General features: G+C 44.4%; 1 protein-coding gene across 1 annotated transcript; it reads right to left on the bottom strand.

The window, feature by feature from the left end:
• Positions 1-22,808: 22,808 nt before the first annotated feature.
• LOC136582004 (ribosomal protein S6 kinase alpha-4-like) lies at positions 22,809-71,264 on the bottom strand. Its single transcript, XM_066582728.1, has 17 exons — positions 71,120-71,264; positions 61,796-61,867; positions 49,699-49,917; positions 46,811-46,926; positions 46,605-46,712; positions 46,441-46,521; positions 46,246-46,349; positions 44,897-45,041; positions 44,626-44,787; positions 41,600-41,719; positions 41,340-41,473; positions 40,710-40,803; positions 33,965-34,135; positions 33,675-33,866; positions 28,259-28,418; positions 25,604-25,767; positions 22,809-25,187 (listed from the first exon to the last, which is right to left on the bottom strand). Exons 1-17 carry the CDS (start codon positions 71,166-71,168, stop codon positions 24,972-24,974), a joined length of 2,307 nt encoding a protein of 768 aa, XP_066438825.1. The 5' UTR covers positions 71,169-71,264; the 3' UTR covers positions 22,809-24,971.
• Between the last annotated feature and the right edge of the window lie 825 nt (positions 71,265-72,089).

The following is a 72,089-nucleotide window of genomic DNA, read 5'->3' as shown; positions in this document are numbered from 1 at the left end:
ATACCTTCCCGGTCCACAAAAACATCTCTAAAATAATTCAGAGAGAGTGGAGTAAACCAGACGCAGGTTCCTTCTCCGCTCGAGGCGTAAAAAGGAGATACCCCCTGGAGGAGGAAGCTTGCGCAAGCTGGGACGAAATACCTAAGGTAGACGTCCCGGTGGCCAAGGTAGCCAAGAGGACGACTCTTCCCTTTGAGGATGCCGCACAGCTAAAAGACCCCATGGATCGCAAGGCAGAGGGACTCCTAAAGAAATCATGGGAGGCAGCGGCAAACATCCTTAGGCCAGGGATCGCAGCCACTTGCGTGGCGCGGACCCTGGGGGTATGGTTAGAGCAGCTGGAACTACACCTGACCAACAAGACACCGAGGGATCAGATCCTTAACTCCCTTCCCATCTTGCGCATGGCCACTAACTTCCTAGCGGACGCCGCGGCCGAGACCGTCAAACTCTCAGCAAAAGCCACAGCCCGCGCTAACTCAGCCAGAAGGGTGTTATGGCTGAGATCATGGTCAGGCGACCTGGCCTCGAAAAACAAATTGTGTGCCCTCCCATTCTACGGCCAGTTTCTATTCGGACCGGACCTAGATAAAATTCTAGAGAAGGCGGCCGACAGGAAAAAAGGGTTCCCTGAGGAAAAACCACAGAGAGTGAAGACCTTTCCCCGGGCCCCAATGCAGCAGCCCGAGGCCTACCGAGGCAAGGGCAAGACAGGCCGCTGGAGTTACCCCAAGGAGGGCAGAGGAAGGAATATCCTCTTCAACCCCCACCAGGGGGAGCCGAAGCAAAGACCCTGACGCCATCCCCGTAGGGGCAAGGCTGGGGAGCTTTGTGGATCAATGGGCCGCAATCTGCGGGGGCCCATGGATCCCAAAGATCCTACAGTACGGATACCAGATAGAGCTGGTGTCCATCCCCAGAAGGAAATTTATTACCACGCGAGCCCCAAAAAAACAGCTACATTTACTAGGGCAAAGCGTGCGCGACTTGCAATGGTTAAACGCAATATCTCCCGTACCGCGAAACGAGGAAACCCAGGGCTATTACTCCAGGCTCTTTTTAGTAAAAAAACCCGGCGGGAAACACCGGACGATAATAAACCTGAAAGACCTGAACACCTGCGTCCGATACAGGAGATTCAAAATGGAGACCATCTCCTCGACAATAAAGTTGATCCCCAGAGGAGCCTACATGGCGTCCATCGATCTAAAGGACGCTTATTTTCACATCCCGATCCACAAAGATTCACAGAAATACCTACGGTTCGCAGTGGACATGGGCGGAAGAATAGAGCACCACCAGTTCAGATGCCTGCCCTTCGGGATATCCTCAGCTCCCAGAATCTTTACCAAGATTATGGCAGAGGTAGCCGCCCACTTGAGAGAAAAATCGATCCTAGTAGTACCGTACCTGGACGATATTCTATTAATAGCAGAGTCCAAAAAACTCCTAACCAAACACCTGGAGACAGTGCTACAACTTCTCCAATCATTGGGATGGATTATAAACTGGGAAAAATCCAGCCTAGATCCCGGCAAGCAGAAGACGTTTCTGGGAATAACTCTCGACTCAGAATCGCAATGCTCCTACCTACCCGAGGAGAGAATACAAAAAATCCGCAGAATAGTCAAAACCTTCCTACGAAGACGATTCTGCACAATTCGGGAGGCAATGTCTCTCCTGGGGAGCTTGACATCATGCATCCCAGGAGTAGCATGGGCCCAGGCCCACACCAGAGCCCTGCAGGCCGTAGTCCTATCCTCGTGGGACAAAAAGCAGTCCTCGTTAGGGGCAAGGATGTACATCCCAAACAGGGCAAAAACATCCCTGCGTTGGTGGACATCCCCAGAGAACCTGCGGAGAGGGGTTCACTGGCTACAAAACCCAGCCATCCACATCACAACAGACGCAAGCGCCTGTGGATGGGGAGCACATGTGGGGAACCAATTCTTTCAGGGTCCCTGGCCTCAGAGGATAAAAGAACAGTCCTCAAATTTCAGAGAACTACAGGCAGTTTGGCAGGTTCTACAGCAGTTGGGCAACTCGCTACAGAACCAACACATAAAAATACTGTCAGACAATGTCACCGCGGTCGCTCACATACGACACCAAGGGGGCACAAGATCTCCCCCACTGCAAAGCATCGCACAGAAAATCTTTCACTGGGCGGAGGGCCGGATCCTCTCGATCACGGCAACCCACTTAAAGGGGACACTAAACGGAAAAGCAGACTTCCTCAGCAGGAAGCAGATAGACCCAGGAGAGTGGTCCCTCTCCCCAGAGGCATTCAGAATCTTAACCAACCGGTGGGGGACCCCACAGTTGGACCTCTTCGCAACCAGGGAGAACACAAAAGTAGGCAACTTTTTCTCCCTCCGGCCAGGAGATCATCCGATAGCGGTAGACGCCCTAGGCCAGGACTGGGGACAAGGACTGGCCTACGCCTTTCCTCCCATACCACTAATCCCCAGGGTTTTACAGCACTTCAGAACCCAGGGATGCACGCTAATCCTAGTGACCCCCTTCTGGCCGAAAAGAAGCTGGTTCGGTCTTCTGACAACACTGAGCGTCCAGGACCCAGTCACCTTCCCTACCTGGACGGATCTTCTATCGCAGGGGCCACTGAACCACCCCGGCCTAGACAAACTCCATTTAACGGCATGGCTCTTGAGGAATCCTCGCTAAGAAAGAAAGGATTCTCAGAGAAAGTAGTAGAAACCCTAATGTCCAGTAGGAAAAAGACGACCCACCTGATCTACCAGAAGGTCTGGAGAAAGTTTTCCTCATGGAGACAGGGAAGGGATCGCGGGGATTCTATCCCCGACACTCTGCTAATCTTAGAATTCCTGCAGGAGGGCTTAGAGATGGGCCTCTCCCCGAGCACCCTAAAAGTCCAAGTTTCAGCCCTTAGCGCTATCTGCGACACAAAATTCGCAGACGATAGATGGGTCCACAGGTTCCTAACAGCAGCAGCTAGATTACGCCCTAGGCCCATAAACCTGTTCCCAGACTGGAACCTTAATTGGGTTCTAGGGGCCATGACAGCGGTACCATTCGAACCGATGGAGTCGCTACCTATAAGAATGCTTACAATCAAGACCATCTTCCTAGTAGCCATTTCATCCGCAAGACGGGTTAGCGAACTACAGGCCTTGTCCATCCGCCACCCGTTTATGAAAATTGCAGACACCAAACTAATATTTAAAACAGACCCGGCCTTTATGCCGAAAGTAGTGTCAGATTTTCATAGGTCCCAGGATATAATAATCCCCTCATTCTTCAGCAACCCAAAAAACGAGGAGGAAAGAACCCTAAGGTGCCTGGACGTTAGGAGAGCAGTCCTAACCTACATAGATACAACGAGCCACTGGAGGCGGGACGACAACCTGTTCGTCCAGTTCAGTGGCCCAAATAAGGGTAGCAAAGCAGCGAAAAGGTCCATAGCCAGGTGGATCCGCCTGGCCATCATAGAATCCTATAAAGCCCTCGGGAAGGAGATCCCGTTAGCTCTTAAAGCCCATTCCACAAGGGCAGTGGCGTCCTCATGGGCCGAACACAGTTCAGCCTCGGTCGAGCAAATTTGCAAGGCCGCAGTCTGGAAAAAACCCCACACGTTCACTAAACACTATAGGGTAAAAGTGCAGCAGGACGAGGACATGGCCTTCGGCCGCAAAGTCCTCTCGGCAGCGATCCCACCCTAATAAACTTTAGTTGGTACGTCTCATTGGTGCTGTCGTGGAGACGACTGGGGGAAAAAGTGGATTATACCCACCTGATAATCAGGTTTCCAGTAGTCTCCACGACAGCACCCGTACCTTTCCCGCCCTATAAAAATAAAATAATAAATTTAAAAATAAAAAAACCCCGGTTAGGGGAAGAAATTTAAGTTTAGCTCCTGCCCCGGCAATTCGTTAGAATCCACTGAGGAAAGTGGGGAAGGGGGGGAGCTTTTAACCTCTCAGTATGTTCCTGTCCTACCAGGAGGAGGCAATCTCATTGGTGCTGTCGTGGAGACTACTGGAAACCTGATTATCAGGTGGGTATAATCCACTTTTTCATTACTCAGAGAGGAAGACAGTCCCAGATCATTGTCTATACTATCTCTCTGGTTGCTTCCCTCCCTAGTCCCTACTTTAACACTCCTCCAACCTTCTAGCCATCTACATCCCCAGCACAGCTACACTCTCCCCATTGAGATGCTGCCCATCCTTACAGTGGAGCCTGTAGCCAACAGCAAAGTCAGCCCAGTTCTCCAGGAAACCAAATCCTTCCTTCCTCTATCAACTATTGAGTGACTCGTTTACCTCCCGTTAATCTCCTGCTGCCTTTCTAGTGTGGTGCTTGGTACAGCACCACACCTAAATACTACTTTGGAGATCCTTGCCCTAAAGTTTACATCTTAGGTCCCTAAAATAGTTTTAAAGGACCTTCCTTCTATCTCTAACTTTATCACTGGTACCAATGTGCACCATGACCACTGGGTTCTCACCAGCCCTTCCCAGTAATCTGTCACCTTAATCCATGATGTGTCAAACTTGACCACCAGGAAGGCAACACACCATTCGATGATCCCAGTCTTTGTGGCAGATTGCCCTATCTGTCACCTAAGTAATTAAGTTACCTACTACCACCACCCTCTAGCCAGCCTCGTGCTCCTATTCCCTATTCATTCATCCTTTCAAACCAGGCACTAATAGCTTATGTATTGATCTCACGAATTGAAATTTTCAATAGTTTGCTGCAGCCTGTGACTTTTACTGTGACTCCAAAGAGTTTAATGGCAGTGCGATGCCAGAGTAGTATACAATAATCTTAGGTTGTGCTATTTCTGTTACCGTGTAGCCAGTGCCATCTTAAGGCCCTCAGTCCACGGACGTGATTTCGCCGGTGAATCATGCTGTCTGAAGCTTTCCATAGCGTTGCTATGGAAAGCGCCGGCCCCGTGTCCATGAGTGGAGAATCATTGCGATTCTCCGCTCGCGGCTGGCAATTCGCAGCATACTGTGAATCCATCTGCCAGCTCCTGCTCCCGGGCGGCGGTTCCCATGGAGAGGGGGCTTAACGCATGGGCCTGATGGGCACTTGCCCGGGATCCGCACAAGCATAGTGTTACGTGAGCTGCTGAGACATGTTGTACTACTGTGCTTCCAGCAGCACAGCCCTCACAGGGTTAACTGATTGAGCTGGCTGGGTGTGGTTCTTCCTGCTAGCCCTGGCAAGGCCCCTTGTATCTTGCAGTCAGTACACTAGCAAGACACATCTACTAGAGGGCCCTAGGGGACAACCTAGCGCAGACATAGCAAACAAACTCAGCAGACCAAACTGACACAAAATAAACGTACAAACAGACATGAACAGCAAGGCACAGATCACACAGCAAGCTGCAACAGAACACATAGCAGGTCACACAGCAAACTTCAACAGAACAGAGAACAAGTAACAAGACTCATGTCACAGATACATCCAAACAGTACAAGACCAGCTTCAGACTGACCAGGAGCTGGGTTTATATGTGAGCACAGACCCAGGAGATTGGCTAGCAGGAAGAACCACACCCAGCCAGCTCAATCAATTAATCCTGTGAGGGCTGTGTTGCTGGAAGCACAGTAGTAAATGTCTCAGCAGCACACGTAACACATAGGAGCCCCATACTAATCTATGTATGTTAACATTTCAAGGCACCTTGTATCATATATGATAATGTGTGGCAGGATATGAACGTGGCTCCAATCTGTCTATGCCATGTGTGAAGACTTTAATTTTGTCACTCAATTTCACTTTCAAATTACCCATAGTTCCTATTGTAAATGACCCATAATTTCTATAATAAAAAGGGAGAATTGATGTGCGGATCATCTTGTGAAGTATAGTAAATCGTCTCGTTACTTTCTAGTGTAAAGTAGCCTGGCACTAGGAACAAAGAGAGGCAGAAAGTGCAAAAGGAAAATGGAGACTTAGACTTCCGGTTCTCTAGTCTAGGTCACCAGTTACTAACTCGCTTGTCCGCTTTATTCCTCTGAGTATTTGTTTTAGGGGCCGATAACATAATGCTGTTAAGATGGCACTGCGTGTAGCCCTAGTCCAAATCCACACCATGTCAATTTATGCAGCAGATTATCAGCACAGATTTTACCTCTTACAATCAAAATTCACATATATCAAAATCTACAGCATATTTCCTGCTGCGAAAATGACACTACATTTGCACATAGCCTAAAGGAATCTTTAGTAAGGCAGCAGTAAAGTATATACTTGCATGTTTCCTACACTCTTTGCTCTTTGTTCCTCCACTGAAATCTGCTAACCCCACAGTTCTCATAGCATTCTGTACAGCAGAGACTTTATCCCCTCCCTGACTCAGCTGCTTCTATTGTTTGCTCATAATCCCATGTTAGCCAACTCTTGGACACAACCTTTGCCCTACTTAGCAACCTTGTTGCCGACAAAGTAAAGAACATTGAGTACTTGGCTAAAATTGCTGAGGTTTTGTTTCATGCACCTCTCAAAGATTATTCTACACTTGAAGAAATAAAAAATAAGTGTGTAAAATATTAAATTCTTTTTTTTCTTAAACTTTTTCTCTAGGCTCAGGATATAGGGAAAATGGGGTGGTACCCTGTTAGCGGGTAGCTTTGATACTGTCAAAGCTGATACTAGCATGGATATCACACAAAACTAAAAGCAGCAGTGCAAAACCGAAAAACATGGAGGGTCATGAACGACTAAACAGCTACCAACAACCCTATAGCCTGATGAAGGCACACTTAAAGGCGTTGTCCCGCGAAAGCAAGTGGGGGTATACACTTTTGTATGGCCATATTAATGCACTTTGTAATATACATCGTGCATTAATTATGAGCCATACAGAAGTTATTCACTTACCTGTTCCGTTGCTGGCGTCCTCGTCTCCATGGTGCCGTCTAATCTTCAGCGTCTAATCGCCCGATTAGACGCGCTTGCGCAGTCCTGTCTTCTGAATGGGGCCGCTCGTGCCAGAGAGCGGCTCCTCGTAGCTCCGCCCCGTCACGTGTGCCGATTCCAGCCAATCAGGAGGCTGTAATCGGCAATGGACCGCACAGAAGCCCTGCGGTCCACCGAGGGTGAAGATCCCGGCGGCCATCTTCGCACGGGAAGTAAGAAGTCACCGGAGCGCGGGGATTCGGGTAAGTACTGTGCGGTTTTTTTTTTAAGCCCCTGCATCGGGTTTGTCTTGCGCCGAACGGGGGGGCTATTGAAAAAAAAAACCCAGTTTCAGCACGGGACAACCCCTTTAATAGCCTCAAAAGCTCACATACATAATATTTTTCTGGTTTGCCAATAAAAATATCACCTCTATAATACCTAAAGAAAAATCCGCACAGCGCTTACCTGAATCCCCGGGCTCCGGTGACTTCTTACTTACCGGCTGAAGATGGCCGCCGGGATCTTCTCCCTCGGTGGACCGCAGGGCTTCTGTGCGGTCCATTGCCGATTCCAGCCTCCTGATTGGCTGGAATCGGCACGTGACGGGGCGGAGCCGGCATCCTGCACGAGCGGCCCCATTGAGAAAAGAAGACCCGGACTGCGCAAGCGTGGCTAATTTGGCCATTAGACGCCGAAAATTAGGCGGGCTCCATGGAAACGAGGACGCTAGCAACGGAGCAGGTAAGTGAAAAACTTCTTATAACTTCTGTATGGCTCATAATTAATGCACAATGTACATTACAAAGTGCATTAATATGGCCATACAGAAGTGTATAGACCCACTTGCTGCCGCGGGACAACCCCTTTAATACCTCCGTGCTCAGGAAGAAGATAAAGCTTCATTACTTAGCTTTTACAAGCAGCTAAGTGAGCTGTGTGGTAAAGAGCTCTCTCTTCTTCATGCGGAGACTTCACACTACCCCACCACGTTGTTGGAGCACTAGTTTGGACCAAAATGAAAGATTTGTGACTGTAGTGAACTTTGCTCCTGAGGCTGAGATGCAGGTGTCTATTGCAGTATAAAAATATACCAAAGCAATTGTTACATCCGCCGGGTGCACCTACGCCTCAGTATGGACGCAAGGATGGAATCACGTCCAAACAAGGATGCGCTGGCTGCGTAACCTGAGATACTACACAAACACACACGGAACACCAAAAGACAGTGAACTGCAAACTGGGAACAGGACTCACGGACAGACATAAATCATGACTGACAAATGCTCAAAACTCTCACCCGTATACCTGCACACATAGCCAGATGGAATAACTATAGAATGTACAAGGTATTGATTCGTATTTTGCCAAGATACCTAAGCCCGCGAACCCACTTCAAGGGTCCTCGTCTCGTGGGTCCCTACTCTAACGAGACAACTTCCACTTGACACCTGCCTGCAAGCAAGGCGATCATCCCAATAAGGACGGCCTCGCACTGTAACCTAGGGCTATAACTAGCCCTGAGATGGCAAACAATCCAAAGCAGGAGAGGACAGAGTTCACACCAAAATACTAGGGATAGCATGCAACACAGAACAGTACCGTTCATACCACATGTCTGGCGACCTGTGCAGACCCACAGAACACATCACTATTCACACACATACACTGAACATGCCTGTTTGCACCTGATGTCCAACCATCTGCACAGATACTGAACATGACACAGCTCACACCTATACACACAACAGGCATGCAAGAAAACCAAACCCTAGAGTGAAGGGATACCAGCTTCCTCTTGCAAAGGGAATGGTATATATATGCAACAGACCAGTGGAGATAGGCTGGCTAGAGAACACCACATCCAGCCAGCACATTTATTCCACACCTGTGCAGGTGTGCTCCTGGAACCATATAGAACTACAGATCCTAGCAGCACAACCTAACAGTACCTCCCCTTTAAAAAGGGGGCATCTGAAGCCTTAGGGCATAAAAAGAAAATTGGCCCCTCCTCCAATACACATGCATCACAGGATTTATCCTACAGGCCTGATATCAATGCATGCACACTATAAACAGGAGGGAACCCCATTCAGAATTTTTATGCATGCAGATGGTAAACAATAGCTAGTCCAAATGTCCTCACACCAAGGAAGAAAAGAGTCAGCCACCATGCTGACATAAAGGGAACTGTGTCAGGAATCGCCCATCTGACCATACATGACATCAGACATCTGGAGGCCACACCTGTAAAAGGGGAAGGGAGAGGAGGTCTGCATAAGATGCAGACGGGGACTACAGGTGTCCAGACTGTTCTCAGGGAAGGATAGAGAAACACATCAGACTAGACATGCGTAACCTAAGCTATGAGTAACACAGAAAGCATAACATAGAGAAATTATTGTGCACCTTTGAACAGAAGTATGTAAAAAGAGTGCACAAGTCCAGAGGGAAAAGAGATAGCAACCCTCCCTACTGACACAACGTCGCATAGGTCTTATCTATACGGGCCTAGTGCAGACACGTACGTGTCAGATAGAAGAGGGAAAAACACAGGTATATCCCACGGGGGTGCAAACAGTGAGGCTGGTCATCATGTCACATCCGCTGGGCGCATTAAAGCACCATGCCAAGCAAGGATGCAAAATGGTGTCCTAGCAAAACCCACAAACACATTCACAGTAATTGCAAGGACAAACTACACCACTCCAGGTAAAGATGGAAGGAAACCTGTCTCTTATCAATCAAGGGAAGGGGGGCACCCCATGTTAACCCCCTCTCAAAACAAAAAAACAAAAAAATCCCATCATGGAATCCCTGACTTACAGAACTTCAGGCATGCTCTAAAAACGCAGCTCTTCAGGGGTGATACAGAAGGTAAAGAGGATGGAGATGTGCACACTATGGCGAGGTGGAGAGTGAGTGATGCTATACACATAGACAATGGTCAGATATTAAGACATATAGTGGCTGAATCAGTATTACTGCAGGTGCCCGTTGATTACGGCTAGCAGGAACTGCAGTCAGCAGAACAGGAAGCATGTTATCGGGGTGTGGGATTGGGGGGGGGGGGGGTTACAGAGGGGTTTGGTTTAGGGGATATGGTATGCCTCCCTGAAGAGGTGAGTTTTTAGAGCACGCCTGAAGTTGTGTTTCAGGGATTGCCTGGATAGTTTTGGGTAGCGCGTTCCAAAGGACTGGTGCTGCTCTGGAGAAGTTTTGGAGGCGGGAATGAGAGGTTCAAGTTAAAGGGGCGCTTAATCTGATTTTGTTTCCACTCATTGATATTATTTTCTATTGGGCAAATATGGATCCATATTTGAACAATAGAAAAAAAACAGATGACCGCAAAAAGAGGCAAATACAGATCAAACATGGATAAAATACTGATGACATATGTTTGCAATATCTGTAACACGTCAGTATTAAAATGCATTTGTGTGCAACTGGCCTTACCTCCACTCTCCTGCAGTGCAAGAACAACCTTTTACCATAGTGCTTTTTGCTGCTGTCACCATAGAGCCGCTTATTCCGTTTTTACTGACTATAAAGAATAGTTGCAGATGGACTCTTCCCAGCAGCTACGGTATAAGGGCTCATTCACGCACTTAGTTACGATCCGTAAAATATACAGCGTTTTCACAGACCAAAACGGTGCGTATTCCCTGCCTTTTGTGTTTTGGGGTTTTTTGCACACGTGCACTTAAAAAAAAACCACAAGAAGGTTCAATTTATTTTCTGTGCAAATGCGCAGTAAATACACACGCATCATGCATATTTACATGCTCCTATTGACTTCCATGGGCTATTTCGGTCTGAAATACTGATTATAACAGGACATGCAGTGATGTTTTACACGCACGTGTAAAATACAAAGCAATGGGGTTTCAGCTCTCTGTATTATGGAGTGTTAATACGCTCATGTGAATGAGCCCTAAATTTGTGAACTGCCAACTGGGACACCTGCTATACCAGTCAGAGGTATGTTTCCTTCTGCCATCTAGTGGCAAGTCTAAAAACTGCTATTTAACGTTTGCATTTTATATGTATAATCATGACAAAGCAAAATAAAGCACAAATGGTTATTTGCATGTAAATAGTATTGAATATTTGTCAGCAATGATTCACTGTCTTCCCAAGTCATGACATATCCATTAAAACTATATACAGGGCATTCACTGACCTACTAAAGCTACTTTCACATTGTGCTTTCTGCCTCTCTACTGTAGAGTTCGCCTGAGATTATTGGATGCAACTCGTATCGTACAGCACATGGACACTGCGCATTACAAAATTTGCAGTATATGCTGCGATTTTTCAATCTCATACTATTGGTGTAAGTGAATATTTTAAACAAAATTAAAAAAAAAATTACTCATGTAAATTAACCAATTAAAAATAATGCGTTATTACAACGCACGAGTTCTGTACATATCGCAATCACACAGAACTCGCACATTATTCTCGGCCGTGTAAATACAGCCTTGGAAAAGTGCATTAGGTTTTGTATTTTTTGGTCCAGCTGGAGGCGTTATTCATTCATAGTGACTTCCTGGTTTCTGACCCAATTTTTCTGCATCCTCTACTCCTGACCTCACCTTGCTGGATTGACCATTCTCCTGGATGCTCGACTCCTGGCCTGTTTGTACAGTGTTGAAACTGCTAAGTGTGCCCTGACCTCTGGACTGTCCCTCACTTGCACTACACCTCTGTTTACACACTCCGGTACTGCACCTTGGTCAGTGAGAGGCCTGGGACGGGGGTCAGAAACGCTCTCCCTAAGGAGAAAAGAGCGTTTCTGACCCCAGTCCCAGGCCTCTCTATAGCAAAGCCAAACTCCTACTGTACACTGATGAAGGGCAAAAACCCTGAAACAGCTGTATGTACATGGAGTCTGGCTTTGCTTGTAATTCCCAGTCATTGTAACAAGGCTTGTATAAAAAGTCTGACTTTGGCTTGAAGGAATGCTGCCTTTCAATAGGTGGCACTGTGGAGGATTTATTCCATCTCCCTTATTTGCAGATTGAACCTAATGACGAAGAGCGGTGATGGACATGAAACTGTAGTGTGAAAAGAGCCTTGGGTCGTATTTACACGGCTGATGGCAAGTCAAGCCTGAGAGTCTCAGATTTGACTTGCATCGCACAAAACATGGACACCATGTCCGCGTTCCGTGCAGGAGATCACACATTTGCATGTTCTATTCTGGTGAGAGACGCACACGAAAATAGGACAAGTTATGATTATTCCGTCTCGCAGTAGCGGAATTTCTGCACACATTTGTGCACATAGTATGAAACCCCCCTTAGGCCTCATGTCCACGGGGAAAATCAGATCCGCTGCAGATTCTCCATGGAGACCCGCATGAAAATGGAGCATGGTCCAGATTTGTTCATGCTCCATTTTTTTTAAAATCCCTTTTATTGACGATCCGCGGGTATTTATCTACCCCGCGGGTGGTCAATGCATCCCTATGGGGTGCGGATCCGCGGGCAGGAGAAGAGTTAAAATCCGCTGCGGATTTTAATTCTTATTTTGCCCGTGGACATGAGCCCTTAATCTGGGCTCACACGGCCGTATGTGAAAAATGCTGCATGGCGTTTTACCAGCCGATGGTGACTTGGCCTATCGCCGCGTATGGCAGTGATATTGTACTGTGCATGACCGCTGTTATGCGCAGTCCTCCTGCTTTTTTGGCGGTAAAATTTCCTGTGCTGTTGCTTTGCAATAGCGCGTATATACACCCCCATACAATTATATTTGGGCGACGTTGATTACGCACACATAGAGAACAATGGCCTTGATTGCACATAATACGTATCAAAATAGAACTTTCTATTTTCCTTTTTGCGCTTGCATATTACACAATTATTCCTACACGCAAATGTGAGTGGAACTCCGAAAGGCAAGGTATTCGATTGCCTGAGAATTACCGTGTATCATACACACATACATCGCATATGTAATATGTGGTAATCTTACGCTCATGTGAGCCCGGCCTTAGGGATGTTGACATACTGTGGCAAATTTCGCCTCTACAAACAGCATCAAAATTCTTCATGTGTTTACACTCGGTGCTGCGTTGGAGTTCCGCATGCGGATTTAACCCACTGACAGGGCAACATCTGCATGCAGATGCACGCCAAAAAATGCAGCAGAAAGCAGTGGATTTGGATGCCGTTTTTAAAGGCTGAATTGGCTGTACGAAATTCTGCAGCGATTCCGCAATATGAACATACCCCAGGAGTCCTAAAATAAAGCTGCAGTCCTAAATGTAACCTGTCCTTAAGATGATTTGAAAATTGCAAAGCTAATCATATGGCACAATATTTTTTCTGCTGTTTTGACCAGTGACTGACATTATAGTGGACCTGTGCACTTGGTTCAGGTAGCCGACTTAATTTTGACTCAGCCTTCCATCCTTCCGAGGTCGGTAAAATGAGAACCCAGCTTGCTGGGGGGGGGGGGGGGGGGGGGGGGTAAAAGACGACTGGAAAAGGCAATGGCAAACCACCCTGCAAGAAAAGTCTGCCAAGAAAACATCACGATGTGACGTCACCCTAGGAGTCGGTCATGCCAGGGACTTTACCTTACCATATAGTAGACCGCCCATAAATCCTAAGTAGTAAACACAATAATCTTATCAGATGTTAATATGGAATTGTCTTATAATGTGGAATCTTTGTCAAAAATGTGGATACTGTATGTGTACGGATTTTATTTGTTTACTTAAGATGCACATACAGTATAGAGGACGTATCACTTAATCTGTAGACTAATTCGTCAGATGAGGAGCCACGTCTGCTGATGTTTTATGTAACAGAACAAGAAGTCTAGATCGCACTCATTGTGGAAAAGAGTTTATTTCATAAAAACAAGACACCATGATGGACAAAATCTTAAATAATACATTCTGGCTCAGGTTCATTGCACAATGCCATGTTATAATCCACTGGCTGATGTCCATATTTAGCATGTTAGATGACCAGAGCCATCAAAATCAGGAGCGGTCAACCTACCACAGTATGCCGCTAACTGGCGACATGGCCAATTACATTCAAGAGATGCCTACCAACATCAATGGCACCATATTACAAACAGTATACTGTGAGTGACACTCCTCAACTGTTCCATTCCCATCAGCTGCATTATTCTTTCTTAAGATGACCGTAGACAAAAACTGGAAGTGACCCAAATGTTTATTTTTTTTCCAGTCACTTCCAACTAATGGCAATATATCCAACTGCTAGGAATATTTTACTATTAATGCTGCAGGATTGTTTTTCAGTTATTAGAGGTAAATGCTAACTATTGGGTTGTTTGTTATAAGCCAAGAAAAGTGCATGTGCAACGTCACGATAATTCCTACAATACGAGTGATACAAATGTTCATATTGTGGGAAATAGCTAAATATCTCCTTATGCCCAGTGCAATATTCCATGGGCCCACACAACATATCAGGAACTATCTTTGTCTATTGACAACTTAACTGGTTATTTTAAAATTAATGAGAACCATTTCTTCTCCGAGCTTACTAGGCACACCTAATAACACTGGTAATTAGAGATGAGCGAGCGTACTCGGAAAAGCACTACTCGCTCGAGTAATTTGCTTTATCCGAGTATTGATGTGCTCGTTCCTGAAGATTCGGGTGCCGGCACGGAGCGGGGAGCTGCAGGGGAGAGCGGGGAGGAACGGAGGGGAGATCTTTCTCTCCCTCTCTCCCGCCCGCTCTCCCCTGCTCCCCACTGCGACTCACCTGTCAGCTGCAGCGGCACCCGAATCTTCAGGGACGAGCACAGCGATACTCGGATAAAGCAAATTACTCGAGCGAGTAGTGCTTTTCCGAGTACGCTCGCTCATCTCTACTGGTAATATATAGGATCACAGATAGCACGAGTTTAATTTCACTATCCCACCCCTTCAAATCACTCATAGACATCCAGGAGGCTGATTTATGGGAAATGGTGGCCATCACATTCCTTTCATAGGTAAGCAGATGGGCAGCAATATCTGTTCTTTATCAGGGTTTATAAACAATTTCTCATATGTCTGTATGACTGAAGTGAAGAGAGAGGGGGAAGGTTTTGTGGTTCAGGGGGTGGACATAAATATGGAAACACTATACAAAATGCATGGGATTTTAACCATTAACCTTGAGCTACCCTTTTGACCCCTGCTTGGCTGAGAGCTTTCCCACCAAATTTGTGTTTACTTCACCTCTTACCCTGCTCTGGGTGGTTTTGGAAATCAGCTGGTAACAGCAGCTGAGTGACTCAAACCTCTGACCAATGGAACCTTGTTGCTCGGGCAGATGTTCACTCCTGCCTGGCAGCATCTGTGTCATATTACCTCCACTTAAAGCGGTTGTCTCGCGCCGAAACGTTTTTTTTTTTTTTCCGTAGGCCCCCCGTTCGGCGCAGGACAACCCCAATGGATGTGTTAAAAAAAAACAAAAACATATTACTTACCCGAATCCCCGCTCTGCGACGTCTTCCTTCTTCCTACTTCATCCTTCACCAAGATGGCCGCCGGGATCTTCACCCACGATGCACCGCGGGTCCTTTCCCATGGTGTATCGTGGGCTCTGTGCGGTCCATTGCCGATTCCAGCCTCCTGATTGGCTGGAATCGGCACACGTGACGGGGCGGAGCTACGATGACCAGCTCTCCGGCACGAGCGGCCCCATTCACCAGGAAGAAGACCGCACAGCGCAAGCGCGTCTAAAAACGCCAGAAGAAAGCGAAATTAGACGGATCCATGGCGACGGGGACGCTAGCAACGGAGCAGGTAAGTGAATAACTTCTGTATGGCTCATATTTAACGCACGATGTACATTACAAAGTGCATTAATATGGCCATACAGAAGTGTATACCCCACTTGCTTTCGTGAGACAACCCCTTTAAGTTACCTGGGATTATAAATCATATTTCAATAAGACGTAGAGACCGATATTAAGCCACACATTTCATATAGTGTTTCCTTTTTTTTGTCCACCCCCTGTATACTGCATTTAAATTTTCGTTGGTTATCCTTCTCTTGTTGGTATATAATGCTATTTTACTAATTAAGGACATTTGCAAAAGATGAGCAAAAAGCTCAGAATGCTTTAACTATGGTAATATTGCTTTAGGTAAGCATGCCCTTTAGTAGACTAACCTAATGCGTACATCCCATGGGAGAGACCCCATCAACAGCTCCCCTGCTTGAGAAAGTGCAAATTAGTGGCAATAGGATTCCATTTGCAAATCGCTTTAGATATGCTCTGCAAGACTTTGTTGGGGGTTTTAGGCTGGAGCTGCATTACATGGAAGTGAATGTGTTGCACTTTGACTCAAAAGTCTCTTATACAAGACCTGCTGGATTTGTAATGGCTGTGTCGCAGCACGTCCCCTTATAGGACATGTCATGTAGGTCGGGTGACACTGCAATTTTTGACTGCGCGATGGTGTTGCACCCAGAGTTGCTGTATAGTGCTAGCCTTAAAGGGAACTAGTCACTAGCAAAATCGTCTTTAAGCTACTTCCATAGTGGTAACCACTATGAATTAAGGAGGGCACACAGCTTTTCCCAAATAAAGGCTTAATACGTTTTTAGAAATCCTTATTTTTATCAATGTGCACCCATTATGCTAATGATCTGCCTTAAGACAAACAGGTGTCACCCAGAGCTCTCAGACTCAGTGCATGATTCTTCAAACCCAGCCTCTTCCCCATCTGGCCGCCTCCCCGGGTCTGTACATCAGCACTAAGATCCCACGCATTCTTGGTGCATCACTTCTGCCGTGTCTGCTCCTTATGAGGTGGCGCATTTTGCATGTACCAGAAGACGCAGCAGGAGTGACGTAGCACACCGATGTATCAGCACTGATGACAGACCTAAGAGGTAGTGTCCAGCTGGGGAAGGGGCTGGGTTTGAGGAATGACTAGCTAATTCGGAGACTCAGAGCAGGTCAAAAGTAAGAATTCCTAAAAACGCTTTTAATTTTGTAAAAGCGCGTGTGCCCTGTTTGATTCTTACTGGTTAACGTTTTGGAATGAGCTTAAAAAGGATTTTTCTGGTAACACGTTCCCTTTAAGTGACACAGCGATAGGATATCTAGTGGAAAGATAAACTGTACTTGTATAACAAGTCTCACAAGAGGTCACCAACCTGTTGTTCAATACATTGGAGTATATCTATTGATGCAAGGTGGTTGTGGTGACGTGCCAAAATGCCAAATGGCCTGACAAGTGTTGATTAAATGGGTTGTCCAAGAGGAGTTATTTTTCTAAAAATGGCTCTCCCGTGCGAAAAGATAAAGGAGCTCATACTCACCTCTGCTGGCTCCCTGCGTGCCCCTGCTGGTAGCTCAGGACATTACAGAGCTCAGCCTTTAAACAAAACTTCATAGAGGAGAGACGGAGCTGCCGGAAGCGGACATATGGGGTGCCAAGAGAGTGAAGTATGACCTTGTTATTTTTTGGTATGGGGGACCTGTTTTAAGAAAAAACATCTAGAAGACAACTTTTTAAAACTTGCAAATAAAACAAAAGTAAAAAGGGTCTGTAGACAGCTCGGCACAAGAGGTTCACCAGATTTACTAAATTAGGAGCACAGTGTTTTCTTCTCACAGGTAACCCGAAAATAATCCTGTTGTAACTGGAGTCTATGAAAAAAGCTGATAAATCATAGAGGCGGTGATGCGGTGCGAGTTTAAGAATGCTTCATTCACTTCTACAGGGGTTTATGAAGAGCGTTCCTTGGATAGATGCTGCTTGTCTAATTTAGCATCCAACCAACATGACATGGCTAAAAAAAACATGTTACTGAAATCCAGTCTTAGGGCTTAAACAGACAAACGTGTTTGCGCATGTTTATATGCGCATTAAACTCACGTCCGTAAAACTTGACGAATAGAAATCAATTGAGTTGAATGGGTTCGTTCTCATGAGCGTTTCTGCGCATGAGAAAAGATACCGTTTTCCCCGAAAATAAGAGAGTGCCTTATATCAATTTTTGCTCCAAAAGATTTTACTTTTTTACATGTATAGCTGCCTGGACACTATTTATATTGTCTTTTTTTTATTGAATGTAACTATGGCTCAATTTTGGAGTAGGGCCTATACTTTAAGCATCCTCAAAAATCCTGAAAAATCATGCTAGGGCTTATTTTCGAGGTCTGGATTATTTTCAAGGAAACGGGGTAGGACCAAGGGCTCTTTTACACGCAGCGTATATTCGCATGAATTAATTTTTATGCCGACCATCTCACGATCTTAATTGACGTATTTAAAGCCATTTACACGGGGCGCTGCTGCGTGTATGTTCAAAGACACGCTGAAGTGATGGCAAGCAACAAACAGAAGAAATCCTCAGAGTGGCTAATAATGCTTAAATAGGGTGAGCTGTCATCTTTTCCCAGCAGGGTAACTCCCTCTTCTCCATTTTTTCCAGCTGCCATAGAAGTCTATGGGAGCTTGCTACGTATCACGGCAAAAGATAGGGCGTATCTTCTCACCAACCGTATAAGAAAGATCGATTAAAAAGCATGTTGGTCTGAATGAAGCCATTGAAATCCAATGCTTCGTATAGTCACATTTTTGTGTGACTTTTTTACGCACTGAAATACCTGCGTAAGTAGGCCGCACCTCTTTTACAGACAAGTTGAACTGTCCGATAAAGCTGTGGCATTGTGAATAATAAATAAGCCCTACTGTGCAGTTATACAGTTCATGTATTATACAGTCGGCTGTAAGCTCCATCTACTGGTGGCTTCAGGTAGCGAAGTGCTATAAAAATATATTAAAGAATTTAAGGGCTTTTGCATGATTAAAAAATAAATAAATAATGGCCAAGGAATGGTGAAAAATAAAAAAAAATAAATAAAAAAAGTCATACTTATCGAATCGCGGTCGAAAATCACAATAACAGGATAAAGCCACAATGAAGTTGCAGCTAAAATTAGCGATTTCTCGTCCATTCACGCGGCCAGGTGCGGCTTATACCCCGCAGCCTGGAATTCCCTCAGTCGGCATAAATCCTCAGAATTACTTCTAATGCCTAAACAGAGGCACCTGTCATGTTTTAGCAGCGTCGGACGCAGCTAAACTCCCTCCCCTTTCCAGCAGCTCCTATATAAGCCTATGGGAGCCGCCAGCTCATGTGATTAAGGCCTTAAATGGCACCCTCAGACCTGCACAGCCCCCGATCCTGAAGAAGCAATTAGTGGACACATGCCACTTGTTGTACACATGAGCGCTCTGCCAATCACGGACTTCAGTGATCACTTACCATTCATGGCAGTATCACTACTGAAGCCTGTGACTGAGCAGTCGGCATGTGGCGGCTGCAGCATCTTCTTGGCTTGGAGCTGCAGGAATATGGATGGCTGCACTGGACTAGGGGGACCATTTCAAAGGGGATTATGGTGTTTTTTGTTTTTTTTTTACCATTTCCTGCTATTGGATTTTTTTTAGTCTTGGAAAACCACTTTAATCAGTCCAGAATGAATTTAAAAAAAAAAAATCTAAATGGTATTTAATAATGAAGAATTCTAGTGTAATTCAGCACGCCGCAGGGACCACAGAATGTCTGGCCATCTTGTATATGCAAAGCAGAATGATTGACCTGTGTGCAATGAAACTGCATCAACTTGGTAAGTACTTGCTAATCTCCATATTTTGGGCAGTGAGCGACCCTTTACCTTACATATATGTTTTGGGGAAGTGTGACGTTGCCCCTATATTTTAATCTGAACCTTTTATGTTAATTTCTAGCTCCTCGAGGACTCTCCACTTTTGGCTACTTCTGTACGTTATAATTTCTTTCAGTCATCACTTTAAGGGTGGAGTCAGACGAGCGCCGTTTTATCCCCTTATACCGCCGTTATAATCACAGCCATATAATGGGACAAAGCGAAACCACTGATCTCTATGGGATTTCAGTGGTTTTGTTTTCGCCACCTCTCTTCTCGGCTGTGACTTGTATACGTATGTTAGGCGTGCAAAAAAACGCAAGCAGGTAAAACAGCGTAATATGATGTTCTTCCTGGTTTTGTTTAAATTCATTAGAATGTTTCCTAGCAACAGGCGTAAATAAAAAACGCAACTGCTACGCTAGTATGATACGCACCCATAGAGAATAATAGGGCTCTTACGCGCGTAATACGAGATAAAATAGAGCATGCTGCAATTTTTTTTTTTACACGTGTAACATACACAATGACTATACGCAAGTGTGAATGGATGAATGAAAATCCATTTACTTCCGTTAACTTTTTCACCACATATTAAGTGCGCGATATACTGCATATTTGCTGCAATCTGCAGCTGTTCTGCCTCATGTGGCCAAACCCTTAGGTTCAGTTCACAACGAGTATTTTTATCTGCCCCATGGCATGTTAGCCTCCTACTGAGTTTAAAGGGATTCTGCATCATAGCTCATAGTTCACATCAGCAGGGTTGAGCTTTAAAAGGCTGATCTTTTTTTCTAACAGCCAAGAAGTTGTACTCTGCTATCTCTGACAGTTCCACAGAATTGAATGGAGCAGTAGTACTCGTACATGACCACCGCTCCATTTAGTTGGGGACCCCATTCATATGTATGGTGGTCCTACTGGTCGGACCACTACTGATCAGATACTTGCTCCTATTCTGCAGATAAGGTAAAATTCTTTTCATGGGATCACGCCTTTAAAGGCTATGGAAACCTTTGTTTGTTTTTTAATAAATCAATGTATTTTTAGATATTAAACATTTGCTCAACTGTTTTCATGGAAATTTTTAACCATTTCCTTGCTATGGTTACAGTATCTTCCAACATACTGTAAACTGGAGATCCAAGATTCATCTAAACTTCTCTCATGGACTGAATGTAAATACAGGAGGGGTGCTAGAAAAGATATGCTTACTGCTGGGGGAAGGAGGAGAAGACAGCCAAGGAATGAGGAGAGGATTGTTTAGTTTACTGCTGGGGAAGAAGTTGTTCAGCACCTGCAATGATTATTACACTGTCAGCTGTCTGTGCTGGGGAGGGTAGGCTAACAATGCAGTGTCTCAATCATGCAGAGAAGAGTAGATTAACAGGGGACGTTCTTTATATTGATCCTGCTCTGTTCTGTATATCATATGAGTGAGACATTGCATTGTCAGCCTGGGCTAAGACAGCGGACAGTGCTATGTACACTACAGGAACTTAACTATTTCACCCCCAGCAATAAAGTAATTATTCATTTCTAGGGATGAGCGAACGTGTCCGTTACGGACACATCCGCACCCGGACACCGGCTTTGCCGAACACTGCAGTGTTCGCGCGTAAGTGTCCGGGTGCCGCCGGGGGGCGGGGAGATGCGCGGCGGCGCGGGCGGCAGTAGCGGGGAACAGGGGGGAGCCCTCTCTCTCTCCCTCTCCCCCCCACTCCCCGCCGCACCCCCCCGCGCTGCCACGGCGGCCCCCGAACTTTTTCGCCCGAACACTGAAGTGTTCGCAAAGTTCGGTGTTCGGGCGAAAAAGGGGCGGAGCCGAACGTGTTCGCTCATCTCTATTCATTTCCCCATTTATTGGCTGTAACATGAACTGCAATTTTCTCCTCCTTCCTCCAGCAATAAACTGAAAGTTTCACATCTCCAGCCCTCTCATCATTATATTTCATGCTGAAAAACAGTACATCAGCCTGACTGATGGATTTTAGAAGAACCTTGTTCCTCCTGCTTACAATATGTTGGAAGATATGGTAGGCATAGCAAGTTAAATATTGAACATTTTTAATGAAAACTAATTAGAGAGATGTTTTATATTCAAAAATGCATGGAATAAAAATGCAAATGAATGTGTCCATAGCCTTTAAGCAATAATATACCTGTGTGTTAGGCATATTAGTATATTAAATATCTAATCGGTCATTATGCTAGTGATGGGAAGAAAAGGATGATGATTACCTTAGGCAATCTTCACATGGCCATGTGTAATTTACGCCCATAAAAACCAGAAGCAAAACACATGGGAAACCACACAGACACCTGTCCAATGTTCAGGGACTACACACATTGCATGTGCTGTTCTTGTCATCAACAAAGACAGACCAGTATAGCACATGCAATTATTTTTTCCCCATCGACCTTTGGTCCAAGTGAAAGAACACCCATGTGCAAAGCTTAATAGGCTATTGTGCGGAAATACACAGACAGAATGGGCCCTTATTGTGATGACTGGTCAACATCAGTAGTTTGGAATAGTTTTCATAAGAAACCTCAATATAGCTAGAGATATGTTGGGAAATACATTGGTATTTAAAGGCAACCTGTTACCTCCCTCTAACACCATAAACTAAGGTAAAGTGCTGTTAGGGGACTTCACAGGGTGCTGGATGATATATAGTTTATACTCACCTGCTCCCTGCTCTGTCACCTGTTGAAGATCGCATGCTGCACAGCAAGGTGACTCTTCTCAGATTGCTATGTATGCGCTCTCCCATGCAAGTCTATAGGGTGTCCCGACCTGACCCTGGGTCTCCTGACCAGTACTCTGGGCATCACAGGAACCTATGATGCTCAGAGTTCAAGTCAGGGTACCCGCAGTCTGGACGGGTCTCCTGTCCGGATTACAGATGCACAAATGCCTGTCGCCAGCCTAAAAAAAGCAGTTTATCCTTGGGGACAGAAATAATATGGCCTCCACACTACAAGGGTAATACTGAATACTCATGAAAAGGGATCAGATTGTGGGGCGACGTTCTGCAGTGCTTGGGATGATATATACTGGAGGCATTCGACAATGCTCTATGTATATAATGATAAAATATTAAGGCGCACTCTCAGTGCCCCAAATATGTTAACAGTCACTGTGCTTAGCAATGGTAAGGATATCCTTCCAATATTACACCTTTACATTCTAAGTATATATAATCTGCAAAGCTGAGCTGCTTAAGAATACGTAAACTGTACATTTCATTTAATATATACAAAATAGGTCTCAAACTCTGAATTGCAACACACAGATCACTCTAAAATCTAGTTATAGACTGCACAATGATATATAATGCTCTGCATATCTATATACTAACCTGCACACAGCTCCAGGCGAACACTGCCCTGCATAGTTAAATGTACCCATCACAGATGCAAAGCTTCATGACTACCCCATATACGCAGGATACATATATAGCTTTTTTGATTCTAGAAATAACAGCACCCTGAAAACAGACCTTGTAAAAACGTATAGCAAACACACATACTCGCACACTTGGGGGCGCAGAACATGAAAATGGCAGGATTAATGAAAAATAAATCGGGGGAATTCAGATCACAGAAGGGGCTCCTGGAGGGGCGTACATGATCGATAGAAGAGCAGATTTGCTGCCAACACATCTAACATATACCATATCAACACACAATGAAAGCATTTGAACTTTCTCTCTCCGTTCATTGGGCTCATAACTTATATATATATATATATATATATATCCCCTGTTTCCCCGCAAATAAGACAGTGTCTTATATTAATTTTTGCTTCAAAAGATTTCACCTTTTTAAATGTATAGCTGCCTGGACACTATTTAAATGTACCTTTTTTATTAACTGTAACTAGGGTTTAATTTTGGAGTAGGGCTAGTAGTTCAAGAATCTTATTTTGGGGTAGGTCTTATTTTCAGGGAAACTGGGTATATATATATTAGTGTTGCGTGAAAACCAGATATTTGCTTCTGAAAGATTCCTAGATAAATGCAGTCTAGAAAATCTCTCTCAAAGCCATCACCTGAGATTCAATGTGTGAACCATTTTTACGAAGTCATTGCACACACAAAGAGATGCTCAGTAACGGTAAGAACCACTTGAAGGCCAAAATCACATTGTGGAATTTTCTGTTGAATCATACTTATTCATGGGAGTCAAATCAGTGTATCATTTATTTGCATGGGATTCCATGTCGTAATCTAAAGAGCGCAATATTTTGCTGCACGTGGATCTGGAATCTGCGTTGTTGACAAAAAAGTGGCATATCACTTGTTACGGATTCCATGTTAGGATGTCCAAACGCACATTAACCCTACTAGATAAAGCTAATTTGGGTTTCAATCCACAGCAGCAATGCAAAATCGGTGGCAGAAATCTGCACGATTTTCCATTGAAAAATCTGACGCCCATTTGGTCGTGTGAACGTGGCTGAATATTGTGTTCGCACTTTGCAGAATTTCAGAGTATGAGCTTTTTATTATGTTGTGCACACAGGGGACCAAGTTTTAGGATGAGGCTGGATCTCGGAAACCCCTTTATGTGGAGTTGACTTGTAAAAGCGGCTACTCCATATATCTCTCTTGATGACGAGAAATTGGGATTCAATAACCCATGTTCTGACTTCACTTTTGCTGCTTTGCTCATGGTATAAATCTCTACTAAAAATACTTGTTCGCAAAGTAATAGTTATGTCAAAAATAGTAATCTATTCCATCAAAAGAAGGAACAAAAATCTTCCTTCTACTAGGATCCAATCTTATTTCTGAAAATATATAAAAATAATATATGGTCAGGAACCGAACTCCATGCACTCAATGCACACACCAAGTTATCGAAGGAAACAAGGCCCTTAAAAAGCTTGATTACAAGCCCGTTAATAAAATCTCATTGTTAAAAACCTTATATAATACACACACACACATACACACACACACACACATATATATATACATATATACTTATAAAGCAAGATAGTAAATGACATCAAGTTGGAACACTGAAAAATAGTAAATGTGATTGCAGGTAGCCCAGGACATGTAACCTAATTGCCATATACTAATATCTCCCCTGCATTAGAACATTTAAACTGGGTAGGGGAGACTTACATCCACTGACACTTGGAAAATGGCTAGTGTCACATGTTCTATGTACAAACTCGTTCTATAAAAGTGCACTGGGCAGTGATACTACCGCTTCCTCTCGGAGCTTCACACACATGATGCAAATATGGTACAAGATCAATAGGTGTCTCCAACTCTATGACAAGTAACACGGTGGACAGAAGGCGTCCTCTCTTTTTGGTCCTCCTTTTGCACATGTTAGCAGGGCCTGTAGTGTATTCAAAATAAAGCAAAAAGTTATGAATTTGCAGGCCTGTGGCTTTGTGGGGGTACTCTGGATTTGGGGGATCGAGCTGCAGTGGTAGCAGATGAGGATGATGATGATGAAGAAGATGAGGATCCACTGCGCACGTCACCTCCTGTGCTGCAGTTCTTCTGTTTGCGTCTTTTAGCCAAAGGAGCATTTTCCACACTCTTCAGAAAGACTCCTTCACGTTTACCACGATTAAATGCCTGCAAAAAAAATATGGAAAGAAATTAGAAAAAAAGTTTCTGACAGTGAGGGTGATGAATGAATGGAACAGGTTACCACGGGAGGTGGTGAGTTCTCCTTCAATGGAAGTGTTCAAACAAAGGCTGGACAAATATCTGTCTGGGATGATTTAGTGATCCTGCATTGAGCAGGGGGTTGGACCTGATGACCCTGGAGGTCCCTTTCAACTCTACCATTCAATGATTCTATGCGAATACCAAGTAAACTCTGCAAGAATAGCTAAGTAACAACCACCTGTCAAGTATGTATACTAATTTGCATGTGTCAATACAATAAAACACTATAGGACTGCTCCAATAAACAGATAATTCATGCAAAGGAAAAACAACTTGTGTATAACTGCTCATATGCATGCCAGCAGATCTCATGTACTTACCAGAAATGTGGCATGCACACAAGTTTTTGTGGCATTACCACTAGACTCCAGAACATCTGGCGTCATGAGGGGAGTGGAAGAGAGAGGCCGTCCGCCACGCAGCCACTCGCTTTCTTGCAGTTCACCAAGGCTCAAGCGACAAGACGGATCTACAGTCAACAAACCTGAAAATGGCATGAAAAGGCTGTGTCAATGGTGGAATGTACCATAACTAAAACTTCTGTTCCGATGCCAGTCTGCTCCATCTCCTGCCACTATTGACGACAAGTCATCACACAGAATTGTTAATGGAGGCTGGCAGGAGGACAAAAAGATCAGTGGCACAGGAGTGGTGAGAGTCAGCAAGGTAAGTATATTGGATTTTAATTTTGCAACTATTTAAATCATTACACATGTTTTTGTATATTTGTGAAAAAGTCTTTAAAACGCAACAGACACCTTTGCACAATTTTTTTTGTTGCCCATTCGCTTTCCAGATGGAAAATCCCTATAATTTTGTTAGTTACATTTTTCTACGTTATATATGTTGGCTCTGTGATTGGCTGCAACAGCCCGTGACATCCCATATACAGACTGAGGGCTGAGTCAAAGGGGCGCGATCCGCCTGTGTTTCTGCACGATAAGACCGCTGCACTGCAGGTGCGGACGACTCCCCGCACTGGCTGGAAGAAAGAACACATGGCCGGCAATGGAGCCGGTCATGCAGAGAGTCATCTGCATTTGGTGCGGCCGTCTTTTCGTGTAGAAACACGGGGGGATCGGCGCCCATGTGACTGAGCCCTGACTGCACCCACTGCAAATTAAGCCCAGACGGTGAACAGAGAGACAACGCTGGGACTCCGTTCTTGTTTTGGGACATGGCCAACATATTTAACTTGGAAGATTCCTTTGAAAAAGAATCTGTGACATCTCCTGACATGTCCGTTTCAGTAAATAAATATATTTCTGATAATATAACATGTCTGAAGCATCATTTCTTAGAATTTGCATCGTGCCGTTCCTCTCGTATTCCTCCTAGAAATGGGTGCTACCAGTAGGATGTGTACCCCTGCACACACGGATATTGTCTAATCAGTCCTTTGACTAAGGGAATAGTAACTTCTAGTCATCAGTTTATTCATAAATTACTACGAGGAATAACAGAGAAATGGCACAATGTAGAGTTCTAACAAGATATTATCTAGAATGGTTAATGGGGAATAGAAGTATTTAGTGAGATGCGTCAGGATATGACAGCTCCTTTTTAAGCAGCTTTCTTTATTACAAATGTTCTAACATTTTGTCCTTGTAGAGTCTGCACAACTCCTTCACATCCAAGTCTTCAGGGAGAGCAGATCACACAGGCTATACTGAATTAGAGACTAGCAGTATAGATAGGAAGGAAAGTTCACACAAGTATCAGTGTACAGACAGAGAAGAGAACCTGAAGGGGAAAATGACATGCTGCTCAGAGTTTTGTCATCACAAGAGAGAAAATATGCCTCATGGGCTAAAGAAGAAAAATACAGTATAGGAATGAAGCTATACTGATACATGAGAGCTACTTAAGCAGCAGCATGCTGGACACACAGACTTCACATCCAGGTTGTAACAGTAAAAGGGACACGTCAATATGAGACAAGTCTGAAATTTGGGACGGATTGAAAATGGCGTATTCAAATATTACATGAAGATTGCAGCGTGAAACTTAGTGCAAATTTTTAACTCAAGGCAACTACTAATACGTATAAAAAAAACTGTTGTCCTGGTAACAAAAGGGATCCATGTAACCTGCTCTTCTCTTAGTCTATCCTTTAGCATTAATTATTGTTTCTATCACAAGAATGCAGGCCATTTACAGAATTCTCATGAGAAACAGCTTTAATCGGCCTGAGAGAAGTCCTGCCTCTAAAGAGACGTCACTGCACTTGTTTCGTTTTTAATAACTAATGATAATTATTATAAATTGTAATTATTACAAGTGAGGCGTCTTCTAGCCTCATTTCAAATGCCTTTGTATAAAATATCTCCGTGGATTGACTAATAAAGCAGATGACTTCCAATGCTGTGTGTGATTTGTACGTTTCCTTGATGCTTGAGCATGAACTCTTAAATTTGGCCACCCGGAAACATACCAAAGAGCGAATATTTTGCTAACACTAGCACTGTATATGATCTGGTCGGCTGTTACACAAACAATCATTTTGTGAAATAACATTCCCATAGTGAAGGATCACTCCCTGCTGAGATATGATGCACTGTATCAGTATCTCAGTGCATTGAATGTATGTCTCAGTATTACACCCAATGTATCAAGACACCAACACAGTGCATTGGGTATCAGCAGAGAGCGGGCGCTCTGTGAGGAGGAGAAGCAGTATGCAACATAGAAAGGCTTTTCCTTGCACAGCGCCAGCAGCATGGAAGGATTACTATAAGATCTCTTGAGGGAAATAAAGTTATCACGCTTATATATAAGCCTCAATTAATAATAAAAAAAACTTACGGAGATTCGTAATATAATTAAGCTCTGTACAGTAAAGGTTTTTTAATGACATTTACATTTCAAGTTAATGGTCTATGATCATGAGTAAGGACATTGATAAGCAAACCTCACCATATCTTACATAACAAAAGCCAAACTTCATAAACAAAAGTTACATAACGGCTTCTTACCTTTCACAAGCTCTTTCGCTTCATCGCTCACATGATCCCAGCTTTCGCCCTGCATCATAAAGTCTCCCTCCTTGATCTTGTTAATAATGTCAGCTGCACGGCTTTGAGGAGACCCCCCTCTTTCACCTTGGAAGGGAACCTGCCCACACAACATAGTGTACTGCAAAATGGCAAGAATGAGAATGACCTCACCTGGTGTGCCGCACTAATTGGCCATCACTGCTAAAATTTCTTCAAAGATTGTTTAGTAGTGATCGAAAATGTCTGCAATCAATATTACTACCAAAAATTGGATTGTTTTATACAAATGATACCATCTACAAATGGTCGCTGAAACGGACAGCCTTGTTCCCTGGTTCATACCCCATGAACAAGCACCATAATATCAGCAAATAGGCAAATCCACTAATCTTTCCTAAAGATTACAGGGTCAAAGTGGCTTCCTGCTAATAGGCTTTCCAGACAAATCTTGTATGCAGACTAGGCACATAACTGTGCAATTTGTTTAATTAATTCAAGTAAGGGATAAGCCTGACTCAGATATAATTTGTAGCAATTTGTTGGTAGAAAGTCACCCGTGGTGTGAAAACCATGGAAATAACAAAGCAGCAACTCTGACAGCAAGCAGCAGAGAAATATGTCAGTGTGCTGTCAAGACAAATCTCAAGTTTTATTCGTAGGGCTATTTCACACGGGCATTACGATTTTCAGCCACCCGCATCACGACCGAAAATCGCATGAACGAGAGAAAGCTGCTAAACTCCCTCCCACCACCCTCCCCTTTCCTGACGTGGTCATAGGCTCTAATAGGAGTCTATGGGAACGATCTGCGTATCCTGGCAAAAAGATAGGACAAGCCCTATCTTTTCGGTCCACGCGTAAAAGCAGTCAGTCGGAATGCGCACCACATGCGCTATGTTTTCTGCCTGGACAATTTTTAGCGCTGGAAAATCGACCATCTGAGCAGATGCATTGGAATACAATGCTTCAGTTGGTTGCGATTTTCGGCTGGCGTTTTATCGCCGCAAAATAGGCGCGTTAAAACACTTGTGTGAAAGAGGCCTCAGGCCGGTTTCACATGACCGAGAAGATGGTGTGAAATTTGTGCGTGATTTTCTTGACAAAAAATATGAACTCCCTTCATTTGAATGGGTCATACACATGAGCGATGCACTGCTATGCTAGAAACATATTGCAGCATGTTCTATCTAGCTGCGAGATCTCCCCTTGTTTTCAATGGGAGAAATTCTGCAATCCTCTGCCACAGCTGTGATAGCCGCAACAGAGGATCCTTGCACCCCGAAAGTGATGCAAGGCCGTTTCACAGGAAAATGTCTTGTATCCATGGGGCTTTCACATGGTGTAGGGCGCAATATGGGGGCGGGATTCACAGCCACATATTGCGCTTGCCCATGGGAAACTAGCCTCAGGCCTCATTCAGACGGGCGTTTTTACACGGCTATTTAGCTGCGATAAAATGTCGTCCGAAAATCATGACCATGTAAGGCATTTGATTCCAATGCATTCATTCACATGGACGATTTCCGGGTGCATGAAAAAAAAAAATTTGCACCATGAAATTGACGTCCGTTGCAGTCGCCAATTTTTCATGCTGCATCAAAAGATAGGTCTTGACCTATCTTTTGACTAAAAACGCAGAAAGCTCCCATAGACTCCTATGGAAGCTGGAAAAAAGGGAGGGTGAGAGAGTTGACCTGCATTCGGCGCTTGGAAAAGAAGACAACTGGCTCCTGTGTTCAGAAATATACCCATTTTGGCCTTAATCTTATGTCTGGCTGCACAAGGGAGCCCAAACCAAAAGGAGCATTGAAGTTCAACTGTTTTAACTTTTACGTGATCGCCATTATCCATTATATAACGGTGATCACGTGACCGGAGACCGCGGCCCCCTACGTGAAATCTCCAGGCTCTTGGCTAAGTTTAGTAGCCAGGAGCAGGGAGATTTTAAATTACCCAGGCAATCTGCGGCTTTTGCACATACGTCCACCATTTTGGCGACGGGCACGTGCGCAGAAGCCAGGTTAGGGTCCGCAGATAAATCCGGGGACCTTAGGTACGTAATTTCATCATCCCTCATGGATATGATTTGTAAGGGGAGATGAAATTTTAACTTTTTTTTTAACTTTACATGATCACTGTTATCCATTGGATAACAGTGATCATCTGACCGGGAGGTGACATCTCTTTGCTCCAGGCTGCACATGCTGGCTGGGAGCAGAGGGATTTTACATCTCCCGGGGCAGGAGCCCAACATTCCCCTCGGGCGCGCATGCACAGAAGGCGACGTAAGATCCTGGAAGCACCATATTGCCGCGGGACATCATGGAGGACGAGGGTGAGTATTTTCACCTCCTCTCATGGATCCGATCCATGAGGGGGAGGTGAAACTTTAACTTTATTTTACTTTTTAAAAAACTTTTCTGTGATCACTGTAATCCATTGGATAGCGGCGATCACGGGCCCAGGGACTGGTCACTGTGGTCCCCATTGATATCTCCTGCCTCCCGGCTACCTTCAGTAGCCAGGAAGCAGGAGATTTCAAATGTCCCACCACAACCCGGTCTTCTGCACATGCGTCACCATTTTTCCTTTGGCGCGCATGGATCGTCGCGGGACATCGCAGAGGATGGGGGTGAGTAGTTTCAGCCCCCCTCATGGATGCGATCAGTGAGGTGAGCGGAAACTAACTTTTTTTCCACTTTTTATTTACTTTAATGCGATCGTCACTATCCATTGGAAAGCGCCGACAGTATGACCAGGCCCCCCATGACAGTTTCAGGTTGTTGGCTACTTCCAGGAGCCATCAGCATGTAGCTGTCACGTCTTTAGCCCACGGGGCTTTAATCCTCAGAGGATGCATGTTTTACGTCCCTGAGGATTAAAGCCCACTTAGCTAAGACGTAAAAAGGCAATGGGGCGGTCACTAAGAGGTTAAGCATTAGAAGTTATTCCAAGGATTTCTGCCAACCGATGGAATTCAACGCTGCAGCATATTTTTCACCAGATACATCTGTGTGAATGGACGAGAAACTGCTAATTAATCTCGGGACTCGATTGCAACTATTCTTCATTGATGCAATTTTCAGCGGCGATGCGGCCAGCGTAAAAGTGTATCACCCATGTGAATGAAGATAAATGGGGTTCCAGGATCATCCAAAGAAACAAAGTAGACCAGAAATATTGAACTATTGAATACTATGTGGCCACTTTAAAACATAGAAGTAAAAATTGGAAGAAGACAAGCAGCCCCATAAGGTAGCCAATCAGATTCTGCAAGCGAAAAACAACAGGTGCTACCTGCTTCTTACTTTAATTTTATTTAACCATTTGCCTACTGCTTAATGACTACATGGGTCACTGATAGACAATAGATTGTCTGTCAATTCATAACTCATAGGCAATACTGGTATACTGAGTATGCAAAAGCATTATATAACCAATCTGCATTGTGAAGTTCTATGGTGAGGCTAAAGGGCCTTTTACACACTTTTACGAACAAGCACAAACATTTTTTAACTCTCCTCCTCACTCCCCCTCTCTTTGCTGGCTGATTGCAGCAATAGAAGCTCCCAAAGAAGCTTATAGGAGCTTCCGGCACAGGTAGCGGGAGGGAACAGAACTACCGTGTTTCCCTGATAATAATCCCTACCCCGATAATAATCCCTTCCCTAATTTTCTGAGGGGAGGGGTGGCTTGAAATATAAGCCCTTTGGAAAAATAAGCCCTAGCTACACTACATGTAAAAAAAAAAAACAATACTCACCTAGCAGTTGGCGTTCAGGGCCTCGCGCTGGGCTGCGGTGCTGCTGCAGGTTTCCATGTCCACCTGCACGCCGACGGAGCAGTTCTTCCTGGTAGCGGGGCTTCAATACCCCGCCTCCAGCAAGCTAATGCTATGACTGGTTAATCGAGCGCTGGCTCTCATTGGCTGACACGGCGCTCGATTAACAAATCAGAGCATTAGCTTGCTGGAAGCGGGGTATACAAGCTCTGCTACCAGGAAGAACGGCTCTGTCAGCGTCCTGGAGGACATGGAAGCCTGCAGCAGTGACGGAGACCAGTGTGAGGACTGTAATGCTGGCTGCTAGATAAGTATTATAAGACTTCCCCTCTGAAAATAAGACACTGTGCCTCTTTTGAGCCAAAAATTAATATAGGACAGTTTCTTATTTTCGGGGAAACATGGTAGTTATGCCAAACTCCTCCCCTTCCCCACTTCTATGGGGTTGCTGGCTGATAGCAGCGAAATGAAAGGACAAGGCCTATCTTTTCCAGCCACGTGTAAAAGCGGCCGGCTGCAGCATATGCGCTATCTTTTGCATCCGTCCGATTTCACGTTCCTGAAAATCGCCCATCTGAACTAATGCATTGGAAACCAACGCTTCAGATGGCCATGAATTTCGCCCGATGCTTTATTGAGGCAAAATAGCAGCGATAAAATGTTTATGTGAATAAGGCCTTATATTCACAGCAAAAACAATTTCTCCCTATTAGGTGGTTTTATTTTCTAAGTGTTAAAAAAACAAAAACACACACACATAGATGCTATCACTACAATTGTAACCAAGCTAATATGTTATTTAAACCGCATGGTGAGTGACATTAAAAAATGCAAAAGACAATGGCAGAACTGTTTTTTTTAATTCGCCTCCCCAAAAATGAATACTTTAAAGTTATGCAACCTATTTGCACCCTAAAATTATGCTATTAAAAAAAGACCATATCTGGAAAAGTTATGGCTCTCTAATTGTGGCAACATAAAAACAATATATTTCCATGAAATGCATTATTATTGTGCTATTATTATAGTACATTTGTTCCATATTTTCCCCTGAAAAATAAACTTTATAAAAGTTCATCAATAAGTTATATTTATCTCAAAATGGTACAATAAAAGTCATCCCACATAAAGCAAAGCATGGTACACTACATCAGCAGAAAGATAAAAGGGCTAGAGCTCTGTGATTGCGGAAATGCACAAGCAGGAAAGGCCCAAACTGTCTTGATAAGGAAGGGGGTAATCTCTCTGATAATGAAGTGATTAACGATTTCTTTAAACTGTTTTGGACACATTAGATATTGAAGAACAGTATATACAAAAAGACTGAGACTGCAGGCTCCCCAACTGTGCATGGTAATGAAGAAATATGTTCTTGACAACAGCTTGTGTACCAATCAGTTTCTGCTGTAGTGTTGGTATTAGTGGCAGATGGTTGTGGGAAGTGTTCATGTGATGACTCTAGAAAATTAGGCCATCATAGAACAGTATGTTTCCTCCACATTGTCTGCAGCTAAAAAGGTTTGAAATTCTTCAGTAGCAAAATTAAACATGATTCAAGGGTAATTACACATTTTATGACCAAATGTCAACTAAAAAAGGTCATACAGTACTTACCATGATTACCCCAAGGCTCCATAAATCACACAACTCATCATAACCCTGCCGAGAAAGCAGTTCTGGGGCTGCATAGTGCAGTGTAAAGCAAGGCGTGTGCAAGGGTCGTGAGCCTGGTGGACGGAGACGGGCAAAGCCAAAGTCTATCACCTTCAGAACAGCATCTTCACCGGGAGATGACAGAAGAAGATTCTGGGTAAAGCAATCGGAGCATAAAGTAAATAAGAAGCGTTCCATAAATCCATATTACTAATTGTAGAATGGTAGAATTGATCTTTTAGCAACCTCACCTCTGGTTTAAGATCTCGGTGCACCACTCCAGCCTCGTGCATATGAGCAACAGCACTCACAAGACTGCGCATTAGACCACTTGCCTCTACCTCACTAAAGCGGGACTGCTTCTTGATTCGTTCTAGTAGCTCTCCACCATCCAAAAACTCCATGACAAGATATGAGTGGTACTACAATACGGAAATGTTCTCATTAAGGTACAGAAAATATTCTGATAATGCAATATATATATTTTAGACATAGAAGAAAGATGCTTGAGGTTGGTGTTGCATCATAGTTTTTAACCGGTTGGGCAGTTTTCTCAAGCCTTCATAAAGTGAATGTAAAAGCTTCTGACACTTTTCGTTAGCCCATAAAAGCCATATTTTCTATCTATCCTGCATGGTGCCCACAGTAAAAATTAAGAAATACTACAGGAGAATTGCTGAGTTTGATTATCCGACCTCCCAAAAATCAGATCACAAAGACTACTAGTGCTCAACAACACTAAGAAAAAGCTTTTGCGCTTTCAACATTGTGTTTTTGACCAAGAGGACAAAAATGGTTGACTATTAGCTTATATTGCCAGTGAGGACAATACCATACCCCCAATTGTGTCGGTCCAGGATGTGTCTGGTTACTGACCCGGAGTTAATCAATAATGAATTCGCCAACTTCTATACAACTCTGTATATTTCTAATCTCAATTGCCTCAGGGAAGCCCTAAACACTTATCTCAACACTATTACATTCCTGACATTACCCCAGAGTAGCATGACTATGCTGGATGGGAACTTAGAGCTAGAGGAGATCATAGAGGCTATCCGGTCCTTCCTGAATAGTAAATCCCTGGGCCTAAATGGGCTTCACATAGAGTTGTACATTCATTGCCCCGAAACTCCTCGTATTATATAATAGTATCCTTCAGGAGGAGATCTTGTCGGCGACCATGCGTGAGGCTCTGGTAGTTTTGATTCCTAAACCCGGGTAGGATCCAGGGGACTGTTGGCTCATACCGACCTATCTCCCTCATAAACAATGAAATTGAAATCCTAGCAAAAATACTGGCAATACGATAGGACCCTTAGCCACATCATACACACTGATCAATCGGTCATTCGATTCATGCTGGGCAAGAGTGCGTCCATGAATGTTAGGCGACTCTTCACTAACCTTGTACTATCGCACTCCAATTGAGGTAAGCGCACTCTGGTCTTTATTGATCAAGTTAATGCCTTTGATTCAGTGGAATGAAGATACTTGTGGGAAGTGATGACTTGTTTTGGGTTTGGGGCAAGCTTTATTAAATGCGTGTAAACACTATTATTTCCCAGTGGCCCGGATACGCACAAGCACCATTATATCTAAGCAGTTCTTCCTAGCTAGAGAAATGCATCAGGGCTGCCCTCTTTCCCCAGCAATCTTTGCTACTGCAGTTGAACCACTAGCGATTCAAATCGCGACCCAAATCCGAGCGTCAACCGCGATTATGGGGTCCCGGGTGAGAGCTTGCATAGAACGTGTGGCGCTATAAGCGGACAATACTCTCTTATTCTTGCAGGACCGAAAGTCTTTCTTGGCCATAGTACTCTCTATTTTTGATACATTTAGAATATACTCCGGGGTGAAGGTCAATTGGGATAAAACTGGACTGCTGGTGATTGATGCCCTTTCTTTGGCCCTCCTTGCTTCCCTGAGGTGGACAGAGTTACCTACCATGGGATAGTGGTGTAAAAGTCTGCTGACCATTTCTATGTGAACAACCTTACCCCACTGAATAGGCAGGAGTTATGGCAACCCCATGGGCTTCACTTCTAATTGGCGCTAGTAGGTCATATAAACCTAATCAAAATGAAGTTACTACCTAAATTCTTATATATATTCCAGAACACACCTATTTTGATCCCTAAAAGGTTTTTTTATGACTCTCCAAAAGATACTCCTCTGTATACTGTGGCGAGGATCCACCCAGAGAAGACAAAAGGGTATCTGATGATCAAACTTTACGAAATGCTGCTGATGGTCCTCTCCATTTCCTATTTGTAATGTATTATATGGAAATGCCCAATAAACGTTCCTTCAAATAGAATGCGGCATAGTGTCTGAAAATTATTTCAGCAAATCTGCGTTCTTTTCCTTCTGGGCCTCACCATGTGACCAAACAGCAGTTTACATCCATATATAGGGCATTACTGTACTAAGAAGAAATTTGTTAGCAAATTGCATGGTGCTTTTTCTCCTTTTGCCCCCATGAAAATTAAGCATGTGGGGCTAAACATGTATTATTGGGAAAACACATGACTTTTTTTTTATTTTCATGGCCACATGTTAACAAAACCCTAAACAAACCTGTGTGGTGAAAAAAACGCTGACTGCAATCGGCCTGTTTAATTTTCAAGGGGCATAGTTTCCAAAATTGAGTCACTTTTGGAGAGTTTCCATTGTACCTTAGGAGACTGTGAAATTGTAAATAGCATTCACATATTATTTCAGCAAAATCTCAGTTTCTTCCATTCTGAGTACCGTCATAAGTCCAAACAGCAGTTTATGTCCACATTTGGGACATTTCGTACTCGCAAGAAACTGGGTAGCAGATTGTGCAGTGCTTTTTCTCATATGGCCTCTCTTGAAAATAAAAAAAATATTCTTAACTAGGTGTTTTTGAAAAAAATTGTCTTTTTAAATTTTTTTAATAGCCCAATGTTAACTACCACTAAGCATCTGTGTGGTCAAAACACTCATCACTACACCCCTTGATAGAGGAATGGACCTAAGCATCTGGAGGATCAGGAAGAATGGAAAGAGGATGTTGGATGCAATCTCAGTGTAGCCAGTTGACATAATCAATAAAAACAATGTGCGTCTGGTTTGAGACTCACTTGGATTGTGCTCAGTTGGGTATAACTCCATTCAGTCCTCGTAATAAAAACTCCTTATGCTGAAGGCCTGGCTGGATATCAGAGGGATCTATACTGAGATTCCTCAACCAGTAGTGTACAATACATCAATGGAAAAAACAACTGTAGTATGGCATGGCTCAGAAATCAGGCTGGACATCAGTTATTCAACACAATGGTGCTTCAACTATGATTCAACTTAAGGGCTCAGTCACACGGGCGCCGATGCGCTCGTGTTCCTGCACGAAGAAGACGGCCGCATTGCAGGTGCGGACGACTCTCCGCACCACTAGAAGAAAGAACACATGGCCGGCAATGGAGCCGGTCATGTGTTCTTTTTTCCGGCGGTGCGGAAAGCAGTCTGCACCTGCAGTGCGGCCGTCTTCTTCGTGCAGGAACACGAGCGCATCGGCGCCTGTGTGACTGAGCCCTAAAACGGTATCCTGGTTGGAATAAGTTATTTATCCAGAGGATAGGGGATAACTAGCTGATCAGTGGGGTCGAACCACTGGGTCCCCTAGCAATCCCAAGAATGGGGGACTAGTTGGTCTTCAGATCAATGGTGCATAGGCGCGATGTTACAGACGCAGGTTTTATGGGATGTCATGGCCTGGCTGCAGCCTGTTAACAAAACAGCAGAGGCCTGGAGCAGCAGCGGGGGACTTGCAGGGAGAGGGAAAAGGAGAGTATGAGCTGTATGAGCTCTTTATTATGCTTTTGTAAATAGGAAATTCTCAACAGCTTAGATTTTTATTTTTTTATTGGGAGGGGAGAGGGACAGTACGCTGGGTGAAAAATCATGCAGTAGGAATGACATAACTATTTTTCTGTGAGTTGTTACAATCACAGCGATACCAAAATTATATATTTGGTAGGTTTTTCCACATTTGCACAAAACTCCTTTTTTCGATTTTTGTTTTTGCATCACTACATTCAAAAACCCAGAACTTTATTTCTCCATCAGCGGAGCTCTGCAAAGGCTTGTTTTTTGCATGTTAAGTTGTAGTTTTGACATTTGTGAGAGGCAAAATGAATAGAAAAAAATGTAACCAAAAAAAGGAGAAATGTGCGCAAAAAAAAGTTAGGTTTTTTTTTTTACCCTTTTTTGGATTTCCAATTTTTTTTTATATACTTTTTATGCTTTTGTAGGGGATTTGAACATCCAATTTCAAGATCGCTCTGATAATACACTCCAGTACAGAAGTACTGCAGTGTATTATCACTATTTCTGTCTATGACAAGTCATGGCAGTCTATTGACTGGCATCTGGTTGCAATGGAAACCCATTGGCCCTCTGTGATTTCATGATGGAGGGCCAATGACATTACAGTGGGTGTGGCCTCCCTCTGTTAACCTTCTACATTCCACAATCAATATTGATCATGTAAAGGAGTAGCGGCAGGGGTCGGTGCTTTTATCAATCCCCAATGTTGCAACGGGATGCCAGCTGTCAGTCACAGTCGGCTCCCACTGTGCATGGCATAGACTGAGCTCCTGTGCTATCCATATGACATAAATCTAAGTCATTTTACAGCAACTCCTTCTCACCTAGGTCTATATCTATATATCTCTCATGATGAGGAGAGGATACAAACAAACAGCAAGAATAAACCATCAGAATTATGACGGCATACCACCGGTGGGGGCAAGGCTGGAGAGTTATTACTCAAAATGGGCAAGGACTACTCCAGACTCTTGGGTCAAGTCTTTCATCTTTGGTTACTCACTAGAGCTAACATTGTTCTCACCAGACATATTTCTACTGAAGCAATACCTCACGTTCACCTCCTGCTTCAAGAGTTTTTATAAAACAAGGGAGCCTGGAACCAGTCCCTTCAAGTCAAAAAGGTTGTGGAGTCTACTCAAAAATATTTGCTGTACTCAAGCCAGGAAACAAATGAACTAAATTACCTTAACAAGTAGTTAAAGGGGTTGTACCAAGAGTGAAAATATCATTTTCCATACATAAAGTGACCTGCTATTATGTCATTTACAACATTGCCCCGGAGGTCACAGTACCATATACCGGTATGTGCAGTGCTGGGCACTTATTACTAGCTTCCGGACATGTTTATTTATAGTGGACATGATCGTGGTTAAGGGGGTATTCTGCAGGCACAGCTGGTAGTCTGAAGTAGACTGGTAGGTTACAATCTACTTTTTTGGCCATCTGTGCAAGGACATGTCTGCATTTAACTTTTTTACTGCCAAAGTTGTATACAATAAGTGACTTTTTGCCTTGACTACAAGATAATGCTAGAGCTTAGATCTCAGAATCATGTTAAAGCTAATCTGTTGCCATCTATGAACACCATAAACTAAATTATAATGCTCATAGGGCAGGTCCCAAGGAGACTGGGGATATATTTTTTTAAACTCACCCAACTCCCCTTTCATTCACAGTCACCCATGAAAGTTGGCACACAGACAGTGCAGCAAACCCATCTCAGCATGCTGTGTGCACGCACTCCAAAGTTCTCTATGGGAGAGCACATGCACACCCATACTTCAGTGCTCATAGGTGGTAACAGGTTCCCTATAAAGCCAGATACACTCTCTGGGTGTAATATTTAGGATAAAGTACTTGTCAAGGAGCAAGGTTAATAGTTACCGTATTTATTGGACTATAGGACGCACCCAGGTTTAGACGATAGAACATAAGATAAAAATATTTCATACAAATTAAAACTTTCCTGGTGGGCTAAAGAAGTGAAGGGTTTAGCTTCAGGGACCTTGTATATAGCAGCCTTAATAGTAATTGTGCCTCATCGCAGTGCCCCCAGTAGTAATAATGGCCCTTAAGTAGTAATTGTGGCCCCCAGAAGTAATATTCTTCCCTAGCCGTCCCAGTAGTAACAGCAGCCCCAGTAGTCCTGGTAGTAATAGTGATCCCCAGTATTAATGTTAGCTCTTCCAGAGGTAATAGTAGCCCATAGTGGTCCCGGTAGTAATGATGGCCCCATTGGTCCCAGTAGTATTAGTAGCCCCCAGTGGCAACGGTGCCCCCAGTAGTAATAGTAGCCCCAGCAGTAACGGCGCTTAGTGGTCCCAGTAGCAATAATAGCCCCCAGTACCTCCGATGGGGCACTAACCCCACCAGGAAGTACTTTACCTTCCCCTCATAGCTCCAGTCCTGGCACCACTGTGTATCACATGCTCTGACCTCTGACACTTCCTCCTGATGTCAGCATTACTGCACTTCCTGTACATGCAGATGCTGGGAGAAAGCCCCAGAGGTCAGAGCCTGTGATACTCAGCTGTGCCTGTACTGGAGCTCTGCAGAGAAGGTAAAGTATTTCCTGGTGGGGTTTCCAGTCTTAATGATCATTATGGAAGTGGTCATAAGGGTCTAGCGCTGCCAGGCCCTCCTGACATCAGAGCAAAAGATGTACACACTTTTAGCAATATTTTTTAGGCTTAAAAGTGCGTATTTTAGTCCGAAAAATCTGGCATACTTCCTGGTTCTGAGTGTCTGTAAGTGAGGGTCTGGAGCGTCTGTGAGTGACATCAGGGAGTTACTGCCAGTTACTGCCATCCCTGTACAGACCTCCCATTACCCGCATGATACAGGAACTTTTCTTTATATTATCACCCTCTTACCAATAATAGAGAATATCTGCTCTGTCACATTCAGGATGGTCTTTTTTCTGATCCCACCTCAATGCTTACAAATCAAGTAATTTGCATTAACCCCCCCCCCCCAAATCTTAGAGACTATACATAGCTCCTCAATACAAGCCACGAAATACTCCATTCAATGTAGACCTGCATGGTTAAGGGCTGCTTTACATATCACATGTTGCTACTGCAAGGCAGATGGACATAGGGAAAAGAATAATTGCTGTTTTAGTAGTAAAAGAAAGCAGACCTGGTCATGGAAAACATCATGAAGATTCACAATGTTTGGGTGCCCCTGACATAACTTCAGAGCCGCTACTTCTCGCTGAGTGTTCACCTCCATCCTATGAAAATGGAAAAATGGGATCTATGTTATAGGACAAGATACTACTGTGTGTAAAAAACAATGTAGCGTATGAGTTGTATGTCTAAATATCACAAACCGTCCCCTAACCCCTTTGGGACCTCCACTGTACGATTTACCTGGTTGTGCACAGGGTTTGTATGCAGCGGGCGTTTTTATTGCATGGTGTACGCTATGAAATGAGGCCACTCCACCCGTCCCCCCCCCCCCCCCCCCAAAAAAGTGCACTTGATTTTTAGTTCTATTTCAAATCGTTAAGAAAGTTTAAAAGGTTGTTCAATACATTGTAAAGTTCATTAAAGGGTACCAATGAAAAATACAATTCAGCATGCAAAGAAAAACAAGCCCTTAAACGACTATGTCGATAGAAAAATAAAAATTGTCTGTGTCCTCAAAGGGTTACGACAAACGGTTTTGCTTCTAGTTGGCGATGATAAGCGTTACAAAGAATCTAACATTTCCTGGGTGTTCTTCTCAAGTGTAGCTTGTACCGGTACAAAATACAATCCAACTAACCTCTTACTCACGATTTTCACTGCATAATCTTTCTTGCTCTGTCGATGTCTACACTTTCTGCAGACTGAAAAACTACCAGATCCTAGTGCGGGTTCTTGGAGATCCATTTCATACTGCTGGAAGAATGGAGAGTCCTAGAAATAAGCCAAAAAGAGAGAAAAGGTGTACAGATGAAGAATAAGTAAAACATAAAGTGGGATTCAGATTTTACTGTTTAACTACTGGTTAAAAAACAAAGCAGAATACTGCAACACTTTTACCTTCATAGCTGCACTCAGTGCCAGGGTAGGGCTGCCGGGTTTGTCAGCAGATGGAGCCGGCATATCTGTCATGACCGCATTAACACCAAAGAGGACAGAAGGTGCCACAAAGGAATAACCCTGAGATACAGAAAAAGGCAGCAAATAAAAAAAAAAATCTGCTACATTTTCTGTGATTGTTTATATCAATTAAATCAAGAAACTGATAGCTATTGTTTACTTATGTGTTTTTTTCAGAATTTTACCTTTGATTGTAATTCTGCCTGTGAGGATAATGAGACTACTGCAAAGTGATCTCTACAGAACAAGAAGGCTACTCACACATGCACTTTTTACTGCACCGTTTTGAATGCCGCACTAATTACAGTACAATACTCCCAATGGGGCCTCGCAGACCTGCGCTCAAACACAGTGTTTTCTAATGCCATGATTTTCGAGAGCTGTCTGCCGTATTTTGGCGCATTCTCGCACTTTTTAAATGCACACCTTACCACTTATCAGAATGATGAGGTTCGTTAAAATAAAAAACGCAGCGTATTATCGATGCCATGTGTGAGAGTGGCTGAAGTGTTAGCCTACTGAGTGGTTTAGCGGTAAGTATGAAAAACTGTGAAATTTTATGATTTTTTTTAATACAGAAAATTAGGGAAAAACTCCATAAATGTATATTTAGCCATCAGAGTAATAGCTCAAAAGAGCGATTACAGACAATTGTTGTCCCGTGTAAGCACAGGACTCAACAGGGCAAGTGAGCAAGAATCACTCACTTGTCAGCATTGCTTGGCATTGGTTGGTTTTTAACGGACCTAAAAACCAAATAGCTGTCGGCCCGTGTAAGTAGGTAGCCAATCATCTTTGAGCGACTGCCCCTTTAGGCTGAATGGAGGCAGGCGAATGGAAGAGATCGCTAGAGAACACGAGCTCCTTTTACTAAACGACTATTGCTCCTTTTAAGACACAGGAGCGATAATCGTTGGGACGGTTGTTAGGCACTTAAAGAGGTAGTTTGCTGATGGGTCATTTCTTTCATTTTGGATGGTTGTAAACTGATCGATCGTTGGGGGGGTCAGACTGCTAGGACCCCTACTGATCCCGATAATGGGCGACCCATGGCCTTCCCATTTCATGATTCGTTATTCCATTTCTGTAGTGTAGTGGGCAGTGGAGTCGATGGTCGCACATGCGCAGCAGCTCCATTCCTCTTAATGATGCAGACAGAATTCAAGTGCTGTGCTTGACTATTTTCATCAGCCCATTGCAATGAATGGTGCGGCACTGCTGCATTCATTTTTATTGGGCTGACGAAAATCGCTGAGCGTTGCGTTCGACTATCTCTGTATTCCCCATTGAAATGTATGGAGCCATACATAATGTACATATAAAAGTAATTTCTCTTGCTCTCCAACATAAAGGTACTTGTGTTATCTTGTATATCAATTATACCCCAAAGCAATGCTAAATAGTTTCAATGGAATGTTTTAAAGAAACTTTATTTTAGCAATAGGTCTTTTTCTGATCATACATTCCCTTTAAGACCAAAAAGCAGCATTACAAGTTACTCAGCAACACTAAGCAGTTATTTTTGCATCAGAGATTCACTTATTAGATATGCAGGATGTGCGTTGCATGATTAAATCTCCCACAAGATTAAAAATATACTTTTATGTGGGAAAGCAAAAGAAAATTGTTTTCATATGTATATTATGTATGTGAAATAAATTAGAGCATAAGGAGGCAATGAGATGACACTTAGGATAGGGGGGGGGCGTGAGAGATAGACAAGAAAGGAGGCGATACCATGGATGTGGGTGATACTTGGAAAGAGGGGATGATATCTCTTAGGTGGGAACAGGGTTGTAGCTATAGGGGGGTTCATGGGTAGCAGTCACACCCAGGCCCTGGTGCTGAGGGGGGCCCAAAAGCCTCCCTGCCACATAAGAATCTGATATTATAAATGATACCAGATATATAGAGCTTCAAGTTACTCCTTTGGGTGGGAGATGATACCCGAGATGGAGGGGGAGAGAATCCTGGGCAAGGAAGAGAAAGAATTTGAAGGAAGGCTATCATTAGGTGATCCTGAGGATGGAGAGAGATGAAGAGCGGGGAGCTGGTCTTCAGCAGCAGGTTAGCAAGATGTAAGTGGCTGGGGGAAGAGAATAGAACTACAAGATCAGACTACACTGTAATAGTTGCAATGAAGATGCATTGGTCTGTTAAGAGCTGTAGAGAAAAACAACTATAGAAAATTAGAGCACTTTATGCAAAGTTGCTTTATTTTCAAATTTTAAAAAGCTGCTGTGAAAGTAGACATACGCTTCGTTCCCTCCATGGTGGTTAAAAATGGCCAAAATAATCCTGTATAGAAAGCCAGCCAACCAAAGGCCAGCCATGCCAATAATGAGATCTATGTCTTTGCTTTGCTTTCAAGAAAACGTCTGCAGGATTATAATATTTGATTAGAATATATAAGTGTGTGTAAAATGAAAACCATCATGTCTTTCAGATATTCGTACTAACAGCAGTTATTACATAGGCAAGAAATCATTATCACTGAAACAACTAAATGGGACTTAAAGCAAAATGGAAAGGCCTTTTACACGGCCCGACGATTAGACTCGAATGTTCACCCAAACACTTCTTTGTCCAATCAATGGGCCCTGTAAATGTGCCAATGATCAACTGATGTAGAAGCTAGGTTTTGGCTGAATTGCTCATTTATAGGAGCATAAAAATGTTCACTGGTCAGTTGCTCATCTCTCATCTATCGTAAACAGGGGGATGTGCAGACGACCAATGAGAGCTATACAGGGAGGAACGTACTAACGATCATTCATCTTCGTACAGCCAACCATGTCCCCATGTAACATAATAAACAAAGGCTGACCAGCATGCTCATTGTCCGTCAGCACTTGTTAGCAGAGGAAAAGGGCGCCAATAGGAAGAAGAAAATAGAAATTATTATTAAAGGTTTGATAATTAACCCATTTAGAACATGCCAATATTTTAAACATATGTTACAAGACCTGGAATATACGAGCACCCGAAGGTGGAGTAGCAGCAGGAGAGTACACCGGATCAAGACTGGTAAATTCATCCGAAAAATTACTGACGTCTGTCTCACTGCGGATAGAGGGACGGAACGGAGGAGTGACTTTACGGAGAGACAGTGATTCCCAGTCCAGTCCCTATAATAGACAATTTAGTAAATTAGTGATAAAATCCTATTGGACAGAGAAATCAAGTAAGATGCCTTGGCTCCAAAACATTCAAAATTAGAGAATGGTGGTCGCTTACCCGATAAAAGGGGTGTTCTTTTATTTGTGAAGCCCCGCCTGCCCCAAGTCGTTTTTTAGGATCCTTGCGGAGCAGCTTCTGAAGGAGATCACGAGCCTCTAAACTTAAAGAGAAGGAATACGAAGGCTCCATCTTCAGAATCCGCCTGCAGTGATAAAGGTTCCTTGTGTTATCTTTAATTCCATGGTTAATTTCTCACTTATTATATTAACACCGGTTGTGGCCCATTTTTTTTTATTTTTGCTGTCAAATTTTGCTCCCCAATTCCAGAAAAATCTTAACTCTTATTCATTCATCGACATAGCTGTCTGAGGGCTTGTTTTTGGAGAGTTGTATCTTTCAGTTGTACTATTTAATGTACTGAATAACTTTTTAAACTTTCTATTTGGAGTGAAATTGAAAAAAATGAAATTCCACTATTTTCGGGAGGTGAGGGAGGGGGAAGTCTTGTATTTAATGGCGTATACACTGCACCAAAAATGGCACGCTAATTTTATATTATGGGTCAGTACGGTTACGACGATACAAAATTTATATATATATATATATTTTTTTGCTATACTACTTTTACAAAATAGAATATCTTTGGAAAAACCTAAAATTATTTTCTGCCGCCATCCTTTGACAGCCATAACTTTTTATTTATTTTTTCGACATAGTTGTGCGAGGGCTCGTTTTCTGCAGGTTGTCCTGCGGTTTCTACTGGTAAATACAACTTTTTGATTGCTTTTTATAAAGCTTTTTTTTGGAGACAGGGTGACCAAACAGCACAATTCTGGAATTGTGTATTATTTTTTCAATGCTTACTTTGTTGGATAAATAAAACGTTATTTTGTCAGATCATATTTTTAAATAAAACGTTTTAAAATCTATTTTTACATTTCTTTCTTCGTCCTTGCACTTGCGATCGTTTGCTCACTCCTACAGTACAATGAAATACCGTAGTATTACATTATACAGCGATCCGACAAGCATGAAAAACAGGCATACACATCTTTGGAATTTTAAATGGAAACACCAATGGGTCCCCTGGATGAAAGCCATAACAAGGTGTGAACAAGCTCTTATATGAACAGAGCAGACCCCTAATAATCTTATGTTTCTTGAACAGTCTATAAAAAATTAGAGTGTTAACATCATATAAAACATATGAATTAAATGTTATCTCTTAGGCCGGCTTCACATGGGTGTAAACGTACTTACGCGTACATGTGCATGATGGGTGTTGCGTTTTTGTGCGCATGTGTGCGTATTTTACTGAGTTTTGTACATGTGCATGCCCTGCATATTTGCTAAGCTTCCCGTTTCTTCCATTCAATCATATAATTCATTATATTTTCTCATCCCACCTGGACACTTCGCTCTGCGAATTCTTTTCTCCTTCCAGTGTGAATGGAGAAGCTCCTGTCAGTAGTTCATAAATAAGGATTCCTAAACTCCACCAATCCACAGACTGTATAAACAGAGACACTGAATGTTAATGACTCTTTTTCCGATTATAGCAATGCACGTAGAACAGCTTACACATTACGTTAATTACTTACCTTGCCATGACCCCCCTGCCCTCGTATTATTTCTGGTGCCATATATTCTGTTGTGCCACAGAAGGAATACGTGCGCTCACACTGTATAACGGAGACACAGGTAGGTATAAAACAAATGATGACAACATAAAAGTAATAACCCCTTATTCCCAATAGTCACTCACCTCTTCAGCCACAAACTCCTTGCTGAGGCCAAAGTCTGTCAGCACCACATGGCCATCGCTGTCCAATAATATATTCTCCAGCTTAATGTCTCGGTATACAATTCCCAACTGGAGAAGAAGGTTGTTGAGGTCAGAAGAAGCCCTTTTGTCTACATCGCAGTAAATAAGTATATCAAACTCAATAAAAGCAGTTAGATAGGTCTTACCTTGTGCAAGTGCTCCAGAGCCAGAATAACCTCTCCAGAATAAAACCGTACTGCATCTTCAGAGAAGTTATCCCTCTGATAGAGGTGAGTGAAGAGTTCCCCACCACTTACATAATCTGTTAGGATACATAAAAAAAGAAGAACGTAAAGTAACAAGAGTGTCACTAAAAAGATAAAGCTAAAACTTTGCTGTCCTGAAAACTACAGTGTAAGGCCTTAGTCAGACGGGCGTTTTTTCGCGCGATTTGCGCATGCGTCCGGCGATTTTTAAAAACCATTGCTTTGCAATGGTATCGGACACATGAGCGCTTTTTATGCGCTCGTCCGATAAATTATAGAACAGAAATCACAGATCGCACCTATCTGCGATCTGCGATTCCTGTTCTCTTCTCTATATGCGCTCAATGGGGCCGGCGGCAGCAGCGCCGACCCCATAGAGAACATATAGAAGACAAATCATTCTTCTCTTCCACAGCTGTAACAGCTGTGGCAGAGAAGAACGATGTTTGCCCATTGAATTCAATGGAGCCGGCAATACAGCCGGCTCCATTGAAAGCAATGGGCTGCCAGTGTGCGCGGGATGAATTGTCGGGAAGGGCTTAAATATATAAGCCCTTCCCTGCAATTCATCCAGAAAAGTGTTAAAATAAAAAAAAAATATATACTCACCTGCTCCCGGCAGCCGGAGTTCCGCGCGGCCGGCCTGCAGTGAGTGTGAAGGGGGTGTGAGTCAGACCTGCCCCCTGATTGGCTCAGCGCTGACCCATCTGCGCAAGCGCGTCTAATCGGGCGATTAGACGCTGAAGTTAGACGGCACCATGGCAACGGGGACGCCAGCAACGGAGCAGGTAAGTGAATAACTTCTGTATGGCTCATATTTAATGCACGATGTATATTACAAAGTGCATTAATATGGCCATACAGAAGTGTATAACCCCACTTGCTATCGTGGGACAACCCCTTTAATGTTATACAGATTTGCTACATGGAGCAGCATCACAAGGCCACATGGAGCAATCGAATCGTCCCATAACATGATCAAGACCTTGCTGCTGCTGCTCTGAATCCCTGTCATCTGTTTAGTAGCCAGGCCTCATCCACAGGCAGTAGAGTCTTGTCATCATCATCGTCATCTAGTGATCCTCCTCTGTCCTGTCAGTTATCCATAACAAAATCTATAGCAAAAAAACAACACTATGTGCCAGTCATCTAGTTGTGCAGCTCAACTCACACCTGGCCAAGTTGTTGGTGCAGTCGCTGTTGTGCTACCTGGTTGAGTCCACCACCTTCAGGCAATGTGCGATCAGCCTAGGTGTGGTGCTCTGCTACTTCTTGCTTCATCCTTCTTTCTCCTCTTTCTCCTGCTTGAAGTCTCGAAATTCAGAAAAGAGGAAGTGCCATGCACGAGTCTTTAGCAGTACTTTGCAGGAAGACAATAAAAGCTGTGTGGCTGCACTGCTACAGCTTAAGGCCCATTTACACGGGAAGAATGTCGGTCAAAGGATGCCTGACACTCGTCCCTGCACATACTCGCTCCCGTGCTGCTGCACAGGAGCAAGTATCGCTGGCTCTCTCAGCAGGGACCCAGGGCGGCAGGAGGAGATTTCACTCCTCGCTCTCCTACACCCCTCTCTATTCACTTAACACAGCGGCTGTTCAGTACTGAACAGCTGCTGTTTTCACTGAACGATCATCACTTAGGCTGCATAAAATCCTGAAGGATGATCATTCAGTGTAAACAGCTGCTGTTCAGTACTAAACGGCCGCTGTGTTAAGTGAATGGAGAGGGGTGGGGGAGATCAAAGAGAGAAATATCCTCCAGCTGCCCCACCCCCTGCTGAGCGAGCCAGCAATACTCAATCCTGTGCAGCAGCATGGGAGCGAGTACGTGCAGGGACGAGTGTCGGGCATCGTTTGCCCAACATTCGTCCGGTGTAAATGGGCCTTAAGAGAGAAAACCGACCAGTACTATAAATTATGTGTAAAATTGGTGGGCTCTGTTACAGATTTTGCATCTGGGCCTAGGAACTTCAGCTTAAACACTGCTCAATGGAGCTGTTGAAAAAGATGGCATGCAGATGTACTACGGATTCCATTGCTTCTCAGACATTTACCAGTAAACATTGGTGGTATTTAAAGGGGTTGTCCCGCGTAAGCAAGTGGGGGTATACACTTCTGTATGGCCATATTAATGCACTTTGTAATGTACATTGTGCATTAATTATGAGCCATACAGAAGTTATTCACTTACCTGTTCCGTTGCTAGCGTCCTCGTCTCCATGGTGCCGTCTAATTTTCAGCGTCTAATCGCCGGATTAGACGCGCTTGCGCAGTCCTGTCTTCTTCTTTTCTGAATGGGGCCGCTCGTGCTGGAGAGCGGCTCCTCGTAGCTCCGCCCCGTCACGTGCCGATTCCAGCCAATCAGGAGGCTGGAATCGGCAATGGACCGCACAGAAGCCCTGCGGTCCACCGAGGGTGAAGATCCTGGCGGCCATCATCACCAGGTAAGTAAGAAGTCAACGGAGCGCGGGGATTCAGGTAAGCACTATCCGGTTTTCTTTTTTAACCCCTGCATCGGGTTTGTCTCGCGCCGAACGGGGGGGCTATTGAAAAAAAAAAACCCGTTTCGGCGCGGGACAACCCCTTTAAGGGTGGAATCTGAAAGGAAAATTATTTCTTTGAGCAATTTTTTATTTTACATTTTGCACAAAGTATAAGCACACTAGCAAATTTCAGCTTTCTATGCCTTTAATCACTTTTGTTAAAACTACATATGATGTGATAGATCTCCGTTTTGAAATGTATCCTGTATAGAGATGCACATGAGACAGAACAGACCAAGCGCTAAAGCTTTGGTTGATAATGAACAAAGTGTTACATTTGCTTACCTAGTATAAGGTGGAGTTTAGCATCTGTCTGGAAGGCATAATGAAGGGTCACAAGGAAAGGACTCTGTCTCACATGTTCTAGAACTGTGCGCTCCGTTCGTGTGTGTTCAGCGGTTTTCTCTTTTTGAACCAGGGCTGCTTTGCGCAGAACCTTCATTGCATAAAGATGCCTCGCATCTGAGCCAGTTACTTTGCGTACAAGGAAAACTTTTCCATATGCTGCAAGAAGAGTGAAAGAATATTACACAAGCAGAAGTCACCCTGTGCAGCGATCAAGTGATAAAACATTGAAAGACTATATTATTTGCAGGATTACAATATCGTAATGCCATGAACTGAAGCAATTATCAAACTACAGACGTTTCCAAGAGCTAAATACCTGAGAAAACAGGGTATCTCTAAAGTTTGGAATAAAAATAGCTTAGTAGACGGTGACAAAATTTTGCATACTAGCTGTGGGGGCAGTAGGAAACCCATTAGATCATGTCACCAACAGGACGCCCATCTTGAATGCCGCCATCTTGGATTCAACTTTAATTTTTCCAATGAGAAGGTAGGTGTGTAATATATCATGCTGGTAGAGAATTTCATAAGATAAACAATGGTCTGCTTCATTTTAACATAACTTTATTTGTTTTCACGTTAACAGTGATTTTTCTCCATTACAGGCAACGTATGGTGTTATCTGTAGCAGAGCATGTCAATCAACACCACCTGACCAGACCTTCCATTCCCACAGTGTAGTTGCCAAAACTCTTTCCAAATTCATTGTCTGCCTCAAGAATGTGGCGTTAGCAATGCCTCCATAAAGCAAATTTTTTCTATGTGTAAATAGCACTTATACAAATTGCAGATGCTTCAACACCTGATGGAGGATGACCCAGGCCGTTGGATAGAATTTGCAGAATGGGTGACAAAGCAACTTCAGATAAACTCATGTATTCCCTATTAGGTGCTGTTCTATGATGAAACATTTCTTCTTGAATGGGGAGGTCAACAAACATTCTTGAAATAGATGAATTCAGATCTTGGAAAGACATTTGGACACATCTAGCTAACCCCCAACACTTTTTTGATAATATTCTGTGGACTAATGAGTCAAAAGGTGGAACTTTTTTTGGAAAGCATGAGTCCCATTAAAAAATAAGAACATCATACTATAAGTCAAACATGGTGGTGGTAGCATGATGGTCTGGGGCTGCTCTGCAGGACATTGACAACTTGTCATAATTGATGGAACCATGAATTCTACTCTCTGTCACACAATCATGAAGAAGAATGTCTATTAGAGATGAGCGAACGTGTTCGTCCGAACTTGATATCCGTGCGGATATTAGGGTGTTCGGGATGTTCGTTATTCGTAACGAACACCATGCGGTGTTCGGGTTAATTTCACTTCCTTCCCTGAGACGTTAGCGCGCTTTTCTGGCCAATTGAAAGACAGGGAAGGCATTACAACTTCCCCCTGCGTCATTCAAGCCCTATACCACCCCCCTGCAGTGAGTGGCTGGGGAGATCAGGTGTCCGCCTAATATAAAAGTCGGCCCCTCCCGCGGCTCGCCTCAGATGCCTTGTGAGTTAGATGAGGGACAGTGCTGTTTGTACCGGAGCTGCTGTAGGGAAAGAATTGGTAGTTAGTGTAGGCTTCAAGACCCCCAAAGGTCCTTATTAGGGCCACTGATAGCTGTGTGTTGGCTGCTGTTAGCAGTGGCAATTTTATTTTTTCTCAAAATCGGCTCTGCAGAGCGTTGCACCCGGCATTAGGGACAGAAGTGTTGCATAGGCAGGGAGAGTGTTAGGAGTGAGTGTAGCCTTCAAGAACCTCAACGGTCCTTTCTAGGGCCATATTTAACCGTGTGCAGTACTGTGCTGGCTGCTGTTAGCTGTGCTGCATATTTTTTTTCTTCTCAAAATCGCCTCTGCAGAGCATTGCACCCTCCATTGATACTGCAGGGAAAGAATTGTGTAGGCAGGGCCACAACACAGTTATTATTCATTGAATATACGCAGTGCGGCCTTTTGCTTGTAAAACAAGTGAAAAAAATTCTATTTGACCTGCCTCTGTCCGTCCTAAGGGCTGTGGACACGTGTCGGCTGCGTGTGCAACGTTTAAAAATCAGACGCACCCAGCTACGTTTTACTGCTGGCTTCGCCATTTGCTTTCCTTAATTGGGAAAAAAATACCTGCTCTGCCAGAGTTATAATAACTCTGCTACCCTCAAGTTCTGTGACACATTAGCAGGGCCACAGCACAGTTATTAAACTTCTCATGTTCATTGAATATACGCAGTGCTGCCTTTTGGTGGAAAAAAACTGAAAAAAAATCTATTTGTCCTGCCTCTGTCCGTCCTAAGGGCTGTGTGTACGTGTCGGCTGCGTGTGCAACGTTTAAAAATCAGACGCACCCAGCTACGTTTTACTGCTGGCTTCGCCATTTGCTTTCCTTAATTGGGAAAAAAATACCTGCTCTGCCAGAGTTATAATAACTCTGCTACCCTCACGTTCTGTGACACATTAGCAGGGCCACAGCACAGTTATTAAACTTAGATTATTCATTCACTAGAGGCAGTGGGGCCTTTCGTTTTCAAAAAAGGGAAAAAATTATATTTGGCCTGCAGTCTTGCGCCAATTTATTTCCTGCCTGTGAAATCAAATCACTGGTAATACAGCATGCTGAGGGGTAGGGGTAGGCCTAGAGGACGTGGACGCGGCCGAGGACGCGGAGGGCCAAGTCAGGGTGTGGGCACAGGCCGAGCTCCTGATCCAGGTGTGTCGCAGCCGACTGCTGCGCGATTAGGAGAGAGGCACGTTTCTGGCGTCCCCACATTCATCGCCCAATTAATGGGTCCACGCGGGAGACGGTTATTAGAAAATGAGCAGTGTGAGCAGGTCCTGTCCTGGATGGCAGAAAGTGCTTCGAGCAACCTATCGTCAACCCGCAGTTCTGCGCCGTCCACTGCTGCAAATCCGAATCCTCTGTCTGCTGCTCCTCCTTCCTCCCAGCCTCCTCACTCCACTACAATGACACCTGCTCAGGAGCGGGAACACTCCCAGGAACTGTTCTCGGGCCCCTGCTTAGATTGGGCAGCAGCGGTTCCTCTCCCACCAGAGGAGTTTATCGTCACTGATGCCCAACCATTCGAAAGTTCCCGGGGTCCGGGGGAAGAGGCTGGGGACTTCCGCCAACTGTCTCAACAACTTTCTGTGGGTGAGGAGGACAATGACGATCAGACACAGTTGTCTTGCAGTGAGGTAGTAGTAAGGGCAGTAAGTCCAAGGGAGCAGCGCACAGAGGATTCGGAGGAAGAGCAGCAGGACGATGAGGTGACTGACCCCACCTGGTGTGCAACGCTTACTCAGGAGGACAGGTCTTCAGAGGGGGAGTCAAGGGCATCAGCAGGGCAGGTTGCAAGAGGCAGTGCGGTGGCCAGGGGTAGAGGCAGGGCCAGACCGAATAATCCACCAACTGTTTCCCAAAGCGCCCCCTCGCGCCATGCCACCCTGGAGAGGCTGAGGTGCTCTAAGGTCTGGCAGTTTTTCACAGAGACGCCTGACGACCGACGAACAGTGGTGTGCAACCTTTGTCGCGCAAAGCTCAGCCGGGGAGCCAACACCAACAGCCTCACCACCACCACCATGCGCAGACATATGATGGCCAAGCACCCCACAAGGTGGGACGAAGGCCGTTCAGCGCCTCCGGTTTGCACCCCTGCCTCTCCCCCTGTGCCCCAACCTGCCACTGAGATGCAACCCCCCTCTCAGGACACAGGCACTACCGTCTCCTGGCCTGCACCCACACCCTCCCTTCCGCTGTCCTCGGCCCCATCCAGCAGTGTAGTTCAGCGCACCGTCCAGCCGTCGCTTGCGCAACTGTTGGAGCGCAAGCGCAAGTACGCCGCCACGCACCCGCACGCTCAAACGTTAACCGTCCGCATAGCAAAATTCATCAGCCTTGAGATGCTGCCGTATAGGGTTGTGGAAACAATTTTTATAAGTTTCAATGCGCTTAAAAGCGTTGGAACTTTAACTTGAACCAATTTTTCGTTACACTGGGCTGCCTCCAGGCCTAGTTACCACTTAAGCCACATTAACCAAAGCGATTCACCTGCCATCTTGGTTGGGCATGGCCAATTTTTACTGAGGTACATTAGTACTGTTGGTACACCAAATTTTTGGGGCCCTCACCTACAGTGTAATCATAGCAATTTGTATGTTCTTCGCCTGCACTCATGGTACAGAAAGGTGTGTGGGGTTGACCTACACTTTAGCTACATAAATGTAACTTGGGCCTTGGCTATACTAAGGCTACTGAAATGGAACTAAGACTGCGCTCCCGCTATACTGCTGCTTCGGAATTGTTACTGGGGCCTGTCTTGAGTGCTACTATTGCTGACATGGAACGAAGACTGCGCTCCCGCTATACTGCTGCTTCGGAATTGTTACTGGGGCCTGTCTTGAGTGCTACTATTGCTGACATGGAACGAAGACTGCGCTCCCGCTATACTGCTGCTTCGGAATTGTTACTGGGGCCTGTCTTGAGTGCTACTATTGCTGACATGGAACGAAGACTGCGCTCCTCCTATAATGCTGCTACTGATATGTTAGTGGGGCCTGTCCTAATGCTACGGCTGAAATGTTACGAATTCTGGGCTCTGCCTATACCGCTGCTAATGGTATGTCTCTGGGGTGTGGAAACAGAGGCTTCCCAAAGACATGATGGCGGCGAGGCCATTTCCCACCAACGCGGTTACTGTTAAGGTGCATATAACCACGGACACGTGGAGAGGACACGTAGTGCCTCAAAAACATCCCCCTCCTCCTCCAACAGGGAAAACATTCTTGGCAAATGCCTTTGCATTGGTTCGTCTGGTGGCAGTCCAAGAATTTCACCTTTACCGACACAACAAGAGAGCCCCCACACCATCCCCCCGCCACGGCCCACTTAATCCTGGCCGCATTCCGAAAACCAACAAAATACAACCGTGCTACTAGGTCCGCAGTCACCACCACATTACCACCAACGCGGTTACTGTTAAGGTACATATTACCAGTCTGACTGGGGCATGCAGACACCTTGACAGAATGAATAGTGTGTGGCACATAGGTTCCCCATTGCTATGCCCACGTGTGCAGCTCCTGATGGCGGTGGCACAGGATTATATTTCTCATTGCTTCTGTACAGCATTGTGGGCTATCTCCCCGCCCCTTTTAAAGAGGGTCGCTGCCTAGCCGTGCCAACCCTCTGCAGTGTGTGCCTGCGGTTCCTCCTCATGGCAGACGCACTTCTAAATAGACATGAGGGTGGCGTGGCATGAGGGCAGCTGAAGGCTGCGCAGGGACACTTTGGTGTGCGCTGTGGGGGGGAGGGGGGGCGGTTGGTCAGCATGTAACCCAGGAGAAGTGGCAGCGGAGTGTCATCCAGGCAGTGATTGTGTTTTGTTGTAGCTAGTGTGGTGCTTAGCAAAGGTATGCCATGCTAATGAGGGCTTTTCAGAAGTAAAAGTTGTTGGGAGGGGGGGGGGGCCCACTCTTGCCGGTATTGTGGCTTAATAGTGGGACCTGTGAACTTGAGATGCAGCCCAACATGTAGCCCCTCGCCTGCCCTATCCGTTTCTGTGTCATTCCCATCACTTTCTTGAATTGCCCAGATTTTCACACATGAAAACCTTAGCGAGCATCGGCGAAATACAAAAATGCTCTGGTCGCCCATTGACTTCAATGGGGTTCGTTATTCGAAACGAACCCTCGAACATCGCGGGAAGTTCGTTTCGAATAACGAACACCCGAACATTTTGGTGTTCGCTCATCTCTAATGTCTATCCATCAATTTGTGACTGAAAACTGAAGCGCCGTTGAGACAATAGACAGTGCATCAAGTCTCAGCAGTGAGAAGGTACGATGTGATGAGAAGAAGTCGTTTGCAGCACAGGACAGCTTCTCCTCACACAGCGCTCATGGACGTGCAGAAGCTTTATAAAAAGTACTGCACTACAGATGACAGTGCAGGCTCGGTGAAGAAAAAAGCTCTGTATTCAGCTATTCAGCTCTCTGAAGACAGATTTTCCTAGTAACGCTTCTCCAAGCTGCATTTGTGAATAGGAGGTTTTCTACAATAAATGTTGATAATAAGCTGATTAAACTGCAAAACTGCTTATAATTGCCTATTAAAAAATAACAATTACATGACAGCTACACTTTAAGGCCTTTTTCACACGGGCTACAAAATCATCGCTACAAAAACACATGTATGTGAAGCTCATGGTTTTTAATGGGTTCTTTAAGGCTACAAAACATCTCATGGGAAAGAACCCATTGGCTGAATGCACACGGGCGGAAATTCTGTGACGGGATCTCCCGCAGAATTTCCGCCTGTGCCCGCTGCCATAGGATTGCTTGAGATAATGCAATCTTATGCAGACAGTCGCGATTTGACTTCGTGAAAACTCGTGCGGTAAACAAATCTCAGCATGTCTTATTTCTGTGCAAACCTCGCAGAAGTCTGCACAGAAATGTCACTAGTGACGCGCCGACACTGCACTGCGCATGTGCCGTTTGGGCAGCAGCCGGCACATAGCAGAGCGGAGCAAGAAATCAAAAAGAAAAAAGTGCATTAAGCCAGTTTCACACGGGTGTAGTATGGGCTCCCTCATACAGTGAGATTGGGACATTTTGGCACTCAACTCACTACATCAAGAGGCCCTTTTGATGCTTGCCTTGTTGGGAACATCACATACCGCTATTACTGGAATATCTCCTTTGCGGGGGACAATGGCTAATTTCACCATCTCCAGGGCTGATTTAACGCAGTGATCAGACGCCCTAACCCGAATCTGATCAGTGACCGTTTTATTGCCTGCAGTCTTTAATATGTTCGCGCATATGTGCTTCTTCCTAACTATGTATTATCCTCCCTACTATAATGCCTTAAAGGGGTTGTCTGAGTTATTTAAATTGTAGCTAAACTGGTCTCTCATGGCAAAAAATAAACCAGCTAATACTCATTTTTCCCGACTCCCCACTGTGTCCAGCACCTCTGCTCTGGGTCTTCCCACTAAACTGAATGCTTATAGGCTGCAGCAGCTTGTATATGAGATATCACAGGGTACTTCAGCTAATGATGGAGCTCAGCAATCAATCAAGGAACTCCATTATTGGCTGCAGCCTATGATGTCCCATACATAGGCTGCAGCAGCCTGTAAACATAAAGGCAGTGCAGGAAAATTCACTTGTAACTTTTTGTTCACTTGTATCCAATACGGCTTGGTATGTATACTTTTATCTTCTTGAAAAACTCAAAAAATACACCCAAAAAACCCCAAACCTTTATATGTTTTGTTTCAGGGCGTATGAAAACCATTGAGAAAAATTCCCCATTCAAGACTTCCTTCTATAAGCCAGAACAGAGAACCATTCTATAAAGGTAGCTCCTGCTCTTTCGGACAGTGGTAGTAGTAAATCTGAGTTGTCACTTGAATGGTCACCATGTAGTAAATAGAATGTCTGGCAAGCCTACGCTTCACTGGTAAAATCTTGCTGAGGGGGTTGGGTGGGGAGCCAGATCTGAAGCAATCAGCAGATCACTACAAAGCCTCCCACATAAAAGGGGTTGTCTGTGGTGAGATAACCCCTTTAACTATATTATATTGTTATAGTTGTATTAGATGGTACTGGTATTCTAAAAAGTCTTACTGAAGCCGTACATAATGAATGTCATAAACTGCTACATGTATGGCTTGGCGTTGCAAACAAAGATTTAAGTAAGGGGCTGTTCACATCTACTACAGGCTTGCTGGTGGCTGATGACAGGCCAATCGGGACAGGCTGATCCAGCCACAACAAAAGGGGAAAGTTTGTCCTGAATTTGGTACTGCACTGCCCTGGCCATTTCTCCCTCTCCTCTTGTCTTCGAAAGCAACCCAGTGAGCATTCTCAAAAGTGGAAGCAGTTTGGTACGTGGAGGCAAGAGCAGCTCATTGTGATCAATATGATAGGCTTCAAGGAAGTTCTTTAGAGACTCCTTATACCTCTTCTTGGTGCCCCTCTGTTTCGGTGACCAGTTCTGAGCTCACCCTACAGCACTGTCTTGGGCAGACAGTGATTTTCCATCCTGGAAATATCTCCTGCCCAGCATAATTGCATCTTCAATAGTATTGCTTTGATACTGGCGATTTCCACCTGATTCAGAACTACAATAGTAGTGAAGTCGTTCCAGTGAATGTAATAAGTAGTGTACAGACAACTGATGGAAGTGCTCGAGCAATCATAGATTATGACGATAAGATGACCCATGACTCGGAATCACATAAAAGGGTTGTCAATACGACAGTTCTATACACACTGATCTTTATGCTTTATGCTATCTTTCAAAGCTGTCCTTTGAGCGATAATCGTTGGGTTTAAATGTGCCCATCTTTCAGTTTTCTGCTGAATGACAGTTTTCAGTTCGGATTGAAATCCGTCCTTCAGCAGAACAGCTGATAAGATGGACCACATGCTGTGCTCTGCCCGGGGACCTCTGATAACAGCTGATTGCATTGTCTCAGCTGTTCTCAGCTGTCAGCTCTGTCAACATAACAAAAGGAATTTATTCAGAGAACCATGAGCGGTCCTCTGAATAAATTCAGCTCTTGGCAGCTCACAGGCTACTAATAGCATTAGTACCAATTAGTAGATTATGCAAAATGATCACTCAAAAGCATCTTTTGAGCGATCATCTTTGTGTCTAAATGGGCCTTTAATCTGCTCAGGTTAATCAGGTTACCATCAGTGAGGTATTGAATGTAAACATCATTTTGGTCATCCAGATCTGTTGTGGTTCTCTGAAGCATCATACTGAAATAGATCATGAAGAGGGTTGTGCAAGGACACAGCCTTGCTTTACACCATTGTGTTTCCGTAGCGCTCAGAGTTCATTGCTGTAACACAGTTACTCCTTGATGGTTGGAGTAGTTCGACTTCTTTCCTTTATCCTTATATAAGGTGATAATGAAGACATCTCGGAGCTCCTGTGGCAACTTTCCTTATTTTCAATAGCAAAGAGCTGATTGTGTTCAGTGTATAGTACTGAGCTGCCATTTACCCAAATGTCAAGTGAAATTCCATCAATTACTGCTGTCTTGCCACTTTTTAGCTGATAGCCTTGATGGTCTCCTCTTGGGTGGGAATATTATCAATTTCTGCTTTCTATGGCTTTTTGGAGATGCAATGTATTTTTAAGTCCTGGACTGTGCGGTTGGTATTGAAGAGGGTCTAAAGGTGTTCATACCACCCATTTAGAACAAATGCCTTGTCTATTAGGAGCCTTAAACCATCTGCGCGGCACAAGGGACTTTGAATTCATTGAGAAGGACCATATACGGCCTTCAGGGCCTCATAAAAATCTGTATACAGTCACAGATCTCTGCACAAAGCTGAGTTTTCTCTACAAGTTTGGTCCACTATTCATTTTATGCACCACCTCAACATGCAGGCTGCCAAACTAGCAAATGAGGGAGCCAATTACACCTATGGAGGATACCGATGATACATTATTAATTTTGAATCACTCAAAGCCTTTGCTGAAGGTTACTGCATATACAATCGACAATTGCTCCAATGTTGATCACACAGCCTGCACACCCCTCCTGACTTTAACTGCAGTGTGCAATGTGCTGGTGAGATCAGTCCGCAGTTTATCAATTGATCTGGTGTCGGTCGAGATGCTCAACGAGGCTGCAGACCTGTGCTGCGTGTGTTCGGCCCACTACAGGGAAGAGGGGTCCTGACCAGCAGCTCGAAAGATCCTCTCTTGATGAATCCAGAAACCGATAACCAATTAGAAGATGAATACTAATAATAATAACCTTTATATACATATTACGTACTATGTTAAATTGCTTGATGTTATGGGTTTTGTCTAGAGTTGAGCGAGCATACTCACTATGGACAATTACTCGATCGAGCATTGTCCTTAGCAAGTACCTGCCCGCTCGGAAGAAAAGGTTCGGCTGCCGGCATGGGTAAGAGGTGAGTCGCGGCAGTGAGCGAGCAGGGAGGAGCGGGGGGGGGGGGGGGGGGGGGTGAGGAGAGGGAGAGAGACATCTCCCCTCCATTCCTCCCAGCTCTCCCCCGCTGCTCCCTGCCGGCAGCCGAACCTTTTCTTCCGAGCGGGCAGGTACTCGCTAAGGACAATGCTCGATCAAGTAATTGCCCTTAGCAAGTATGCTCGCTCATCTCTAGTTTTGCCCTCAGAATTTATAAATTCACCTATTAGTATGTTTTTGGAGTGTTGGAGGAAACCTGAGTACTCAGAGGAAACCTGCACAAACATGGGAAGAACATACAAACTCCATACACATGATGTCCTAAAGGGGTTGTCCCGAGAAAGCAAGTGGGGGTAAGCACTTCTGTATGGCCATATTAATGCACTTTGTAATATACATCGTGCATTAAATATGAGCCATACAGAAGTTATTCACTTACCTGCTCCGTTGCTGGCGTCCCCGTCTCCATGGTGCCGTCTAATTTCAGCGTCTAATCTCCCGATTAGACGCGCTTGCGCAGAAGGGTCTTCTCCCTTCTCTTGGGTCTCGGCACGAGCGGCGTTCTGGCTCCGCCCCGTCACGTGTGCCGATTCCAGCCAATCAGGAGGCTGGAATCGGCAATGGACCGCACAGAGCCCACGGTGCACCATGGGAGAAGACCCGCGGTGCATCGTGGGTGAAGATCCCGGCGGCCATCTTGGTAAGGTAAGTAGGAAGTCGCCGCAGAGCGGGGATTCGGGTAAGTACTAAACTTTTTTTTTTTTTTTAACCCATCCCTTGTGTTTGTCTCGCGCCAAACAGGGGGGCTATTGAAAAAAAAAAAAAAGCCGTTTCGGCGCGGGACATCCCCTTTAAGTCAGATTTTAACCTACGAACCCTGAGCTGCTATATATATTGTATATGCCTATGACTATTGAAGCTCATCATCACCCCCACTAATGAGGATGAAAACCCATCTCCTCTTATCTACTACAATACACCGATTACATATTAGAAAAAAAACTTAGATTAGATTTAGGCCAATGCACACAGGCAGATTTTTGCTGCAGAATCCAGAGCCGGTGTCGACCTCCCGCAGCAATAACCCTCTGTTGCACGCAATGCAAATAAGATTCTTCATGTACATGAGCAGAAACCAACTGTGGTTTCCGCTCATGGATGAAAAATTGCAGCATGTTTAATTTTCCTGCATGGACGGCTTCCATTGAAGTCAGTGGAAGCTGTCTGACCTGCGGCCCATCCGCAATTGACATTGTGAACGGGCTGTGGAATCCGCAGGAAAAGCAGGAGTTAAAAAAAAAAAATTGTATTGCGTATGTCTGACGGCAAGCCTGGTAGACTATCCGCAGTACGGAGAACCCAGAAGAACAGAGGTCCACGCGGACGCCGTCTGCACACACAGGTAAGCAGGGTTATCTGCCATGGTCCCAAGCAGATTCCGTGTGACATTCCCCACGTGAAATCCATGTGTGCCATGCGCATGAAGTCTTAGGAAAAACTTTTTGACAGTGAGGGAGTGGAACAGGTTGCCACGGGAAGTGGTGGGTTCTCCTTCAATGTAAGTCTTCAAACAGAAGCTGGACAGACATCTGTCTGGGATGATTTAGTGATCCTTCCAACTTTACCATTCTATGATAAAGGCCCATCTTTTTGCTCCTCAGTCGCCCCTTATTTATGTACTCCCTTGTATGTAGTTGGCATTCAGGTTTTAGAAGTATTTCACTGTCATCTGCAAGGAGGTTATGGAGACATATCGTCATATTATATAGATGCCCTTTCATCTCTCATTTAGTATTTTAAACAGTAGCTCATCTGTACAAAAGCAATATAGATCACATTACAGAAGTTAATTACGTTAGACCCCCAGGAAAGTTTTAATCAGTATGAAAATATTTACGGCTTTTCAGTTGTCAAATCCCGGGATGTGTCCTACAGTCAGGTGTGTCTAATAGTCCAAAAAATATGGTATTTCAGGACTAGGGACTGCTAATCCACTAGCTCTCTAAATCATTTCTAACTTGCTTCTTGGAGGAAATTTAATGGATGACATATGAATGTTACATATCGGCTCTTACCTCCAGTGCCCAGAATTTTTAGCAGTTCAAAGTCTTCCATTCCAACTTTATCTTCATGTCCTGTCAGATTCACTATAGTAGAAAACACAATCATTAATAATTTATTCCTAAAAATAAGTGGAAACAAAAGAGAAATGTTCACACACATATAACTCTACTACTGAACAGATAACATCCACCTTCCCTGTAGTAGATATCAGCAGCCTATGACTTGGTTGTACACTCTACAGCCTAAACCCCAACCACCCATGGTGACCAGTGGTTGCACAATTTTGCCATTAATGTCTTTCTACCGGCCATTCACGACCACAAGTAGGCAGGATTTTGTCCACAAGCAGCCCCTAGAATCGCTATCCTCCTCCATCATGTATATTTTTTATTTCTCTGTATATCCTGGTTTCAGCCAATCCAATAATGCATTAAAACTAACCAATTTGATCAACCATTCTTAAGGCTCTTTTACACAGGATGACTTGTGGGGCTCAGATGCCAGACAGGTCATCCCAACAAAGATCATTCCTGTGTGTTTTTCAATAGCTTAGTAAATGAAGACGGAGTAGGATAGAGATCATCCCGGCCCGCCCGCCTTCATACACAGTAAACAGGCGGTCGTCCATAGATGAATGCCTGCCTGTTTACACGGGCCAATTATCATTCAGTTTTTATGCATGCACGAACTAAACGTCAAACAATAAGCAAACAAATTATTGTTCCTAGTTCAGTTGCTGCATGCATTTATATTGAATGACAATTGTTCAGATTCTCGCTGGATCGGGGGAATCTAAATGGCCGTTACTTACTGACTGAGGAGTGCATATAGATGCATCCTCTCACCATGCAGGTAGCTGACTACCAAATGGAGGAGCCAATAACACCTGTGCAGGACACCGATAAAACACCCACTCACACTGCCTCTTGATAATGAGGGGGGTGGATGCTTGGTGTTCACTCCCACACATAGTGGATACAGGGTGCCAGACCATTCTGATATATGTAGTTCACCATGCAGACCAGCAACCTATTAATGACGCCAAGATAACTCGGCGGGTTGCCCTGCATTTCCTTTAGTGAACCACATTGGTACTGCCACCCTGGGCTCCCCCTGGAGTCTTAATGCCACACTGCATGTGAATGATAGATCATTGGTAGTCAGCTACCTGCCTGGTGAGAGGAGGATGCATCTATATGCACTCCTCAGTCAGTAAGTAACGGCCATTTTCTGTGATTGTTTTTAATTTTTTATTTCCCCTTCTGTGGGAGAATCTAAACGATTTATCTGCATGCGTAGAAGGGGCCATTGTGTTTACCAAAAGATATGGGGGGAATAGGTTTTGTTCTGGCTTTCATTGAATTGCAGCATCTCTGCTAACTGTAAAACACACAGTACTCAATGCAAAGTTATTATTTGCATCAGATCTGCTCTGTTGTTTATGTAAATAGCAGCGCAAGGAAGCGAGACGGGAACAAATAAAAGCAGCTCATCCGCATCCACTGTGGGAGCATTTTCTCTGCTGTTTTAGTGAGAAATAGTAGCATATTATGGTGCTTATAGGATCCCTTTAAATTAAGTTTAGGTGATGTAGCCTCTTTTCTCACCTAGTCCCGTTCCTGAGGTGGGAAGACAGCATGTCTTATGACTTTAAGGCTAGGTTGACACGGGACGGCTTTGCCGTGAAATTTCCGTGTAGAATTTCGCTTCGGCAAATCCGCCAGCGGCCACTAATCCAAAGATTAGCTAGCCATGTGGACGAGATTTTGCAAAAATCTCGTCCACGTGGGGGAGCCAAACCGTCACGGCAAAGCCAGGCAGAATCGGCGTTGCGGCGTGGATTCAAAGCATGTCAATTTTTTTTCCGCTGCGGCCTCGCTCCTCTCTGTGGAGAGAGAAAGCTGCAGAGGAATCCCAGCGGCCGAACTGCTCCAAAACCCGAAGCGAAATGCCGCGGGTTTTAAAGATGCGCTTTTTCAGCAGAATTCCTGCGATTTTTCGGTGCGGCCAAACCGCGGAAATTTTGCTGGAAATCCGCCCCGTATGAACCCAGCCTAAAAGTCCGCTCTATCAAAGTAATGCATTATTTAACCCACATGATGAACGCTGTCAGAAAAAGAAAAAAAAAAAAAAAGAATGCTTTTTTGGTCACCCCATCTCCAAGAAAAAAAATGGTGCCAATGCAAACTATAGGGGGTCCCACAAGTAACGAGCCCTCGCATAACTATGTCGACGGAAAAACAAAAATGTTATTGCGCTCAGAAGATGGCGGCAGAAAATATTGAAAAAAATACAAGTAGTACAGCAAAAAAAAAAAAAAAGGACTATATAAGTTTGGTATCGTAGTAATCGTACTGACCCATAGAATAAAGTTATTGTCATTTTTGCTGCAGTTTGTGCGCCGTAGAAACAAGACGCACCGATAGATGGCAGAATGTTGTGTTTTTTTTCCATTTCACTTGACTTGGAAATTTTAAAAGTTTTACACTACATTATCCCCTTCCCTCCCCATGACATAAGGGTACGTCATGGGAGCGGGGTACTTCCCGCAAAATGACATACCGTTACATCATAGGAATAGCGGGAGATCATAGCAGATCTCACGCTATCCTGCAGCGAAGCCGGCTGTCACTAGTAGCCGGCCTCCTGCTGCGACAGCGGGGGGCATCGGAGATGCGACCACCCGCTGTTAACCCCTTTCCTGCCGCGATCTAAGTAGATTGCAGCAGAGAAAGGGTTCACAGAGGGAGCGTGCTCCCTCTGTGACTTCAGGCGGCTCTCGCGATAACATCGTGAGAGCCCGGCTGGTTGTTATGGCAACAGGACGCCAGATAGCGGCGTCCTGTATTGCCATCGCCTAAGATTGCTATAATAAGCGATATGGCATTTCAGGAGAGAAGTCCTGCCATGCTTTATCGTAGCGATCTTCAGTCCTGCAGTGTAAGTCCCTCAGAGAGACACTGATTGTGTAAAAATAAGAGCAAAATAAAGTACAAAAAATAAAAATGTAAAAAACAAAAAGGTTAAAAAAATACTTTTTTAAACGCTTTTCCTCATATTAGCATAAAAAAAAATTAAAAAATCACACATATTTGGTATCGACGCGTCCATAAGGACGCATACAATAAATTCAACATGTTTTTATCCTGCACGGCAAAAAGCGCTAAAAAGGGCTAAAAAACTGGGGCAAAATGCAAATTTTTAGCATTATTGCGGTCAGAGGATTGGCTCAGCGAATCAGAGCCAGTGCTCGATGAACCAATCACAGCCATTCAATGAATGAATGGCTGTGACTGGTTCATTGAGCGGTAGCTCTGATTGGCTGAGCTCCCGGCGCTCATAAACCAATCACAGCCAGCCCATCCTGGAGACCGAAAATCCTCACAGGTGCCGCTATAAAGTCGCGCGTATTTGTAGCATCACAAAATCACATTAGCGTAGCAACAAAACGCAGCAATATCGTACGGACCACCAATGCGATATCGTGGCAATTTTCTTGCTTCGCTATCGTGGCGCCCGTGTGGATGTGGCCTAATGCCTCTTTCACACGGGCTACAAAATCGCGAGATTTGGTAGCAATGCGACATCGCTACAAAACGCATGTATGTGAAGCCCATGGTTTCCAATGGGTTCTTTCGCATGAGATCAGGGGCGTAACTATAGAGAGTGCAGGGGATGCGGTTGCACCCAGGCTCAGGAGCCTTAGGGGGCCCATAAGGCCTCTCTTCTCCATATAGGGAGCCCAGTACTATGAATAAAGCATTATAGTTGGGGGCCCTGTTACAGGTTTTGCATTGGGGCCCAGGAGCTTCAAGTTATGCCTCTGTGCAGCATGGTTTAGGTATGGGTACGGGTACAGATAGAGGGGGGGGGTCCCATCTCACCTTTTGCATCAGGGCCCCTGAGCCTTTAGTTACGCCCCTGCATGAGATGTTTTGTAGCCTGAAGGAACACATTGGAAACCATGGTCTTCACATACATGCGTTTTCTAACGATGTCACATCGCAACAAAATCTTGTTATTTTGTAGCCTGTGAAAGAGGCCTAAAGAAGCAGTCATAGATCTTTGAATGACTGCCTGTTCACAGTGAATGGAGGCGAGCGGTTGGAAGAGATCTCTGTCTGTTCCGCCTCAATCCACTCAATGACTATTGCTCCTGTATGAAAGCACAAGAGCAATAAGTATTTCGATGACTGTTGGGCACTTATTAGTCAATAGTGTGAACAATGCTTCAAAGCAAACAACTTTTAGGGCTCATTCACACGGGCGTAAGTGCATTTTGGCTGCATAAGTACGCTGCATATGTAGACAACCAAATATCGCTTACGCCCATGTTTTGATGCATATTTGAGCACATAAAAAAAAGGCACAAAATCAAATAGATTTTGTGTGTAAATACGCAGCCAATGTGCATTTTTTTCCCGTATTTCACAGGTAGTTACACATTCACATTGATTTCAGTGAGCTTCCACGATGTGTAATACGCACCAAGATATTACACACTGCATGTTTGTTCATGCAATCGCACATCAATGGGTTCTATTCACTACGTATTACACGCTCAAAAGGTGCGCGTGTAACACATGAGACAAATACGCTTGTAAGATCTCAGACGATATGTTAGGGTATGTTCGCAAGACGAAATCTAATGAGGAATTTCCAACATGGATTTTAGCGCTAAAAACCACGGATTTCTGAAGTGGCTGTGCAAACATTTGTATAGTTGATCCCTTTTCAAGGGGCAAATCCGCCTGCAGAACTCCCAACTGACGTCACTTTTCCCCACGTGCAGTAAAAAAAACTGTGCTATATAGACTGATAGATCGCTGAAAGTAATGGAATGCAGCTCTGCCACGGAATTTATGCGAATTCTGTGACAAAGTCTGCGGCAATAATCCACCATGTGAACATACCCCTATAAACACACATAAGGCTGAAAAAGCTTTACTAAAGTCCTCCTGCACACAGGTGGATTTGCATTGCGGTATCCGGAGCGGGCGTCCACCTCCGGATTCCGCAGCAAATACAGCCCATACCGTAGCATGCTATAGCAAATTGTGATTGCGATTTCCCACTCACGGAGAAGTAATAGCAGCATGTTGCGATTCTATGCGGACCTTGTACAGATGGCTTCCATTGAAGTCAATGGAAGCAGTCTGATCCGCGGCCCTTCTGCAATTACGTAGCGGAAAGTTTGCAGGTTCCGCGTCATCGTTAGGCGATGATGCAGGAAAAGCAGTAATTTAAAAAAAATCTGTACTGCGCATGTCCGACGGCGACCCGTGAGGACCATCTGCAGTACAGAAAAAAGACTTCAGCGTAGACGTTGGCCGGGCAAAGGATCGAATTCCTCTGTGGGATTCCACATGCGGCATCGGACCCGCCTGTGTGCAAACGGCCAAAGACTGGGGTGTACATCAATCCCTGGTTACACAAATTATCCACAAACGCAAAAAATTCAGAGCTGTTGTTACTCTCCCTAGGAGTGGAAGTGCCGTTGAGATCACTACAAGAGCACAAGTGGCAATCCTGAAAGCCTACAGAACTCTACAAACTCCCAAACTCTCTGTTCACGTGTCCACTATTAGAAAAACACTGAACAATAATGGTGTTTACTAAAGGACACCATGAAGGAAGCCACTGCTGGCCAAAAACAATATCGCGGCCCGTCTCAAGTTTGTCCAAGACCACCTGATTGTTCCGAAATAATTCTGGGAAAATATTCTATGGACAGAGGAAACAAAAGTGATACTTTTTAGCACAAATACCCAACTATGTTTGGAGGTAAAAAGAACCCTGCAAATGAAAACCTCCTCCCAAAGGTGAAGCGCGGTGGACGGAGCATCATGACTTGGGCTGGATATCCTGCAATCATTGAGAGAGCAATGAATTCTAAGTTGGATCAAACCATTTTCCAGGAGAAGGGCAGCAGTCCACGGCCTCAAGCTGAAGAGATGTTGGTTGATGCAACAAGACAATTCCCCAAAGCACACAAATAAATCAACTAAGAAGGGGATGAAAAAGATTTTGTGTGTTTGGAATGACCAAGTCGGAGAACCAGTCACCAGCTTAGAGTTGGTGACGCCAATGACATGTAGGAAACAATACATTAAAGAGTGTAGAGAAGTTTTTTTTCTAATTAAAGCCTGCAATGCCCAAATACCTTGTAAAAGTGAGGTTTAACCTTTCCTATGCCGTACGGTAATGAATTCTTAACTGTCTAGTAGGCAGGCCAGCCCAGCCCATCTCTGCTGCCTGCACAGCCCTTCAATCCCTGGCCATTGTCTCTGTGATTGAGTGGTGATGAGAATGACGTCTCCTACGTCATCCATAGGACCATTCAAATATCAAGTATGGCCGTGCAACCAGAGACTGGCACTTGCACAAGACAGTCAGTTGAGTCTGCTCACAATAGGGTTAGACGATCTGTGCTTGTGCCGGTCTGTGCTTGCGTGAGATTTGAATGGTTCTATGGATGCCATAAAAAAAACTAATTGGACTGTTTGGCTTTAGTTAACAGCACGGGAAGGATTAAACCTCACTTTTTCAAGGTATGTGGGCATTACAAGCTTTAATTAAAAAAAAGACCTTTGCTGCCCTCTGTAATGTATTATTCCCTACATACCAATGGTGTCACCAGCTCCAAGTTAGTGACAGGATCCCTTTAACCCTATCGAGATGCTGTGGCATGACCTGAAGAGAGCTATACATACAAGGCATCCCAGAAATATTGATGAGTTGAAAGACTTTTGCAAGAAGGAATGGTCCAAAATGTCCCCCGAAAGTTGTGCAAGTGTTGTTTGCAGCTATAGGAAGATTTTGGTGGAGGTGATTGCTTTAAATTCAAGGGATCACTAACTTTTTGTGCATGCCCTGTGGATGTTTCCTCAATAGAATACAAGAACAGTACAAGAGTTTGTGTGTTATTAGTTTAGTTAGATTGTGTTTGTCTATAATTGTGACTTAGATAACGATCAGACCACATTTTATTGGTAATCAAAGCAGAAATCCAAGTAATTTCAAAGTTTTCATTTATTTTTTTTTTTTAACAACCGTATATTCAATGACAGCCCACCCTGATGAAAACTAGTATCACATCTAGCACAGAAACCGATTTTGGTCATGAATTGTCAGTGCAAGAACTATGGAGGAAATGCCTACATCGAAGAAAACAGAGTGTAAAAGTAAATACATCCCTCACACTTACACAAGCAAGATCTCACCTTGTATATACTGTACATACAGGATATATACAAATTTGAAAGAGCCACTCCAGCAAAGAGACATTCTTCTATCTCTACCCACCTTACCTGATTGTCACACTTTGGAAATCTCCTCTGTATACTGTTGTCACTTCTATGCAGTCTGATACTTATCAGGCACCATCTTGATGTTGCTTTCACATCAATCCCACCATACATCAGCATTACAGCCATTGCCATCTCCGCAAGTCTGTCATTGCCATCTGTATTGTATATTCACCTAAGTAAGCTTCAGCCCATAATTATACAGCCAGGAGGATGAGCTGTCATCTCCTCTATGATAACTGTGTGACAGGAGCTGTGTGATCATCATCAGTAGCTGTGACAGGAGTGCTTGTGTCCTCCTTTAATCAGTTTCTGTGGTAGGATCCATGCAATAGCATCACATAGACTGAGAAACTGACTGCAAACTGAACACATGACCCCAAGTAAATCTGAGCTGTTCAGAATGGAGATCATATGACCATCTGAGGAGAAGAAGGCCAGGAGCTTCTAATAGAAACAATGTAATAATATATATATATATATATATATATATATATATATATATATATATGTTTCCTCAAAAAGAAAACCCTGTCTTATATTAATTTTTGCCCCAAAAGAGGTGCTAGGTCTTATTTTCAGGGGATGTCTTATTATACTTATCTGGCAGGCTCCGTCCAGGTAGCTCCTGTTGCTCTCTGGAGCTCCAATGCGCTTCTTGCAGTCCACAGTCACCCACAGAAGATCAGCTCCTGGTTACGGGATTCATAAAACCTGCCTCCAGGAAGCGATGGCTCTGATTGGCTGAGCAGCGCTCAAGAACCAATCAATGCAGAACTCGATGAACAAATGCTATGCTACTGGTTCATAAAACGGTGCAATGATTGGCTGAGTAGTGGTCAAAGAACCAAATCACAGCCATCGTGTTGTGGAGGCAGGATATATAAAGTGGAAAATCAATGCCACGGCTCAGCCAATTCCTAAATCCTGCCCCCCCACAATGCGATGGCTGTGATTTGTTCTTCAACCACTACTCAGCCAATCACAGCCATCGCTTTATGGAGGCGGGATTTATGAATTGGAAAATCAATGGCACGGTTCAGCCAATTCATAAATCCCGCCTCCACAACGCGATGGCTGTGATTGGTTGAGTAGTGGTCGAAGAACCAATTGAAGCCATTGCGTTATGTGGGTGGAATTTATGAATTGCCTGAACCGCGGCATTGATTTTCCAATTCATAAATCCGGAAAGCACACTGTGATGGCTGTGAGTTGTGGTCGAAGAACCAATCACAGCCATTGCGTTGCAGAGGGGGGATTTATAAATTGGTTGAACCGCCAATTGGTTCTTTGTCCACTACTCAGCCAATCAATGCGTTTGATGAACCAATCACAGCCATCTCATTGGTTCATCAAGTGCTGCATTAATTGGCTGAGCAGCTCTGGAGAACCAATCAGAGCCATCGCTTCCTGGAGGTGAGATTTATGAATCCTGTAATCAGGAAGTGATCTGTGAGCAACCGAGGACTGCAAGAAGCACATAGGAACTCCGGAGAGCAGCGGGAGGACCCAGATCGAGCCTGCTAGGCAATGTATTCCTCTTTTTTTTATAGAATGCAGCTAGGGCTTATTTTTCAAGCCTCCCCAAAAATCCTGAAGAATGAGAGTAGGGCTTATTTTCAAGGAAAGCAGGAATAATATTATATATATATATATATATATATATATATATATATATATATACACACACACACTCATATTGAGGGGCTAGTTAGTTGATGAATGAAAAAAAAACATTTCACCAGGGTGGTCCTTTAATTCAATCAATCTATCCATTTAGTCGTGCTCGGCTATCGGTGTCTTTATAGGCGAACATTCTTCATGCTTCCCTTTAATTACATGAGCATATAACATACATATAGATACCGACATGTACATCCACATACAACGTGACTGCAGACTGTGACATGTAGCAGTTCTGAGTCACATAACACACGTGTCGCACTGTAGTTACGCAATGACTCCCATCATGTAGATACGTTGTTTATGCCTCCGCACTCTTCCCACTGAGGAAGGCGGTGGCGTTACCTTGTATCGCTGTGTTGGGGTCTGGCTCCGTCCTGCCCGGATCCCCCATGTCCGGCTGTGCTGGGCCCTGGATCCCGGTTCTTGCTCAGCTCTGTGGTATGAGGAAGATAACACAACACTGAGATGGGGAACTTCCTGTAGGCTGTGCTGTGTCCGCCTGTAATGTGACACTGTGCTGTAATGCACTGCGCTGGGCGTGCCGCTGCATGCAGTAGGTGTGTCAGTCAGACCGGCAACAGGCGGGGGTCCTTAGTGAGGGGAAGGATGGGAATCAACCCCAAACAGACCCTGTAAGCCACAGGCTGCAACCCTTTCACTGCTAGAAGGGGGCATGTGCCCTCACACAGAGGTGAAGCAGTGAGGACACTTAGGAGTTTAAGGGTTATTCAATGTAAACCTTCCACTGAGCCCTGTAGCAGGTATAGCACATATAGCAGGGGGGGGGGGGGGGGGGACATTATACATTGAGTCCTGTAGCAGGTATAGCACATTTAGCAGGGGGACATTATACATTGAGCCCTGTAGCAGGTATAGCACATATAGCAGGGGGGGGGGGGGGGCATTATACATTGAGCCCTGTAGCAGGTATAGCACATATAGCAGGGGGGGACATTATACATTGAGCCCTGTAGCAGGTATAGCACATATAGCAGGGGGGGGGGGGCATTATACATTGAGCCCTGTAGCAGGTATAGCACATATAGCAGGGGGGGGGGGCATTATACATTGAGCCCTGTAGCAGCTATAGCACATATAGCAGGGGGGACATTATACACTGAGCCCTGTAGCAGGTATAGCACATATAGCAGAGGGAGACATTATACACTGAGCCCTGTAGCAGGTATAGCACATATAGCAGGGGGAGACATTATACACTGAGCTCTGTAGCAGGTATAGCACATATAGCAGAGGGAGACATTATACACTGAGCCCTGTAGCAGGTATAGCACATATAGCAGGGGGGGGGGGG

The sequence above is a fragment of the Eleutherodactylus coqui genome, chromosome 11, assembly GCF_035609145.1.
Source record: "Eleutherodactylus coqui strain aEleCoq1 chromosome 11, aEleCoq1.hap1, whole genome shotgun sequence".
Lineage (NCBI taxonomy): Eukaryota > Metazoa > Chordata > Amphibia > Anura > Eleutherodactylidae > Eleutherodactylus > Eleutherodactylus coqui.
The sequence above is the reverse complement of the archived record's forward strand: the minus strand, read 5'-3'. Positions and strand labels throughout refer to the sequence as shown.

What these genes read in the sequence shown, in the direction of transcription:
- LOC136582004 (XM_066582728.1), bottom strand. Translation starts at nt 71,168, where the DNA reads ATGGGGGATCCGGGCAGGACGGAGCCAGACCCCAACACAGCGATACAA. An exon ending in TAAACTCCACCTTATACTAG is followed by an intron (nt 46,927 to 49,698) that starts GTAAGCAAATGT and finishes GTATCCTAACAG; the next exon opens with ATTATGTAAGTGGTGGGGAA. An exon ending in AGCGAAAGAGCTTGTGAAAG is followed by an intron (nt 25,768 to 28,258) that starts GTAAGAAGCCGT and finishes TGCCATTTTCAG; the next exon opens with GTTTGTTGACTGTAGATCCG.